The sequence below is a fragment of the Pituophis catenifer genome, unplaced genomic scaffold (assembly GCF_029215685.1).
Source record: "Pituophis catenifer annectens isolate HBS135680 unplaced genomic scaffold, rPitCat1.0.hap2 SCAF_1, whole genome shotgun sequence".
In the NCBI taxonomy this organism is placed as follows: Eukaryota; Metazoa; Chordata; class Lepidosauria; order Squamata; family Colubridae; genus Pituophis; species Pituophis catenifer.
Genome location: NW_027256881.1, coordinates 144544282 through 144595408, shown reverse-complemented (window position 1 = coordinate 144595408; position 51127 = coordinate 144544282). Strand labels below are relative to the sequence as shown.

At 39.0% G+C, this 51127-nt stretch overlaps 2 protein-coding genes across 2 annotated transcripts; one reads left to right on the top strand and one right to left on the bottom strand.

Annotated features, from left to right (window-relative positions):
* Positions 1-1184: 1184 nt before the first annotated feature.
* SERPINE3 (serpin family E member 3) lies at positions 1185-44360 on the bottom strand. The gene is made up of 10 exons (XM_070955877.1): positions 44321-44360; positions 42442-42502; positions 13985-14280; positions 12139-12372; positions 10845-11036; positions 8926-9124; positions 8008-8108; positions 6717-6803; positions 4737-4820; positions 1185-1228 (listed from the first exon to the last, which is right to left on the bottom strand). The coding sequence occupies exons 1-10, from the start codon at positions 44358-44360 to the stop codon at positions 1185-1187; spliced, it is 1338 nt and encodes a 445-aa protein (XP_070811978.1).
* CUNH13orf42 (chromosome unknown C13orf42 homolog) lies at positions 22718-27498 on the top strand. Its single transcript, XM_070955863.1, has 3 exons — positions 22718-23131; positions 24929-25073; positions 27254-27498. Exons 1-3 carry the CDS (start codon positions 22718-22720, stop codon positions 27496-27498), a joined length of 804 nt encoding a protein of 267 aa, XP_070811964.1.
* Positions 44361-51127: the final 6767 nt, after the last annotated feature.

Sequence of the window (51127 nt, the reverse complement as noted above, 5' to 3'; positions counted from 1 at the left end):
CTACAAAGAAGTCCGAATGAAAAGCTAACGATGTCACTTTCCTTACAAAACCACTAAGAATCTATCCCTAGCATTAGTTTTTGGCCATGAGTCTAAGTAGACCTAAGCCTAACCTAACTCTAGATTAATTTCATTGACAATGGGAGTTTCCCATTTGTTTTACTGGGGTTGAGAAATAACTCTGGAGGAAAAACTGTCAGCATTGTTTTCCTTAGAAAAATCTCTCAGCCTCTATTCATAGCATTCATTTTTGGCTATGAAAATGGGTAGATTCAGACCAAACCAAATTTTTCCTGAATATACACATTTAGTTTAAAATAATCAAATGTAATACTTACTTCAAATGCTTTGTCCTACTAGCACAATAGAATTACAATGTGTTAGTAACTTGGAAAATTCTGTGTGCTATATCCACGTTTTAGGGATGCAAACGAAATATCATATATCCAGCATTGGTTTCTTCAACTCTATGCCTTCTGGATCTGTTGAATTTTTCCTGCTTTGAAATACAATCTTAAAACAGTAAAAGCTGCTTTTTCCCCAGTGGTTCTTCCCCAGCATTGTGTCCCCAAATGCAGAGTAGCTGGAATGATATGTATGTGTCAGATGAAGAAGACACCTGGCTGAGAAGTAGTGGCTTAGTGAAAGAAGGAAAAGCCGAGCCATTACTATATCTGGTGCCTATGCTTCAGTTCTTTCCCACTGTTACCATTCTTTTTAATATGCTTGAATTAAAATTGGTAGCATCATAGGTCATCATTTCCTTATTTTCGTGGTTACTGAAGCTACCCACCCCCTCCCCTCAAAAAACTATTATGATTTATTGTTCCCATAATTTCCTCTGGATTTTCTAAGATGAAATGTGAGTGGTGTGTTGGCCTAGAGGTGGAGCTGTCACCTCAAAATTAGGAGGTTGTGCGTTGGATTCTAGGTAGCGGTAGAAAATTTCTCTCTGTGTGCGCAATCGGTCATTGTCTGCTGCAAACTCTGCATAGGTGTCAGGAAGGGCATCCAGTCAGTAAATGCTTGAGCTCTGTTCAGTCATCCTGACTCCACTCGATGCAACGGATTACAGGTTCATTAAAAGAAAAAAAAAATCCAAGATCAAACGTGCTACTTAGATATGTGTAGTATTGCCTCAGTGGCTTTGGAAAAGTAGACAGGTAGATGGATTAATTTTAAGTTTACAGTGTAGGATTTGTAAGTCTTCCTATGAACAGAATTGAACCTGTAAAAAAAAAAAGATTCAGTTCAGCCTCAGTTAGACATATTGCTTATAGCAGTGGTCCCCAACTTTTCTGGCTCTGCGGACTGGCAGCGACAGTGGCAGCAGGAGGGGAGAGGGGATGGTCTTGCACACATGCGGGCCACTTGTGCAAATGGAGCTTCACTGCCAGTTCCCAATGGGCTGTGGACAAGTACTGGGCTGTGGACTGGGGGTTGGGGACCCCTGGTTTATAGCAAAGTAAGAACTTCAATGGATTTTTTTATTTTATAGTCTTTGCTAACTGGCTAACTTGGTTAGGTAACATAGCCCCAACATCTGTGGAAGACAGCAAGTTGAGAAAGGCTTATTTGATTAAACAGAATGATTTTATGTAAGCCGTTAGGACAGAGTTTCTCAATCTTAGCAATTGCCTAGAGAATTCCAGGAGTTGAAGTCCATGCATCTTAAAAGTTGCCATGGTTGAGAAACAGGAAATAAGGGAGCCACATTCACCACAGTTGGAAGTTAGTAATATTGGAAGTTGAAAAATAAGATGTCTACAACTTTAATGAGAGAATGCTATTATTTTTTTTATAACACGGCTAATAGAAAGGAATCATGAAGCCAGGAAAGAAAGAAAGAAAGAAAGAAAGAAAGAAAGAAAGAAAGAAAGAAAGAAAGAAAGAAAGAAAGAAAGAAAGAAAGAAAGAAAGAAAGAAAGAAAGAGAAAGAGAGAGAGGAAGAAAGGAAGGAAGGAAGGAAGGAAGGAAAGAAGGAAGGAAGGAAGGAAGGAAGGAATAGAACAGGGCACTTCAAAAATGAAATGAAATCTAAAAATATCTCAGGTGTGTTACCCCAAGCACTAAGATACTTTATCTGGCTTTGAATACAGTAACCATTTGTTCTGGAGCATAAGATATACAGCTTTGGATAATTGTGGCTAAAAGAAATATTCTGAATGTGAACATTTTTTATGAGAAACTTGTTATGTAACAGAAAGCAACCTGCAGATTCTATTTGTGGCCTACCACTCTATTGATTTTAAAAGAGTCAATTGAACTTTCTGGAGATAAACATTAATGCTTAGCAATGTAATACTGTTATATTTATAATACAATGTCACAGGTCAAAGCTGTGGGTTTTATCACATGCATATTATTTGTATATGCTAATTGTATATGCAATTAGCTAACCATGCCATTTCAACTGTGGAAGGAGAGAAAGATGATATGGCCATTTGAAGTTACTTTTACTTGAGGGCTGTTTGGACTTTGTTTTTAAAGCAGGGATGTACTTGCGAGGAAGTAAATAACTTCTACAATCACCTTGCTTACAATTACAGTATCTCAAAAAGCCAAGTGCTAGGAGGGAGGAGCAACCAGTTGCCCTGCATAGCAACCACCACGTCCCCTGCCTCCCAGCGCTGCCTGCCCCACGCGGTGCCCTCTCTGCCCACCAGGTCCATGGGAAGGCAGAGGCCCACCCCTCGGCAGGTGAATTGACTGCCAGGATGTGTGGCTAACTATCCTACATGGCGAATCAGCCATGGCAATTTGTCTCATGGCGAATCACCTGGGGTGAGGTGGTGCGGGAGGAATAGAGGGGGAGGAGTGGCAAGGGAGGGATGCCCACAGTGGATTGGCTAGGATGGGTTAGGCCAATTGTCTCTTTCCACCTCACACACTCCTGCTTAAACTTAAGTCTTAAACTGATCAGAGATGAAAGTTTTCACAACCACACAGTTACAAAGAGTGGTAAAAATCAGCAGTATATTTACTTCTTGCAGATCGCTTCCCTCTGCTTGTGGTCAATGGGGAAAATGGGAGTCATGTTGCAAAGCGAGTTCTGATATTTTTAAACACAAGTGTTAGAATGGAACAGTCAGAACTCACAATTACTAAAATAAAAAAAGAGGTCATAAAAATACCCTGAGGAAAAAAATGCAATGTGAAGGAAGAAATGTCAGAAAAATATGTGCCATATAAATGAGCCAGATATCATAATAGCAAAGACAAACTCATTTTGTTTGGCTTTAGTCTTTGGTGTAGTGGTACTTTCAACATTTTGATGCAGTGGTACTTTTAAGACTGGTCCTTTCGTTCATTCTGAGTAGTAAAGCTTCGCTGAGAAGACAATGACAGATACCTTTCTGATGGTATCAAACAAATCTAATTAAGCACTTTACTTAATTAGAAGGCAATGCAGGAAAGACTATTGTAGCAGAAAGTGTAGCCCTTGATATATATTTCCTTTCTTAACTGAATCATGTCAGTGCCATTTTAAGAAAATAACATCTATGAATTCATTCTCAGCAGAATGAATGAGGCGAAAATGCTTGGATGCCCGTAGGTTAAATTTGAAAAATGGAATTCAGATAAGCATGCTAAAAAAAACCGAAGGACCACTAAATAAGCTGTAAAGAAAACAACAGAAAACTGTGTCATTGTCATCCCTTAGTGGTCATTTGGATTTTTGCCACCCAGATTGGTTAACGTAATGTATCAATCGCTTTGAAATTGTATTACTGTATTTTTCGGACTATAAGACGCACTGGAGTATAAGACGCAGCTTAGTTTTGGGGGAGAAAAATAGGGAAAAAAAATCTTCCTACCAGGTATTCATCTGGCTAGTGTCCTTAGTCTGGTCACCTTCAGCACATTAGTTTGCTAGTTTTGAGCGCATGCGCGCACTTTTTATCCCCTGCTTGGGGATAAAAAAAAACAGCTTCTAAAGCACAGCTGATCTTTGGAGAGAGAAGCACTGAGAAAAGCAGGCAAAACACGGCGATGCTTCATTTGCTAGCGCCTTGTTAGGACTGAAAAAAAAGCTTCGAAAAAGCTACATTCGGAATATAAGATGCACCCAAATTTTCAGCCTTTTTGTGCAGGGGGGAAAGTGTGTCTTATACTCCAAAAAATACGGTAGTCTAAATCAGAGGTGTCCAACCTTGGCAACTTTAAGACCTGTGGACTTCAACACTCATGCTGGAGTTGACCTCACAGGTCTTAAAGTTGCTAAGGTTGGATACCCCTGGTTTAGATGCTGCTTTTCTAAAGTTTTGGGACCCATCAGATCCCCAGTGGGATCCAGGAAGAGAGCTGTTTCTCACAAATGAAGGCAGATTTGTGAGACAGGGCTGTTTCTGTTATGGGACCCGTTCTCTGCAATATCATCTCTCTGCAGCTCAAACTCACTCTGACCCTACTAACTTTTTCAAAGGCCTTCACCATTAAGCCTGAACCCTGGAAGTGCATTTGATGGTTGTATTGATTGGAGGTAAGGTGACTGTTGGTGTTGATGCTCAGCTGCTATTTTATTTATAATTTTGCTGACTGTTTTTGTTTTTGTTTTAATTGTTAGTTGCCCAGAGCCAAATATTTAAGACGAGCCCATATAAAGTTAACAAATACATTTAAAAAATAGAGAACTTTGCTTAACAAAATTTCAAACTATTAGCATATAAACAAAAAGCAGCAATATTTTGCTATCATAATAATGTTTTCTTATGGCTAAAATAATCCATGTTTACCTGTTCTGGCTTGCCTTAGAATGAAATTAAAAGGTCTGTCCGCTTTGAAGACAGGAGCTCTGGATCTTTTTAACAACACCATAGCTGTGATGTAAAACAATTGGTGAATATCGGGCTTTATTTACATTTGTTCAATTTCAAATATCTCACAGAAAGTAAAACTAAATACAGGTAGTCCTCAATTTACGACCACAATTGAGCCCAAAATTTATGTTGCTAATTGACACATTTGTTAAGTGAGTTTTACCCTATTTTACAACCTTCCTTGCCACAGTGAAGTGAATCATTGCAATTGTTAAGTTAGTAACACAATTATTAAGTGAGTTTGGTTTACCAATTAACTTTGCTTGTCAGAGGTCGCAAAAGATGATCACGTGATCCCAAGACACTGAATTTTGATCACGTGACCATGGGGATGCTACAACAGTCATAAGTGTGAAAAACAGTCGTAAATCACTTTTTTCAGTGCCATTGTAACAATGAACAGTCACTAAATGAACTGTTGTAAGTCAAGGACTACCAGTACTAGAGAATTAAAATATCTAAGTCCTAATGACAGTAAGAAGTTAGATCAGTAACAGAATTTTGCAATCCAAGACATTCTTATTTGTTTTTCTAGGCCAGCCCTACATCACCTTGTCTCCGATTCCATCCATCACTTCTTACAGCATATGTTAAATCATGGTTGGATTAGTTTGAGAGATTCCCCACCACTACCGATTTTGTCTTATCTGGTCTTCCGACAAACTCTATTTTCCCAAACCCTTCTGATGGGGGTTGAGAAACTCATGTGTGTGAATGGCCATATCCTAGATATATATATTATGAGGAATAATTCTAAAACACAAGTAGTGTTTAGAACTATAAGATACAATATAGCACTACACCTTGTAAAGTCTGTCCATATCCATTTGTTAAATTAGTTTTAATTGAAGTCTGTCCACATGCATTGTTCCTTTTTATAATCATAATGATACAAAGTCACACCAGTCAATGTGAATTGCCCTCTCCGTAATCTTTAGAAGATCACACTGTAGGATGGAATAATAGTAGTTTGTACAATCTTTTTCTCTTCTCCCTGTAGCCTTCTGACTTTCCTGCTTTTTGGCTTCAAAACATTGTAGCAACCCTACCAACAAAGGAGTTGAACTGGAAGCAAGAGTAGATGCTAGAAAGTGCATTGCACAACTAGCCAAGAACTGTTTTGCTAGAATTTAAATCTCTGTTAGAGACCCAATAAATATTATTGCTGGTCCTTTTTGGTTCAAATGCCAATAGTATATAATATATAATGAGGCCAGAATAAGTGCTACCTGTGAGCTCCCAATCTATTTGATTGGAATTCATTGCAGCCCATTTCTGAACGACTTGTAATTATTAGGTGCTGCTGCCTGGTTTCCCCCATCTTGCTTCCCTCCAGAGTATAACTTTTTGAAATCCACAAGTTTGACCCTGCTGACTAGGAATTCTTTTCTTGTTATTCTTGGAATTGTTATAATTATGTGTATATTGTTTCTCACTGTAGAAAGTCTGAAGTGTACATCATAGCACTTATTCAAACAGCATTATAAAATTTAAGCAGATAAAACAAAAACAGTTAATGCCTAGGGAAAGTCAATATGAAAAATATGTTAAGAGGTCCCAAACTTGTCAATGATAAACTTCGATGTAGCACAGTGGAATTTTATAGATATGAAAGTTTGCTTCCTGTTTGCTGCCAAGCAGCATATTGCAAGCCATGATATAACATGGAAAACAAGATCTGTTTCCAATTTCATAGGTACATGCATGGTTGATAATAACATTGGATGGGGCACCAGGTTGGGTTAAGCCGTTTTAAAACTTCCCGTGGGCAAATGGATTACCCCAAGGAGCTGTATTTGTTGGATTATAAAATAATTATTTATGTTAAAAGTACTGTTTAATTAATAAACCATTTGCTTGTTTTCTAGATTCATGCATTAATTCTCTCTGGCTTACCTGTAATGCCAGATGCTTTTGTGCCATCTTCTGTCACTTCAATCTTTGCTTTGTGGACAACTTCCGAGATATAAAGACCTCCTTGTTCTAACAAACCAAAGCAGTTATTATTTGCCAGCGCAAAACAACTTATTTAAGGAAGAAACTGCTCAAGAAAGATTTCTGTCACAGAGACACTAGAAGACAACTATCAGAGAGCTCAGTCAAAATGTACAAAGACAGATGGGTGTTGTTTGACAGATTGACAAAATGAAATAAAGGCCTGCGGAAAAGAGAGAGTTTCTTCCAGAAATTATAAAGTTAATGCCATTTATAAATTTAGTAAGTATCCCCCGTGAAGTGGAGCCCATCCATTAATGAATACATGAATTGCAATGAGAACTGAGTCAACAGTTTTGTAAGTATCCTTACAAAAAAAAAATCCTTATCCAAAATAACTTTATCTATTTTACTTATTCTTTCTCCCTATATTAAAGTTCTACATAGGCTTTTCAACTGAGGGTTTTTATTTTTACACCAATATTGTGGCTTTTGAATGAGCTGCATGGTGGCCTAGAGGTGAAGACACTTGCCTCACACTTGGGAGACTTAAATTCAATCCTAGGCAGTGACAGATGTTTCTCTATTAGGGCGCAAAGAGAACATATCTGCTGTGAACTTTGTGTAGGCATTAGGAAGGGCATCTGGCCAGTAAATGCTCAGCTCCATTCAGTCACCCCAAATCCCAATTAAAAGGGATTACAGGGTTGTAAAGACATACAAGTAAAGACACACACAAAATGTAGCTTTTGAATGCACTTCTAGGATAAGTTAGCCGTGATAAATGAAGTGATTTGTAAGCTTCATGGCAAAACATTTTAGGTGACAGAGGCTCAAATAAAGCATTGGGTGAAATAGAGTACAAGGTACATTCTTGTTCCAGAAATAATCCATGCCCACCTGTGATTAGAAAAATTGTTTTGTAGACCCAAAACTCCAATTAGAAGATTTTTTGTGATGAATCACTGCCACAGAACAGAATCTATAATTTGAGTCCTTAGTTTAACATAATGCATATAGCTCCTAAGATCTTCCAAAAGTTTCCAATGAATTGTAATTTTCAACATCACAGAAGAGGGAAAATTTTAAATATATAGGAGATTGTTGTATTATTTTATTTTATTTTTAATTAAAATTAGTTGCCTTTTCCTTTCTTTATTCTGATCCTGCACATTTTTTTTACTCTGTGGCTCCTAAGCCCTCAAAGTTGCATATGGCATTTGACCTGAAAAAGTTGTATAGGCAAGCTTACCTGAAATACCTTTAAAATTGGCTTCAGTCTGCTCAAACATGTCTGTAATTCCTAATGCAGGTAAAATCATCTTTAAATCCAAGTGGTTTTGAATTTTGAACCTGGAAAGGTGATAGATGAACACTATAAATATACTATGTTGTTTTCAGTGCAATTCCTCTATGGGCAAGGTGACATACGGCCTCTCACAGGCTTAGTGAACTTCACCTCCCAGCAGCCTACTTAGCATGTCTAAGAATGAGATATGATGGGAATTGCAATGGAGCAACGTTTCAAGAGCACATAGTCCATCCTGAATATTGCATCACTGGTGGGATTCAATTTTTTTTTACTACTGGTTCTGTGGGTGTGGCTTGGTGGGCGTGGCTTGGCTTGGTGGGTGTGGCAGGGGAAGGATACTGTAAAATCTCCATTCCCACCCCACCCCAGGGGAAGGTTACTGCAAAATCCCCATTTCCTCCCGATCAGCTGGGACTCGGGAGGCAGAGAATAGATGGGGGTGGGGCCAATCAGAGGTGGTATTTACCAGTTCTCCGAACTACTCAAAATTTCCGCTACCGGTTCTCCAGAACTGGTCAGAACCTGCTGAATACCACCTCTGTATTGCATATTTACAAGAATATGTAGTGTTATTCTGGATATGTTATTCTGTTTCTAGGGCTTAAAGCATGCCTTTGTTTTTGTAATCATTTCTGTATAGTTTTTCCAAGGTCTTATCCCTGGATTTCTACACTTAAGATTTTAGGCAGCACAGATCCAGATGATATGGCTTTGTCTTCTCCTCTTTCCTACCATGTTTCATATCCATAGCCATGGCATTTTGTCTACAGTCATGTTTGTGCTACACATACACACACAGCAAACACGAGCAGAGATCCAAATGTTGAAGCAACTGGATGTACATCCGTTGTTGTTTACCTAGGGAGAAAGATATCCATTGCTGTTCTTCTCAATGTGCTGGACCACAGAGAGAAGGTTTGAGCCGAGAGGTAAGTCTCAATCCTGGCTAGAGAGGTTCTCCTGTTGGATGGAAGCACCACAAACATGCTAACCTTCTCCTCCAGATAAGGTATTTCAACCACACTGATCTGATCCAGAGAGCCCACTAGGAATTCACCTGCAAGTCAAAAAACAAACAAACAGTGGTATACTATTAACAAACATACCAGGATTTTCAGTAATTTCAGAAAGACCTTCTAAAGAGTGATATTTCAACAGTAGAACACTATTCAACAAGGGTTTATGAGCTATATGTGTTTAGTTCTGAGCATTCTGAAAAAAGCCATTTTTATTCAGATTTTTGATTAATAATTACGGTACAGCAAGATAACTAAACAGACTGAAAGCCTTCCCCCCCAAAATATTTCTTGTCACTGACCATTATTTGCATATTTATTGGATTTTAAAATAATGCTTCATACATTGGAAGTATTCAGAAATAATCTGAAAAAATATTTCACATTTTGTATTTATGGACATATGCCAAACAGAAATGCACTGGGTGGTATTCTTAAAAAGCATCGAGTACATTTAATCAGATGGCACTTTTTACACTAGCAGTAAAATACTGCTGTATTGTAGCAGTAAAAATCCTCAGAGTCCTATACATTTAGTAGAAATATTTCCTCTATTGCATATATGGAAACTGAATTGAAAGAGAGTTGTATCAAAGGTGGCCAATTGAATTCACAATAGAAATAAAGCTGGAATCAAGAACTTTCTACTTTGCAGCATAATTTCTTAGTCACTATATTACACTAATTTAGGTTTAGTGTAATAAATGTCACATTTACAGTATGAATGTATTAAGTAAGACCACCATTCAAAAGCAAATCTGGGCTAAGCAGGATTTTGGATATATTTCCACCACTACACAAAATTTAAGGTCAGGATGAAAATCAGAACACACATCAAACTTATAATTTCCACCATAAACTATTTGTTCTCCTGCATTGTTCTAAAAGTCTGTGGAACATTCTGTCTTGGAAACTATAATGGGGGCTCATTGTATCATTATTTAGATCAATTTTTTTCAAACTCAGAAACTTTAAGCTGTGTGGACTTCATCTTCCAGAGTTCCCCAGCCAACATGCTGAAGTCCACACATCTTAAAGTTGTTATAGTTGAGAAACATTGGTTTCAGTAATCTGTAAAAATATAACTGTTTCACCAAGATTTTAATAGTTAACTAGATTTATCACCTATTTAATATTTTTGCATTGTGTTTTAAAATGTCATTAGTCAAACCTGAGTGCCTGGATGAGCAGAATGTGGGAAGCAATTATCAGCTTTTAACAAAAAAGATGTTAAATGGCAACTGGCAAGAGAAAACTGGAAGTGACACAAAAAGGGCTGACGAGAAGGCTGTGGGCTTCTTTGAAAAGGGAAAACACTGTGCTACTCTCCATTTTTCTTACATGACATTTTAACAGTTTAGGACTGTTTGACTAGCTGCACTTGACATGGGATAGTTGCTATGCGCCCCTCCACAAGTGCAGAAAATTCAGACATTAGAGTGATTTCTTTTACTGCATATTCTCTGAAGCTTCTTGTTTACTTGTCTTTATGTTAGTTTGATTTTTTTTTTAACTTGCATTCTTTCAGGAGTTTGAAGCAGTGAACACAATGCTCCCTCTCCCATTATTCCATGCAACAACATGGACTGAGAGAGAGTGACTCAAAATCACCCAGTTAGCTTCTTGGGCTGTGGGTGGACTTGAACCTGATTCTTCCTGATTCCTTAATACCATGCTGGTTCTCTTTTTCTTCCAGCTTCTTTCTCTCTGTCATGATGGAAACTCGCCTGTATAGAAAAAGCCCATCCCTGTTATCCTTACCATAATTGACTTCCGCTCTGAGATACATGGTAGGCACTTTCAAGGTGATGCCATCTGGAGTGGTAAAGAACAAAGCTTGAGTGTGTGTGAAAGTGAACTTCCTTTGCCACGTGCTTCTGAAGTTCATGGTGCTTACCACGGCTATTTGGTTAAGGGGAGACGCAATTGTGTCCAAGGACAGACAGCTTGCTTCTGTAATGGGCAGAGAACAAAAGAGTGAAATCTTGCCAACAGAGATGAATGTAACACATTTATTCTCTGTTTGAAATGTTAACTCAGAAACAACAACAACTTTGTGTGCTTTTAGGACTTAACAAAGAAGGATTTGATGGCAAATTAATGACCTCTTAATTGCAATCTGGGGGGAAAAAACCCTTACTAGGATGCACTGGACTGCTAGTACTGTAAGTGTAAACTGCCTTTGGAAAATCTAGCCGAACCAAGCAAAGTCACAAACATGTCAGGTAGCAAAAAAAGAATCTAATCTTTATCTTGATGTTTGGAGAGCTGTCATACTCCTGATTCTTCTATGTTCAATTCTCCAAACAGAAGGTTAGGCAAAAAAATAGGTTTATATAGGATGCTCTGTCTCATAATTTTCTCCAGGTGTTTTTAGCTGAAAATTTAGCAGGGACCAAACCTGGAGTGCTGTGTATATATACTCTTATCACTGATTTAGTTTTTGGAAGCAATCTCTGTGATCAGGTCCAGGACATAAGTGATATTGACCCTGAAGAAATTTACAACAAATAGGGGACAATTTTCTTGTTCTTCAATCATAAATGGAGTACTTTACTGGAAATTAGGGCTGATCAGTGTCATTTGTACTCCTGCATGCCGGTCTAAGGCTGAAACAACTCTATGATAATCTACCTTCTGTGCCATATACTTTACTTTAGGCTGCACTGTTCTCATCGAAACCTTGTTTGCCTTCAAACACTGCCTTGCCTGTGAACTTCAGTTACCAGGAGAATTATATGAACCCAGGCTGCAGAGAAGATTACACTTTTGCTTGCAAGATTTATGGCTCTCAAATTTTGAGTTTCTTGGTTCAGGTCGGAGACAGCCAGAGTGTACCAATAAAATATTTCAATGCCTTTCTGTCCTAAGGTTCGTGCCAGTCTTTCCTAGCCTCAGCAGGTTACAGCCCAGAGAGGTCATGGGAGAAAGTTGGCGAGTACACTCAAATGTCACTTGCCTACACATTTGCTACTCTGTGCTTGAGTGTCTCAAAAAAGCTGGTGCAAACCATGTGCATTGCAAAGGGACAACAAAGGGGTTACTAAATGCTTACCTCCTGTATTCTGGGTAATCCATTCCCTAATTCGTGCTTCGGTCCTGTTAGGATCGCTGAAGTTTGTTTGCTGCACTGTGTTATTTCCCCACCATGCAGCCTGCTGAATGAATTGAGGTGAAAGCTGCATCCCAGCTTGAACAAAGAGGGTACATGCCAAGTGCACCATAGTACTTTGGTTGGAATTAATTCCTCCTTTGTAGGCTGTGTGCAAGAAATTCTGGATGTTCTCATCTAAGAACAAAAAATGTCCTTGTATTATGGTAGTCAAGGGGGAGAAATAATAATGATACAAAGTCACACCACTCAATGAGAATTGCCCCCTCTATGATCTCTGGAAGGTCATACTGTAGGAGGGAATAATAGTGGCTTATACAGTGTTCCTCATCTCCCTGTAGCTTCTAACATCCCTGCTTTTTTGCCCCAAAGCATTGTAGCAATCCTGCCAATGAAGGAGTTGAACTGGAACCAAGAGTAGATGCTAGAAACGTTCACTGCACAACTAGCCAAAAACGGTTTTGCTAGCATTTAGATGACTCTGTTAGAGAGCCAATAAATACTATTTCTGGTCTTGTCTTCTGCCCCCAGTTTTGTACCCAATGGTTACATGGGATATCTGCTCCTTCAACAATCTTCTTCTGGTTCTTCTCTCTAAAGTGCACTCCCAAAATTTGCCCCAGAACAAATGGGGAAGAGGTGGGGAGCATAAGTGGAGGTGAAGAAGAGAGGATTAAATCTATTCCCCTACCATTCTTCATCCCCTTTGCACTTGGACACACTTGATCGATCAGTTGTCAACCAGTCCATCTCTGAATATTTGTCTCAGTCTTTGAAGCTTCCATGACTAAGAAGTTATAAAGAATAAAGAGATGCAGATTTGCTTGTTATTTTCTATATTTGCTTTGAGGAGGAAATATTTAAGGGGGAATTGCTTGTATTTGCTTTGAGAAAACCAGCATTTATTGTCAGTCACATTGAATTGACTTTGAAACCAAATTCACATCGGAAATCATAAGCTTTTGGAAACACTCAAAGCTGCTAATTAACCATCAACTTTGTCATTTCTTTCCTCTTTAACAGTAGGTTGAGGTAAACCATTAGAACAACAGTTAAGAGCTTAGTGTTTTTGTGGCTCAAAGCAAACATTTGTGCTGTCTGCATTTCAAAAGGAGCTGTATCTTTAAAACTACCCTGACTTTCTATTTATTTCTCAACCTCATTAGTTGTAAAGCAATTGCATTTAAAGGTACATGCCAAGTCTCTTTTTATTTGTGATCCTATGTAATAATTCCATGTCCACATAGCTAGTGCTATTCTGGGTGCAAGAGACCAGTGACTTTCTGCAGTCTACTAGCTTTAAATGATCCTCTCCAGTTGTTGGAAGTTCTTGGGTAAGTTTCTGAAGTGGTGTAAGGTTTCCTGCCTAAGCAGGGGGTTGGACTAGAAGACCTCCAAGGTCCCTTCCAACTCTGTTATTCTATTCTGTTCTGTTCTGTTCTGTTCTGTTCTGTTCTGTTCTGTTCTATGCTTTCCCATCAAACCTTTAAATGGCACGTTTCTACATGGAAAACTCTTTTTCGTGATTTAATGAAGAGTGGGGGGGGGGGAATCTGTAGCATGACAAAAGCAGAATGTTTAAAAAGTAATACTTTGGTACTGGCTGATTTTGAATGGACAAGATGTTACAAAAAACAAAGTCATAAAAACTACCATAGTCATAAATTCAAAGGGCACTCAGTTTTGGTTTACATGATTTTGGCAGTGGAGAAAAATGAAAATTCTCGGATGGACTTTATAATGACATGCAGTGTTCCTTAAATATTTAATGTCTCAGAAGATTCCTCACCACGAAAGCTGTATCCCAAAGCGTGTTCCAGTTGTCCAAAGGTTTTTCCACGAGCGCCAAATTGCAGAAGTCCCAAAGAAAAAGAAATGCTTGCTGGTGAGATGACAAGATTCGTTCTATTATTACGTTCTGCTAGCTTTTGGTAAAGAGTGAGGGCAAACTCTGTTTCCAGCTTTTTCAGATCATTATAGTTCTCACAGCTTCCAATATTCAGAACACAAAATAACAGAAGAAAGGAGGTGATGGAAAGAGACAGCATAAAGGCAGAAGTCTGGACTACCAAGGTAGCTTTTCCTGCAACAAGCAATAGGAATAACCCATTTTAGAGATAATGACAACTGGACTATATTCTTATATAATGTTTAGAATACTGGACTACATTCTAATATAATGTTTTAAATTCCTCATGTCCCTGTTAGGGGAACTACCTGTATGAGAGGTGTGTTGCAGACCAGGTGGACACTCTCACCATATACATTGGCAAGATAATAACTGTGGATTTATTTGGAGATTTGTGTCCAAATTTTGCATGGGCTGCATTTTTCTGTTTCCCTCCTCATCCCCTCTTCCTTTATCATCATTTTTTAAAAAACTTGCTAGCCTGAGACCAGGGACTGTCTCATTTGAACTATTCTATAAATCTGTCTGAAAGACTTTAAATAAAATAATTGATTATAGACATTTATTAATAATAACAATTTAGAAAATAAATGAAAAGTGATATTGATGACTAGTCCTTGGTAAGCACATGATAAAATAAACCGGTCTTTACAATGTATAAAAAATTTGTAGCAAAAGAAAACCCAGATAAGTTTTTTTAAGCTATGTTTGCTATATGTACCTCAAATATTAATGTGTATTATTAAATATTTTAGGTCAAAAGCAAAGCATACTATCAAAGCATAGTATCCAAAAGTAATACATTTACATTTGTTTCAGCATTTTCCACTAGTGCCTACCACTATCTATGCATTTTCCTCCAGAAAAAAATCATGGAATTCTATGATTTTATGACACAAAACTCCTACGGTTTACTTACTGTCAGATAGAGTTGAGTGCATTGCTGGGTCCTTCTGTTGTACTTAAGTTAGACCTATGTCTGTTGTAGGTGTAACCTCTTCTCCACAATATATAACCAGATGGGGTCTTAGTCATAAGACCCCTGCTGCAAAAGACACCCAATGACTGTGGACTCTGTTGGCGATGTCTGTACCACCCCAACCAAATTCCTGTAGGCTCTGTAGGGAGCCAGGCAAAGAGGTACAGCAAATCCCAGCGAGGTACTGAGGGAGCCAACAAGCACCATTCAAGTCTCAGGAGGCGTGTGACCTGCTTCAGCTCAGAAAGGTATCACCTGCCAGCATCCCTTCCATCCCTCCCCCAAATTTTATACATTCCACAGATTTGCTAATGGAAGCGGAAAGGGTGGCAGGTGTGTGTACCAGGCACAGTGTTGATCTTAACCCAGACAGTGTGAGGGATTAAGGAGGAGAAGAAGGCCTGACCATGCTGGACAAAATTAATTCCATGAGTCCTTACTCCAACCAAACCTTTTGTCATACTAATTAAGGAACACCGAAAAGAGACCAATTTGATCGGATGATTCTCCTGCTGTTCTTTAATTACAACTCTCTTTAAGAAGAGGAAAGAAAGAAAGGACTTGAAAAAATATGTACGAAATTGTAACTAAGCTGTATTTTAAAAAAAATGAAACAATTGTGGATGGCTGATAAGGTATTCCAGTACACTGACAATCTTGGAGATTAACAACACAGAGAAGAACTGGAAGAATGAAGGAACCCAGTTTTTTTTTTTTCCCTCTACCCAACTTTTAAGAAATGTCCCATGGCTTTGTCTGAAGTCAAATAATGTAGTAATATTGTTCTAACTTCCCCATTTTAGAATTTGGTCACTTTTTGGCAAAAGAGCACTGTGGTAACATTCAAGTTCAGCAGAACATTCAGATGGCACCTGAAGAGAATATTGTAAATAAATAAGTTGCACTAAGAAGCTTGTTGTCTGACGCCTAGGACCTAGTATTTGTTTGTTTGTTTATAAGACCTGGCTTAAAACCTTAAAGTTTTAAAAGTGGGAAGCTGGATAATTAAAATAAGAAGCACTACAAATAGCAGTTAATAGCACAAAAATGCTGTTGCTGTTCAGATGGAAATCAAATACCCAAATCTATGCATTAGCTATAAGGTTGGAAAAAAAAGAAAGTCTAATGAACTGAACCAGCCTCTCCCAACTAATACCCAGTATTCTTGTGATTTTAAAGCACAAGAATCACTAAATCAGCTCTTTGGTTTTCTTGGAGGTCAGTGGCAAAGGAAATGAACACAAATTTGGACCAGAAAAACTAAAACAAAAAACACCCCTGTCTTATTGTGAGTAAGGAATGATACATCACAGGCCTACTCTCCTACATTTTTCTAAGCATCATGTAATCTTGTGAAGGTTTTGTTTTCATTGTTGTTAGTTGTTGGGGTTTCTTCCCCTTTTGTTGTAGTTTGTAAAAAAAAAGTGCAAATGACACATAATTGAACACTTCTTTTACAAAAAAAATCATAAAATGAAATCAATCCATCAATAAAATTTAGATGGTCAGGTTTTGGATTTCTGTCTGAAATATACAGTATTTGTGTGAATTGATGTAAATTACAAGGGGGAAATGGTCAAATGTTAGTAAAAGAATGTTTAACTAAATACTTTTTCAAGATTTTTTTCATCTGATGCTATTTTCCACAATTTCCATTGACCAACAAGAAGCATTTTTGTTCACTTCCAAAGAAGAAATTGTGAATTGAGGATAGCATAGCTTAAAGGGGAGTTGATGATTCCTGGGAATGAAGACCACTTCATTGTAATTCCTCTCCAAACAAGGAAGGTTTAGTGACTTGATTTAAGGGTGCCTTGATATCAAGTGGGCAGTGGATTTAGAGCTCTGGGAAACAAGGAAATAGCCATCATCATGCTCAAACCATGGTCACTGCCTTTAAGGACACCAAGTTCACATGCTTCCTTTTCTAGTTACCTTTGGAAATTTCTTGTTAACTGATTTTAGGTATTAAAAGATTTTAAATCAACAAGTCTGAAAACATTGGGGGAGTTTAGTTCAATTCTTAGCAAAAGTTTTAAATACAAGGTTTTTTTTTTAAAAAAAATAATAAACAGCAAAAGGGTAATTTGAATTTTGATTTTGGAAAGTTAAAAATGGACTAAGAGTCCAGATGATTGAAAATAAGAGTTTGGAATTAATTGTAAGAATCCTTCCTATGGGGAAAGTTTTGAATTGAAAAAAATGTGATAGGATGAGACTTTGAAAGTTGAGACTTTGACACTAGAGGGAACAGAAAAAACTAAAAAGTATAATTAAAACAGAACCTTTTAACCCTTACTAATATAGAATGAAGCAAAATATTTTAAAAGTGGACATATAGAAGGATTTTTGAATGGTGGACTCAGAAATTAAGAGTGTCTGCTTCTATAATTAGACTGTACATTAAAAGATGTTATGGGACAGAAACAAATAGACAAAGCTGACACGCTTGAGATTGATCTGAAAGTGGATTTTAAAATGACAGGCTACAAGAATGATATTTTAAAAAAGATGCTACCCTGAACATACAAAAGAAACCAGCTGATATTTAACAATTAAAAATTTATATAGAAATAATCCAAGAGAGTGACCTAGATAATTTTCCCATATTGGATTTCAAAAGAGGATTGTTAAAACTTTGACGAATTTTACAAGATAAGACAAAGAAAAAATGAAAAGAAATAAAGTTCCAGAACATTATTTGAAGGGACTAATGATCAAGATAGGTAAAAGTAAGAGTAAAAGTAATACAATTTGTTGTATTTTAAGAGAAGGGATAAATTACTAAAATTGTTTATACATGTGATGAAGAGGGAAGTCATTGCCTTATAAATTTCCTTTCTTTAGTATATTCTTTCTTTTCTATTTTTCTTTCTATTTTTTATTATGTGCACCAATTTTTATCCCTTTTTATAGCTTTGATTGATTTTTATCTTTGCACTTGTAATTTTCAATGAAATTAATATTTTAAAACTCTACAATTTCCTTTTCGGTTGTTGTAGTTCTTAATAATCTTATAGACATGATATAATCTTAAATAGTTACCCAACACTGGTCTCATTGTATGCCTTCCAAAACAATAGAAATATAAGTTGGACTACCGTAGGTATTGGTAACAATATTAAAAAACTCATTGATCTGAAAGGGATCTTAGAAGTAATCTACTCCAATCTTCTGCTTTGCAGGAGCCATAGAGCATCTCTGGCAGATGGATCATCTAGCTTTTGTCTGAAGTAGTTCAGTGAAAGAGAAATCACCATGTCACATGGTAGCCTACACTACAGGCTGACAGTCAGGAAGTTGCTTCTGATGTCTAACCTGTTTCTCTATAGTCTGCTCTTTGTACTATGTGAAAACTAGGCTACAGAATGGATTGTGCCAGGTGACTCCAGATCAGAAAGCGGAAGTAACCAGTGAGAGAAAACCAATGCATGCACTGAAGGTGAGCAGCAGTTTGGGGGCACAGTTGCTTCCTATTTAAAATGAAAGCATTTTTCCCTCAAATGTGAGAACAATATTCTATTAAAAGTTATAATTATAATTCTAGTTTCACTGGAATGGAATGGAATGGAATGGAATGGAATGGAATGGAATGGGACTGAATTGAGCTTCTGTCCTAGCTCCTTAATTTTTGGAGTAGGGTAAAGCTTGCATCAAAAACTAGACGTTCCTTTCAATCCCTGAAAAGTTGTATACCCAAAGGATTCCATGCAACGGAGACTACATTTTACAACTGTCCTGTAGTTTCTTAGATTTATATGCCACTTTCTTCCAGGAGCCTCAACTTTCTTGATAAATAGGTTTGTCTGAGACATTACAATTGGTCTGAAATCACCCATTGAGCATTAAGGACTGAATAAGCCTTGTATTAGGTTTTTCCCCCTAATCCCTTGTTAATACATTACACCCAGAGACTAGTCATCCTTCAGTCTAATTCTGAGCTCACCAAACAGAAAATTCTTCAGGAGCAGCCTGGCTCTGGGACAGCTATAGCACCAAGTTATAATTAGCAATGGTTGCTCTACATAACTAGAGTGATTAAGTTCAGTGGTACCAAATGACTTCACAATTTCCCCTTAATTCTTTTGCTTACACAAAGGTCATCCATTTTCTGGTAGCTTTTAACATTATGCAAGGAGACATTTAAAAGTACTTAGTACTTTCTGACCCCTAACGCCCTATTTACACACAGAGAGGCAGTCAGCTTGAATTAATCCTGTTCTAATTAAAGCACAGGCTTCTGATGTCTGCTCACTGTAGCACAGAGAACCACCAGGTACACAGAGGTAAATTGAGCTGGATTAATTGTGGATGTGTGTGATTCCCAGAGAGAAGTCAGCTTTCGTGAATTTCTGGGGCACTTGGTCCAACATGGAATTTGTATGCAACCTAACTGGAATGCCTGTCTACAGGCTTTTGCATGTGTCTGCTCTCCAGTATCTTTTGACAAGAGAAAACTCAGAAGGAACAGAGAATACAATCCTATTGCGTTTCATCACATCTGAGAAATCCCTATATCACTTACTCCAAGCGTGTCAAACTCAAGGCCTACAGGCCAGATCCGGCCTGTGGGGTGCTTAGATCTGGCCCTAACTGTGGGGCCACCCTGGAAACAGCAGGTGGCTGTTTCCCACAGTGCCTCTGCCAGCAAAAATGGAGCTCAGGAGGGCTGTGTGTGGTTCTGTTTTCGCTGGCAGAGGATTGTAGGAGGCCGTCGCAGCCAAAAACAGAGCTCAGGAGCCCATTTTCACTGGCAGAGTGCTTGGGCCACCATAAGCGCCCCTGACATGAGTGATGTCAAACTGGGCATGCCCACCCCAGCCACACCCACCCAGGCCCCTAAGGTCAAACACAACCCTGATGTGGCCCTCAATGAAATTGAGTTTGACACCCATGGCTTAGACCAATACATGTATAGACACTTGCTTTTGTTTTTCTTTTTTCAAACACATTGCCCATCTACTAATATGCAAATATGCACTTACATATGAGCTATAATCATCTGGGATTTATTTATACAAAGCGAACAACAACAGTACTCAGAATCTATGAGTTGCTAATCTAATAGCCTTACAATAAAACTGCAGTTGAAGTAATGTCAGTTCCTGAACTTTCAACACTGAAAGTGGAAAAAAGTAAAATATTCAAACTAATAATTTGGAATTTTTTAAAAAAACCACTAAACCACACAACCAAGATCTTACATCTCTTTCTAAGCCTGTGTATTAATAACGGATGCGTCATGTAAATCTACCCTTTGCTAAAACGTCTTTAAAACACCACGAGATGGCGCCAGCTGTGCTTTCAGAACAGTCAGAACTCAAAGCAAAGGGAATCAGAATTTTCCCAGATACAGTGTGCACCAATTTTATTCTGGCTTTTGTATGGATGTCTCAAAACTCCAAGCAACACATGGAGAGGACAAGTTGAAATGATGTGGCTTTTGATCTTCCTGCACAGTCTCAACAGTAAAGCAGATTATGATACTGTATTGTGGTGATAGAGTTTTCTGGATAGATCAGCGTTTCTCAAATTTGATAACTTTAAGATATATGGACTTAACACCTAAGATTTCCCAGGCAGCATTCTGGCTACAGAACTCTGGGAGCTGAAGTCCACACATCTTAAAACGGTTATGTTTGAGGAACAGTGGGATAGATTCTTGGTAAGCAAGCTTGCAGCTTGTTACCTCTTTCCCACTGCTCTTCTCTTCTTTGCCCTCATCCTCTAGGCTGCAGTTCAGATGGGTTTTGAAGGCAGATGATGGAAGGATCAGTACCACATCTTTCCAGGTTGGACATAAGAACTGTATCATTCAAGCACTCACCAGGGTATTTGCAGGTGGACAATAGCATAGAGTAGCAAGACTGAGTGATGGGGAGATGGATAAGATAATGCAACCAACCAGTTTTAAGTGTTAGATTCAAAGACAGCAAGTATTCTAATTATATTTCAGGGGTTTTTTAATATTAAAAGAAATCTTCTGAAAATTGAATCAGAATCCTAGGGCCTTCATGTATATCCCCACATAGTTTTCTTGATAATTGAGCCTAGTGGTTTGCTGCTGCCTTCCTCTGGGAGGCATTTTATTATTCCGACTTCCTAATCTACACTGCTGTCCTGTTGGTCTCCCATCCTTACTCATTTGCAATCTTCTCTGACGGCTTCACCAGAAAGACAATGTGGAAGCTGGCAGGCAAGGCTGCAAGCTGCTGCTACCTGCCAAGAGGATCTCTTGTCGCTGGGGGCTGGCTGAGAGAGGTGCCTACTGAGAAGAGCTGAACTCCATAGGTGGGGTGGAAAACGGAGCTCTAATCCCAAAGATCCAAGCTCCATTCCTGCAGCATGCTGGAGCAGCTCCTTTCTGTGCATGAAGGAGAGCTGAGCTAAGCAGGCAGCTCTTTCCCTCTGTCTGCTTAGTGGCCTGGGAGATTGCTTCATAACCACAGCCAGGAGTGCCTGGATTGTGGCTGTTGAGCAAAGCAGTTATGTGGGGATCTTCACTCAATGATCAAGATTCTGGTGCCAGCTGTAGCAGTGGTGGAATTCAATTTTTTTTACTACCGGTTCTGTGGCTTGGTGGGCGTGGTGTGGCGTGGTGGGCGTGGTGTGGCTTGGTGGGTGTGGCTTGGTGGGCATGGCAGGGGGAGGATACTGCAAAATCTCCATTCCCACCCCACTGTGGGGCCAGTCAGAGGTGGTATTTACCAGTTCTCCAAACTACTCAAAATTTCTGCTACCGGTTCTCCAGAACCTGTCAGAACCTGCTGAATTTCACCCCTGAGCTGTAGTCATAAATTGAGGATTACTTGTGGAAGGGGAGAAAGACTTAGCAATTATCTGATGTTTCATTAGCCCTCCCCAAACAATGCAGCTCCATATGTGCTTAACCAAAGCTCTCAGGGAACTCCCAGGAGCAAAAAGGATAGTGAGTTCTTGGACCTTAGGCTTAGGGTGGGCATCTGAATATTCAGCCTCCCGAAGAAAACAAAATACATTAAATCTATCATGTACAGCACTAGATTAACTGTACCTATAGTCATCAACAATAACCATCTTAGATTATTAGATGTGTTTTATTTGAAGGCCAGTCTTCCATGCTCAGTGTAATGGATCTTAGCCTGCTTTATTCTCAACACTCATGTGTGTTATCAGATAGCGGTAACCATGCTTCGGTTGCCATAGCAGAGAAAACAAAATCCCTTCTAGCTTCCAGCTTCTGCAGGATATTATCTAATATTGATTAGAAATGCACCGGATGCTGATGTGTTAGTATCTTTTATGTAGCCTTCTGACATACTCAGAAGTGCTAAATATTTTTCATTATAAATGTAGACTATTTCAGCACCATGGTCAGCACAAAGAAACAAAGAAGAGCTGCTGCAACCTTTCGGTGAACCGAAGTTGCAGGCTGCATAAAGATAAGACTGATGACATTGTATTCCTTCATCTTTGGCAAAGTTTGGAAAAGAAATGAAGAGATGGGCCAAAAGAAGTCTGAAGCAGAAGAAACCCTGATCCCATTCATAATCAACACACACAACCTTTTTCTGTGTTGGCAAGAAATGTCCATTAGAAGACACACTGGAGTGAGACTGAATGTTAGATGGAATAGTTGAAGAAGGAACTACGCTATGTTCAGGAAAATACACTCCATATTTCATCCCAACTCCAGTAGGAGTAGTTTATCTGATGGGATCCCAGCTTATGATGGCTCTGCGGTTCGTTTGATCCGTAGCACCTCTATGTATGCTCTCAGAGATGAGGATCATACACTCATCGAACCTCTGAAAAAAAGCAAAAGTACCACCAGCCTTAATTCAGTTGCCTGCCTTCAGCTGAAAGAAGAAAAGGCATGGATGTACTCAAAGACACAAGACTGTTTGCAATATTTACAAGATTTGTTAGCTCTAAGGAAAAAATACCTTGCGGGGGTCAAGGATTTGAAAGCCTTGGGCAGAGTGCCTGAAATTTCCCCTTTGCCTGCAAAATCTTCAGCAACAACCACAAAAACCCAAGCTCCTCCTCCACCCAAACTGACTTCTAAGGTAGGATATGTTATTCCCTTGTTTACATAGAATATGTTACAACCATTCCCTTTGGAGAAGTGAAATAAGAACGAAATAAACTTGCATGGGAAGATGTGAGGAGATGAGCTATATGTTTGGGAATGTGGTGAGCTTATGTTTTGTAATAACCTTTAGTGTCAGACTCCATATAGTCTGCCACACGAACACAGCCTGGTCACATATAATATTCAGAGTAAGGATATTTACTTTTCAGGTTTTGTGCATTCTCACCAATCATAAACAAGCTTAAAAGCTACCACTGATTGGGATAGAATTGCTTCTCTCGCCAGAAAAATAAAGCAATTAAAAAAAAACCACACACACAAACTAAAATATGAGCAGTTTGAAAATGAAGATCTCCTGGGGGCTAAATCCATGACTGGAAAGGTTCTAATTTCAAGAAACTGAAGCTCAAGTTTCGGCCTTTGGGAAGGAACAACAAGAGAGGTTTGTTTCCTTTTGACAAATGTTTATGTCATTCTCTTGTAATAAACAATGGGTTGACACTTTTTCTGCACACATTTGTCTTCTATCCCAAAGGTGCTTTTTCAAGAGGCAACTGGACTTTCTGGTTTTTCTTTGAAGACATTTCGCTTCTCATCCGAGAAGCTTCTTCAGCTCTGACTGGATGGTGGGGAATGGAAGTCAGAGCTGAAGAAGCTTCTTGGATGGGAAGCGAAACGTCTTCAAAGGAAAACAAGAAACTCCAGTTGCCTCTTGAAAAAGCACCTTTGGGACAACCATGTCCTGGATGACTGAGAATCTCCATAGACATTTGTCTTCTATCCATAAAACATGTCTGTTTATGGCCATGCTAACTGCTCACAGAAATCACTCAGTTTTCATGTCCAAAAAAATAAATACTATAAATTAATGTATTGTTTACTATGTTGGATAGCCTACCACTTTTGTTACGTTAATACGAATGACAATTTAAACTGCTAGCAAAAGTAGGGGGTGTATCACTCTGAAGATGTTACTGGTCATTCAGCAATTCTCTCCGTATCTGTATTACAACTTTACTAGCATCCTTTCCCTGTAACAAAGATGCTAAGATTTTAATTTCTGTCAATAAGAGAGATACCTTGATATCAAGTGACATTAGAATTCTTTAAAGGTTCAGATGAGAGAGCTAATGAATAGACTTTTTGTGACACAGTATAAAAAAAAATTAGGGATAGGCAACCTTTTATTTTTTGCAGATATTCTGAAGATTAGTTTTCCTCAATCCTTGCTTTGCTAAATGTAGCTCATGGAGTAGAATTTCAAAATACCAAAAGGCCTACAGTACTTCAGTAAAAAGAAAATCAAGATTCAACATTACTTTGATAAAATTTGGCTTCCTGGAATTTCTTCTGAATATTTTTTAGCTAAATGCTTTTTCTCATTTGCTTGCTTTTTCCTGCTAATTATAAGTTGAGATCAGCCTTGATCCAAAAGAATCATAAGGCCAATAATGATTGCATCAAGAATAGTTCTATATTATTATTTGGAATACACACACACACACACCTGGAAAATGATATTTTTTTGAATATCTACTTATATATGCACACATCCAGAGACATATAACATTAAAGATAATCCACATATATTACAAAAAGCAGCATAATAGCTAATTTAAATGGAGTTTAAGATAAATTAGCCAAAACAAAAAATTAGCATCTTATTGGTTTGTTTTCTGAAAGGTCGACATTTTGTATCCTTGAAAGTTGGAGAGAGGGTTCCAATTATAATGCTTGTTTATTCTAATTAAACCATTGTCACACCATCCAGATCCCAGCGGACAGAAATGGCTCACAATTCAGTTCAGATGTGACTGAAGCAATCGCTTATTTTGACTCAATTATTGCAAAACTGGAGGCAGAAAGATTTCACAAAGTTGTGAGGGATCATCCACATGTTGATGTAGATTTTGATAGTAAGTACATATATATGTATCTATATATATCTATAAATAGTATTAATAACATTTCTAATAAATGCTAATAAATAAATTATTTATTTAAATTATTTAATAAATAAATTTATTAAATAATTTATTTATTTAATAAATAAATTATTATTAATAAATAAACTAATAAAATCTCACCAGGCTCAAGGTTGACTCAGCCTTCCATCCTTCCGAGGTGGGTAAAATGAGGACCCAGATTGTTGGGGGCAATAGGCTGACTCTGTAAACCACTTAGAGAGGGCTGTAAAGCACTATGAAGTGGTATAGGCTATTGCTATTGCTATTTGAATAAATGCGGAATAGCATCCATCAGATTTGAATTTTCAAAATGTTAAATAACCATAGTAGCTCTCATCCACTAATACCTTGCCTGCTAGTAATAGTTTGGGAGTTGTCTTCAGGGGCAGCCTCATATAAATCTTGTTAAGAGGTAAAGGTAAAGGTTCCCTTGCACATATGTGCTAGTCATTCCTGACTCTAGGGGGCAGTGCTCATCTCCATTTCAAAGCCGAAAAGCCAGCATTCTCCAAAGACGTCTCCGTGCTCATGTGGCCAGCATGACTAAATGCCAAAGGTGCACGGAATGCTTTTACCTTCCCACCAAAGGTGGTCCCTATTTTTCTACTTCCATTTTTATGTGCTTTTGAACTGCTAGGTTGGCAGAAGCTGGGACAAGTAATGGGAGCTCACCCCATTACGCGGCACTAGGGATTCGAACTGCTGAACTGCAGACCTTTTGATCGACAAGCTCAGCGTCTTAGCCACTGAGCTTAAATGCATAGTGATGAGAATGCTTCCAGGCCTACTCAGACCAAAAAAGGCCTCAACTGGTGCATCAACCTAGATTCATATAAAACACAACACATAGTTGTAAGAGTAAATAATAGATACATCAAAGTTTCCCCCAAATGTAGTATACTTATATTTCAGCTGGGAACTGAACAAAGTTCCATCTCTGCTGTTCTTCCAAACAAAAACATCCAAGGATGGGTTTTCCATTCCTTTGCTTGGAAGATTGAGGGATAATATACTGATTGAGTTAATAAATAATTAGTATCACTTGTCTGTTACCTATTGATTTTGCAGTACTTGGCTATTTTTGGAATACTGTATCTTTTCCTCTTCTTCTTCCCTGCAACCCTGTTCCAGATTTGTGGTTTTTGAATGCCTAAGGAATTTTAGGATAACTTTCTGTATCCAGTCAGGTGCATAGAGGAGAATAATTAAATGGGTGCTGTCCCATCCCAGCACTTTAATGCTGAGCAAAAGCAGACTACTCCATTTGGAATAACCCATCAAAAAAATAGAATATGGTCTATCCAAGGTCTAGGCCTGCCTGTGTGGTCCTTTATTTCTTTCAGTCCAAAGGGCTTCAGATTTATTTATCTGTGGCTTCTTGTATCTTCATCCCTCATAAAACCACTTAATGAGTTATTCCCCATCTAATTTCCCCATATTCCATAATATCAAATACAGTATTGGTACTGTATACTGTATATTTGTCACATACCAATTTAAATAATCAGTTAAAATGTTTGATACCAATCATTATTAGTATCAAAAATTATCTCTCTTTGGGTGAATTCAGCTAGAAATTCAGTTAGAAATTAATAGTGAAAATAGAGTTATATCAGGTGACTAGATTATATAAATATCCCAGAAAATAGTTTCATAAAGTATCTATAATACTATGGATTTGGGAGCTGCAAATGTTTTAAAGATGGGTTGTTGTTGTTGTTGTGTTGTTGTTTTTTTTGCCTCACTGCGGTTTGGTATATTCATTTCTACTCTTACTTTGACATCTTTACAAACAGCTGTTCAATCCTATTAAAGCTACATTTCAGTGACCCAATCTTCTAGTGCTTTGGGGGACTTAAAAGTTAGAGCATAGTGAAGGAGTTGGATCCTGTGACCTAGTTAGCCTATCCCTAGTTCAGAAATATGGAAAGCAGTTTTCTCTTGAGCCAGATGATTGGTCCATCTAGCCTTGTTTTATTAGCAGCAGCTTTCTTAAAACTCTTGCCAAGAAATACTGGAGGCTGAACTTGGAGCCTTCTGTGTGCAGAACCTAAGCGGCCTCTACATATTTTGTACCCTCACCCTTGTTGTAAAGTTACATTTATATTAAGTTTGGTTCCATATTTCAGTTGTTTCTAGTTCAAGAGAACACAGCTTACATTCCAACTGGATCCTTCGTGCCCCTCGGAGATATTCCCAAGATACCAGCCAAGTAGAAGCGATTACAAGCCAATCCAAAGGAAAAGGCCAAGGAGGAACATTCAGCTCCAGAAAGAAACTGCAGAGATATCCAATGTATCTACCTAAAGCTGTAGAGGGAGCATTTAATACAATGAAATTTAAACCCAAAATGTGCCTCAAAGAACAGCACTGACCTGAAAATCCTTACTGTGCATACGCAGACCCAGGAGTCTTTCTTCAGAAGCAGGTGGTTAGGATATTTTTATGCAATAAATTAGCAGTAGCAATTATTTGATGTGTACAGCTGACAAGACTTGACTTTACATTCTGCCTACTCTGAGGCCCCTTTGTAGTTGTGTGGACAGAACACACTTATGTAAAGGCCTTATAAATGTATTCAAACAAGTTAGTAAACTTAGCTAGGTTAAACCTGATGGAATAGCCGGTTATTCAGTCTGTTTGATTAATTTATAATTCAGTGTATTGTGTGAACAGGCAGAAAATATGTTCATTCGGTAACTAGGTAAGCTGCAACGTTATGCACACTGAAAATTATCTCATCCAATTCTTCTTCCCTCTCCATAGTATATCTAATGTTGATTATCCATACCATATAGAAAATGTTAGCATGAATGCCATGATCACCCAGGGACATTTTGTGTTACTCTGTGACAGGTTAGATTATAAAACAAATCCATGTCATGCAACTTTGGTGAATATTGTTTCTACATTAATTTTTAAAATTGTTCTTTGTTTGCTATGCTGGACTCAGGTTAACACTGCAGTCTAGGAATGTGCATCCAGAATTTATGTTTCTAATGAAAAAGAAACAATTGTGGTTCTTCTAAATAATATAAAGCCTGAATATTTTAATTTTCAACAATTGCCCTCATTTATAATCTCAAGGAGAATACCTAAAAGCCACAGCATTCATTATTTATACAACAGGTGGAGGTCAAGAAACAGAAAGCAAAGAACATGACTCTTGTACCCAACGACCACGTTTAAAATACTTAGAGGCCACATTTTTCATCTCCCTCAGAAGGCAATATGTGGAGTGAAAAACACACAGTGAGCTTGGCTGTTGCCAAAACTGTTGAGTTTCAGGGTGGGGGAGTATTTAGCAGATTTCTAAAACTGCTCACTTACCAAATGATTATCTTAATATACAGGGTAAATTAAACCAGGGGTGAAATCCAGCAGGTTCTGACAGGTTCTGGAGAACCGGTAGTGGAAATTTTGAGTAGTTCAGAGAACCGGCAAATACCAGCTCTGGCTGGCCCCAGAGTGGGGTGGGGATGGATATTTTGCAAAATCCTTTCCCTTCAGTGGGGAGGGAATGGGGATTTTGCAGTATCCTTCCCCTGGAGTGGGTTGGAAATGGAGATTTTGCAGTATCCTTCCCCTGCCACACCCACCTAGCCACACCATGCCTACCAAGCCACGCCCATAGAACCGGTAGTAAAAAAATTTGGATTTCACCACTGGTAAAAAGCAATAAAAACATGCATTGCAATAAAAAGCTGACCAGGCTGAGGGGGAACATCAGTCCTAAACACTACACATACCCGATGATTACTTGGTAATCCCACCCTAGTCCAGAGTTGTGGGAAGAACCAGGTCTTAAGCATGTTCCTAAAAGCCAGCAGGATTGGTGATGAAAGATATTGGAAGACTTTCTCTACCTTTGTGCTCGATGCCTGCTGCCACTCTGAACCTTTAGTTCTCTACTCTTCTTCTTTTTTCTTTCCTCCTATTATTAAAATAGCACTGGCATTTTATTATAGGATTTTCTTTAACTATGAAAAGAGCTTAAATGTATTACAGTCAAGGTTCTACCCCCCCCCAAAAAAAACCACACCAATATGCTGGATTTGGAGGCCCATATTCCTGCGTTCTACGCAGACTTCATTTGCTCCTGGGAATCCAATCTTAAAGTCCCTACTACATTAAGATATAAAAAGACAATAAACAGGCCAGTATCCAATCAAAGGGCTGTAGAATTTTTTTCCTTGCCTACCTGCTGCTCTTTTTAAAATGGAAGTAGATTTAAAAATTAATTGATGATGTGAGTAACTACTGATGCCCAGTAGTTAGAAGTTTCTAATCTACTGGTAAGTGGATTATGGCTGTAGCCAAGTAGAATTGTACTTGATTCAGAGGTGGGTTTCAGCAGGTTCTGACCAGTTTTGGAGAACCGGTAGTGGAAATTTTGAATAGTTCGGAGAACCGGTAGTAAAAATTCTGACTGACCCCGCCCCCATCTATTCTCTGCCTCCCGAGTCCCAGCTGATCGGGAGGGAATGGGGATTTTGCAGTATCCTTCCCCTGGAATGGGAGGGAATGGAGATTTTACAGTATCCTTCCCCTGCCATGCCCACCAAGCCACGCCCACCAAGCCATGCCACACCCACCAAGCCACACCCACAGAACCGGTAATAAAAATTTTTGAATCCCACCACTTGGTTTGTTAGTTTGTTTTTTATTTTGAAAAAATTGTGCTAAGGTTAAATTTCATGCTCTTATAAATGATCAGGTCAGGAAAACTGCAGTTGTTGAGTGATACAATCACACATGCACCCACACGCCAACAACACTATTAATATTAAGATCCGCATTGTTCCCCAGTGTTTTGGAGAAGCTATACCCAGATGTCCCATTTGCTGTAGGAACAAAGCCTTATATAGATTTCCCCAAAGGTGATCGATAATTTGATTTCAAAGGGGAAAAAAATGACCTGAGAGAGATTTAAAGGGCCATAATTTTCACCTCCTCGAAAGAAAACAAACTAGAAATAAACAATTAGGTATAGCAAAGGATGGAGAACTCTCCATTTATTATTTTCTCTCCTTCAAATTCTCAATTCTGCAAATTAACACTCATGAACCCTGCAACAATTTGCTTTGTGCCATCAAGTTCAAGATGCCAAGCTGCTGAACAATTCTGGAAATTTCCAAAGCTATTGCAAGTACTCTTACAAAATGTTTGGGGATTTTATATCCACATAATCTCTCCAAAGACAGACAGAATCAGCATCGGCACCAAGATACCAAAATGTTCCCTATCACCTCTCTGACTTGCTCCCCATTCCTGAAAGAGGTCCCCTACTGCTTCTGCTTAACTTTTCCCTTTCTCTGAACTGGTGAGTATCATTCTAAAACACCAGCCTGCAACCATCCAGCTGATCTGTTCCATGTAGGGTCCAGATGTAGGGCTAAGTCTATCTATTGGAAATGATGATTATACTGGAAACTGATGTTTTGCTTTGCATAGCATACCAGCTTATTGGGGAGGGGGGAGGAGGTTTGTAGCTTGGCAGGTAGTAAGGAGGACCATAACTTCAAGTCTTCAACTTATCTCAAAGCCTGGGGCAGTGAATGTCTGAAGAGATAGGAAATCTGATGGTAGTTATGAAGGTGCATCCAAAATTTGCTGAGATCTCTAGAATAGAATAGAGTTGGAAGGGACCTTGGAGGTCTTCTAGTCCAGCCCTCTGTTCAACCAGGAGATCCTATAGTACCATTTCAGACAAGTGGCTGTCCAGTCTCTTCCAAATAATAATATAGAACCTCCAGTGATGAGGCACCCACAACTTCTGAAAGCAAAGCTGTTCTACTGTTTAATTGTTCTCACTGTTAGGAAGTTTCTCCTTAATTCCAGGTTGCTTCACTCCTTGATTAGTTTAGTTAGTTCAGTTTAGTTTATTATATTTGTATACCGCCCTTCTCCCGAGGGACTCAGGGCGGTGAACAGCCATGGTAAAAACAATGTACAACAAAAATTAAAAGCTTATTAAAATAATTCAATCATTTGGCCAAATTTAAAACATCCAACTAAGATCATTTTAAAACCCCTATCAAAACCCAATTTAAAAAACCTTTATCCTGTCAGTCCAGCTTGCTGGAATAATAGGGTCTTCAGAGCGCGACGGAAGGCACGGAGGTCAGGGATCCTTTGTATGTCCGGGGGCAATTCATTCCATAGGGCCGGGGCCCCCACAGAGAAGGCTCTCCCCCGGGGGTCGCCAGCCTACACTGTTTGGCTGACGGCACCCTGAGGAGGCCCTCTCTGTGGGAGCGTATTGATCAGTGGGAGGCAATTAGTTTCCATCCATTGTTTCGATATGGAAAAAAGGCACTAAATAAAATTGTTCGTTCAGCCTGCCATTTCATGAAAGAGAACATGAAAGGGAAAGTAGGAAATGACAAAGGAAAAAGTTTAACGGAAGGGAAAAAATAGGATTGGCAGATCATCATCAGAGACCCAGAGGTCAGAACTATGATTGCGCTATGTCCCCAGATATGATGAAGAATGCCACATCACCAAAATACCAGTCCAGTTGGCTTCAGTGTGAAAAACTATGGTGTTCTTTGCTGCAGCAGACTCTCTGAGACTGAACTATAGGGAGCCCGAGAGGAAGACCACGAGGGTGAATGAGCAGAAAGGAAAGCTTAAGTTGACTCTGAAGAAAGTTAAAATGTGCATGCTGATTCTACAACAATAGACACAACCTTTTATCGATTAGTATTTCTTGCACAATTCCACTCTGTTATTAATGTTAATGTTAATGTTAATTTTATTTATATACCGCCCTTCTCCCGAAGGACTCAGGGCGGTGTACAGCCAATTTAAAAACATAAATATACAGACATCATCATTAAAAGTAATTAAAATCAATTAAACAGTTTCGGCCAAAATTTAAAACCCCAAGTTAAAACTCCAATTTAAAAACCACTTAAATAGACAGTCCCACCTGTCGGAACAGTAGAGTCTTGAGGGCACAGCGAAAAACCCGGAGGTCAGAGATTGTACGTATTTCCGGGGGCAGTTCGTTCCAAAGGGCAGGAGCTCCCACTGAGAAGGCTCTCCTCCTGGGTGTCGCCAGCCGGCATAATTTGGCCGACGGCACCCTGAGGAGTCCCTCTCTGTGGGAGCGAACTGGTCGGTGGGAGGCTATTGGTGGCAGAAGGCGGTCCCGTAAATACCCTGGCCCTATACTATGGAGCGCTTTAAAGGTGGTGACCAATGCCTTGAATTGCACCCGGAAGACCACTGGGAGCCAGTGCAGCTCGTGCAGGAGGAGTGTTACATAACCACCCGTGCGGCCGCATTCTGGACCAGTTGGAGCCTCCGAGTACTCTTCAAGGGGAGCCCCATGTAGAGAGCATTACAGTAGTCCAGCCGGGAGGTGACAAAGGCGTGACCGTGCGTAGGGTGTCCCGGTCTAGAAAGGGGTGCAACTAGCAGATCAGGCGAACCTGATAAAAAGCCCCCCTGGCCATAGCCGTCATGTGCTCTTCTGAAGACAGCCGTGCATCCAGGAGGACACCCAGATTGCGAGCCCTCTCTGTGGGGGGCAAAGATTCACCCCCAATAGTCAGCGATGGCACCAGCTGACTATACCGGGATGCCGGAAGCCACAGCCACTCGGTCTTGGAAGGGTTGAGTCTGAGCCTGTTTCTCCCCATCCAGACCCACACGGCCTCCAGGCAGCGGGACATCACATCAAGGGCATCATTGGGGTGGTCTGCGGTGCAGATGTACAACTGAGTGTCATCAGCGTAATGGAACATTAGGAAATGTTCTGTGATTTCTGTGCTGAATTACCGTAACAAGAACAGCAAAGTAAACATATTTTGTTTTCAAAATATGCTTCAATACTCCAGGGGATTCAATTAGTTCAGTTTCCCCAACCATGGCCATTCAGAGTCTCTACTGAAATTTAACAGGTAGACGTCAACACAGCCTTCCCTATGGACCCTCCTATCTACATTCACCCAGTATTTAAATGCTGGGTCTCCAAGCTTTTAGAAAGAGTAAGTCACCTGCACCAAGAAGACCAGTCCTGCCCAGTGTGACATAAAGGTGCCATGGTAAGTTTTCTTTCCAAGTTTTCTCTTTGTGGCTGCAGGATAATTTATAAAATAAGCAATTGGGGGGGGGATGGGATGGCCAGAAAGAAGCTCTTTCTCACATAATATTAATACTCACCATAAAATAACACAACTTAGTGAAAAGTATGCATATGCAATGCAGGGGTGAAATCCAGCAGGTTCTGACAGGTTCTGGAGAACCGGTAGCGGAAATTTTGAGTAGTTCAGAGAACCAGCAAATACCACCTCTGGATGGCCCCAGAATGGGGTGGAGATGGAAGTTTTGCAATATCCTTCCCCCAGGAGTGGGGAGGGAATGGGGATTTTGCAGTATCCTTTCCCTGCCACTCCCACCAAGCAACGCCCACAGAACCGGTAGTAAAAAAATTTGGATTTCACCACTGATGCAATGTTATATTTACACAGGACATTCACGAGAATTTCTCTGCCCCCTCCTTTTCGCTCTCTCTCTCTTTCTCTAGTATGGATTTATCAACTCCTGCCTGAAGTCCCTTCTGGTAGAGAAATTTGGTGAAGAAACATGGGAAAAGCTCAAGTAAATATTCATAACTGCACAGCATTACCACTGATAAAGCAAGACCATGGAACCAAGGAGAGACTTGTATTCCAGAGGATGGGTTGGGTGCATTCAGGACAAGAGTCTGTGCTTCAGATTAAGAGCAGGATATAATCCACGAACATTTCTGCCACAATCCATTTATTATTTATTGCTACAAGTCTCTTTGATATCTAAGCTGATTTTGTGATTGCCCCACTAGATTCCGAAACCTAGCAGGGCATAGCAATGCTTTTGGTTAAAGGATTTAACTTTAAAAAAGATTTTCAGACATCTCCACCCAGTTAACTGAGTACAAGTAGTCCCTGACTTACAACCATGATTGAGCCCAAAATGTTGGTTAAGTGAGTTTTCCCCATTTTACAACCTTTCTTACCACAGTTGTTGAATCACTACAGTTGTTAAGTTAGTAACACGGTTGTTAAGTGAATCTGGCTTCCCCATTGACTTTGCTTGTCAGAAGGTCGCAAAAGGGGATCACATGACCTTGGGACACAGCAACGGTCGTAAGTATGAACCAGTTGTCAAGCATCTGAATTTTGAACACATGATCATGTGGCTGCTGCAAAGGTTGTAAGTGTGAAAAACGGTCATAAGTCACTTTTTTCAGTGCTGTAAGGTTCAGTAAATGAACTGTTGTAAGTTGAGGACTGCCTATAAACTATTTTGAGCCAGTTGAGTCTTGCACTCTAAATGTTTGTAAAATGTGTTGTTTCACCCAAATATGGTAAATTGTGTTCTGTAATTCATTTCATATTAGAATTTTTCTTTGGTATTGTTGCAGAACTCGGGTTGGAACTGAAGACACCTTTATGACATATACAGTGTATGACGATTCTCTGACTGTGAAATTGCTCAAAGAAGCCTGCAACATGCTAAGTACTGAGATAATTACATGTTTTAATTTGCTGTTTGCCAAGAGGTAGTAATATTCCCACTTACGGATGTGATAAGAAGAATTCTGAAACAATCATCATTTTAAGGCTGTATTAAGCAATACTCTAGTCAATCATCCCAAATAAATGTATACTTATCTACTCTTCCACATCTTCCTACAATTATCTCTTAAAAACTGTAATTACGATTGAACTAGAATTAAAGTATTTTAACCCTGCTTTATTTTGTACAGTAGCACATTTGTCTAACAGCTCTAGCAACATAGCAAATTAGTTTTGTGTCTTTTAGATTTCATATAATGCCTTATTTTATTTCTACGGTTTAATTCATTTTATTCTAATTGCCTGATATAATTGCATATAGTTCCGGCGATTGACCATAACAAAGATATTTATTTCCTTTCTTACAGATTTTAGTAATTATTTTCATTTTTTAAAACATCCTTTTTCATTTTGTATTGTAGCTACATTTTAAAATATTTTCTCTTCTAAGTTATTCATTTTGAGTTGATTTCTTTTCCTCCAGCATATTTCTATTCCGTCGTGGCATGGTTTTAAACCTCAAGAGTCCTACAGTCCAATCCTTTGTTTCCACAAAATTAATTGACTGAGTTCAATGCTATTAAACAAATTAATTTAAAGGAATTTAAATGACTGCAGTCTGTGCTGCTCTCATATCACACTAAACTGTAATGTGGTTTCGTCCTTTTCATATTAGTAACATATGAGAAAAGGGCTAGTGAATAAATTATGATTTTTTTTCAAGTACTATATTACAATTTGAAACTATGGGTTGTTCTTGGTTTACTGATTGCAGCATTTGTTTGTCATGTGGATTAACATGATATGATTTCTGAATTATTATTTTTTTTGTGCCCAGCTGACGGGCACAATTGTCTTAATAGAGCTGTCTATCAATTGACAGCTAATTGTCTATCAATTGTCTTAACAGAACTGTCTCCTAGACTACGTAAAATTTCAATACAACTATTAAATTCAAAGATGATTTGATCAAACTGAATTTCTGAAATCATTCCAAGACTCAGTGGACATTGTGCATGGATGCACATATATTTTGCTTAACAGATACTTTTTACCAGCGGAGAGGGTAAAAAACATGTTACTCCCTGGTTAAAACCAGGAAGTAACAATGACCGGGTGGGTGGGTGGAGTCTAGCACCGCCATCACTACTGGTTCTCTGAACCACCGGCCGCCCTCCCTACCGGTTCGGCCGAACCGCTCCGAAGCGGGACCATTTCACCCCTGCTTTTTGCATTATGTGACTTCTCTCTTTGAATCAAATTAACAGTTGCTGAAGATTTTAACTTCTTTTTAGATCCATTATCTGATAGGAATAAGGCTTCAAAAAACTCTAGTCTCTAGTCAACTCTTATGAGCCCTTGAATCAAATTGCAGATGTGAATCACTTCTTAAGCTAGTCAGCACCTATGTTGCAGATTATTTTCATGGATGGAGAAACGAAGTCTTGCAGTTGTGGCAGCATCGAGGAAGGTATCATGGAAAGAGAAGGCAAATCATGTTCATGAGAAAAGGCACATACTTTCTGCTGTGCCCAGGTATACATGCCATTATCCCCGAATCTGCTTTTTTTTTCCCCATGCAGAAATGCCAGAGGAGGCAGTGTTGAAGCTTTTTGGGCAACACTTTTTTAATTTCTGCAAAGCATCAGGATATGATAAAATGCTACGGACACTAGGAGGAAATTTGATGGAGTTTATTGAGAATCTTGACTCCTTACATAGCTACCTTGCTTTGTCCTATCAGGTACATTTTCTTCTGGGGAGACACAACTGAAACAGCTTAATGTTTGTGTGTGTGTGTGTGTGAGAGAGAGAGAGAGAGTGCATATACATATTTTTGTATTTTGTTACGACAGAATAGTTTCAAACTGTTGCAGAACAAGTATAGATAGACAGTTTTGTGATAACAAACAAGTGAGTAACATCTTCCCCATTAAACCAAAACTCAGGTAGAAGCTCAAAGATAATAGGTTGATCCTGCTATAATAAAGTCACTGATAAAATACACAGTTCAAGTTTCCAAAATTTTGTAACCTGCCCTCTTTCTTACTGCAATAGACTTACTATGAATCCGTGAGAGCCTTGCTTTCTTAGAGTTACCTGTAGGACATGAAATGTAATAGAGGGCTAGACTAAAACACTTAGAATTCCTAGTGAGCCATGCATGTTTTCCAGGAATTTGGAGAGTTATAATCAGAGGAAGGCTGAGCTATTGCTTTTCATTATAATTGTAATGTATGGAACCGTCTTCCATTTATACTGAAATGAAGCAATTGTAGCCAAGGGATAGAAGAGTCATTTACATGAAAAATGTTTTTTTCCTGCCTTTGAATGATTTTAAAATAGAAATTAATTACCTCTCAATATATGCCATGGCCATTCTTCACTATGACAAATATTTTTTAAATCACTAATGTGCTTCAGCAGTGGGCGTGTTTAAGAAAAAGGATGAGAGAATGAACACAAGGAGAGAGTTCTTGCATCCAACTCATTGTGAAAGAAAAATTGGAATAAAATTGCATATAATCTGAACAGGTGCAAAGAGTTATGAATCAGAGTTTGATTCTGTTATTCAAACATGAGACCTTCTCCAATGTTTCCAATACTATGAACAAGTCTCAGAATACAAATTGGCAAGCTCTGATTGACCAACACAATAAGGAAGAAATGCAAATTTTGCAATTTGCATTCCTTCCTTATCTATTGCTCTATGCCGGCCTTTTGATTATATATTGAATGGAAGGCCAATTGTGCAACAAAGATAAAAATTGCATTTATAATGCTGGTGGGTATTAGAATAGAGTCTTGGCAGTTTTGCAAGAAAATGAAACAGGTTTTTGTCTTGCCTAGGAAATGAATGCACCATCATTTCGAGTGGAAAGGAAAGATGGCATAATGCTCCTCCACTATTATTCAGACAGGAAAGGCTTGTGTCACATTGTCCCAGGTACAAAGGCACCAGTTTCACAATGGAATGTATATTATACAATACTCAAACTGAGTGGCAACTTTTCCATATCAAGCATTGGAATTGACTACTTGGGCCAGGGTGGGTGAGTTGGATGAAGTGGTGGTATTCAAAATTTTTTATTCCCGGTTCTGTGTGGATGGCTTGGTGGGCGTGGCTAGGTGGGCGTGGCAGGGGAAGGATACTGTAAAATCTCCATTTCCTCCCTACTCCAAGGGAAGGTTACTGCAAAATCCCCATTTCCTCCCGATCAGCTGGGACTTGGGAGGCAGAGAATAAATGAGGGCAGAGCCAGTCAGAGGTGGTATTTACCAGTTCTCTGAACTACTCAAAATTTCTGCTACCGGTTCTCTAGAACTGGTCAGAACCTGCTGAAACCCACCTCTGGTTGCATGAGATTTCTTTACTTAGCTCAATAACCACTGTGACTTTGACATAACTGTTCCACTCCTCCTCCTCTATTCCAAGTTTGTATTAAAAGCCCCCCAATTTGTGCCATCGATTTTAAAAACAGTTTAGAATATAATTTGGTGCAAATAATATCATTAATAATTATTCATTCCAATAGATACTTTTTAGAGGCTGATGCCTCTGTTTGTCTTAGGTAGTACAATTAAAATGAAGTAACAAAAGCAAAATATCTGCCCAGCTGGTGCTTAGACCAGAGAAAGGAGCACTTTAGAAAGTTTGAGATGACCTTGACTTGCATAGAAGAAAGCTTCTGAGATACTTAAGAAGGGGGAGGTCTTGGAATCAGTTGGACCACAAAGCCATCATCAAAGACCAGAACAGATTGGGATGGAAGTTATAACTTCCACCAGATTGGAGAAAGATAATTATTAAACAATAGTCTGGCCCAGGAATCTCCAAATCTTTGGACCAATGTACACATATGGAAGAAGTAGGGAGAATTTCAGCCAGCTTCTGCTTCACTTCTTTTTTTTATCCTTTCTTTTTATTAAACAGGAAGGCATGCTTCCTAACAAAGCACTTGAGTCAAGTCATCTAGTATTTTTATTTTCCAATAAGGTCTTTGGATAAGGCTAAGGGCTGTATGTATTCTAGTTTACAGTTTGTTAGCTTCTCATTTATAATTATAATAATTGGGAGGGGAGTCAAATGCAAGTACCAAAGAAAGTGTTCAGATGCAGACTGGGATGTATAGATATTTACAGAGCAAAACTGAAATCAGATTAAGTCACCTCAGCCAGTTGTCTGATCAGCAACCTTGGTGCTGGGTCTAAGAAAAAAGCTCTCAAATGTTTAGTCTGGCTTTTTAAAAATATGTGTTATAATTAAAACTATTATTATGGTATATGCTGAGTTTCCAGTTTTGTGGAAATCTATCTTATCCTGCTAGAAATTCTCCCTGTATCCTAAGAAAAATTTATATAAAGAAGAAAGTTTTCCCATTTCTTTCTTCTGTTTTGCACTTAACTGCAAAGCTTGTTAAGAGGTTGGAATAATGTTCTTGAGCAATGAAGAACTTTGGAAGAACAGCGATGGGGGAGAAAATTGCTCCAAACTTGAAAAGTTTTTAAAAGCTATGTGTGGCTGTTATTGAAAGAAGGGGATAAGAACCTTGCTTTTCATTCAGTTCCTCATGAGCTAAGGCACTTTGGAAGGGATCTACATATTGCCCTAAAATAGGTTGTTCCTTTTTTCTTATGTAGGAATTATTGAAGCTGTAGCCAGAGATTTCTTTGACTGTGAAGTGTCCCTGGAAATCCTTGAACAAAATATAGAAGAGGAGCGCACTGGGAAGAAGGAGCATGTGGTGTTTTTTATTTTACAAACAAATGAAATAGTGAAGCACAACATCAAGGAACAAGCAATTTCTGTGTGTGAAGATGGGTCTCAGGAGGACAAAGAGGTGATGTTTCTGTAGAAAGAGCAGCGGAGTTGATACAGAGCGGAGGAAATAGGACATCTCTAAATTATGGGCTGTGTGCTCACATATCATACAAAGCTTCTTTTAGAGATGACATAATGTATCGTTTTCTTTTCAGCAACAAGATGCGGTTTTTCAAAAAGGAAGGGGGAAAATTGCTGAACGGGAGGTCTCCTGTGATGTTTTGAGACATACAGCCAATTCTAGAGCGGGTAAGTTAGTAAATAAGTGATGGGAAAATCTGGATCTCAAGAATACAAGCAAAAGTCTTTAAGCTTGCTGAATATATGGAGCATTATAGAAAGAGATCTGATGAGATCATGTGGCTGATTAACAGGACAAGAGTAGTAGGCATACTTTTCGGTAGAACATGTCCTCAGTTTTTATTGTACTATATATAATTACTTGATTTGCTCTATGTAACCACAAATGTCTCCATAAAATTGACACTGGTAAAAGGTTGAGTTTTTAACATCATACAAAGGGCTACCCTGTCTGGGATCCTTATCAGGTCTGCCACATGATTTTAAATACTTGGGAATCTGAATATACAGGAATATCACCATTCATTTTTTTTAAAAAAATGTTATTCTATTTCTGAAGATGTCCAAAATAATATAGTGCATTTCTGTAGAAAACTCAGCTGTTTTCTAGCAGGTCTAGCTCCAGTTCATGTATGCTTGCTTTTATCTTCCTCCATGTAACTAAAATAATAATGATCCAAGTAAAGGGAGGTTAGGAATCATAGGAATTACTGGTCTCAGTCTACTTCAGGTGAAAATTATCAAATTTGGAGTAATAATTAAGGAATTTCTGTTTAAATGGTTGAGAAAAATACCAATTCAAAGAATTAACCTTCCATGTGAGAGAGAGCACCAGTGGTGGGTTGCTGCCGGTTCAGTCCGGTTCTATAAAACCGGTAGTAAAACCTGTGGGAGGCTCTGCCCACCCACCATGATGTCATCATGGGTGATCTGCCCGTTGTGAACCGGTAGTAAAAGTAAGTAGAACCCAGTGCCCTGGGGAGCACCATTGGTGCTCCATTTTGTAAAATAGAGATCTTGCACTGCACCAACTGTTCTGTCCCCGTCCCACACACGCACCCCCACAGACGGCCCGGAGTTAATAAGCCACACAACAAAATATTTGAAGATAAAGCTGGCAGCAACCCAGTGGCTAGCTGCCAATTCAGACTTTACTCACACATAACAAAGATTAGACTGCAAGCATTCCGATAAAGCAGGCAAAGTTTCCGCAATACAAGGATTAGTCCAAATGCAGTCCGACAAGGCAAGCAGAAGTCCAGTAACGCAGAGATCATGGATTATTTCTAGTTTTTGCTCGTCACAAACTGAACCGGCCGCCACACCCACATTTATACCCTGTGGGGTGTGGTCCAGTGACTCAACTAATCTCTGGCACGCCTTCCCCTCTGCTGTGCACGCTTCTCCCTGCGCCTCTGCCGAGGGTCCAGCCAGCACTTATCTCCTTCGTCGCTGTCCACCTGTGGCTGCGGGGACGTGCTTGGCTCTGGGCCTATCTTTTGGCCTTCGGTATCCTCCGGAGGCATTGCCAGAGAGGAGGGTCCTGGAGAGGGAGGCCTTGCCAACTCCTCTCCCTCACTCTCACAGTCTGCATCTGTCGATAGCCCAGGCTCAGACAACGGAGCCACAACACCAACCTCAGTGCAGTTCTTCGACAAAATGATGGTATTATTTCACTTCATCACTGAAGAGAAAGATAAATGAATATAAAGTGGAAATTAATCCAGAAATTGTCCACCAGACCATCCCAAACTGATGTCTTCTGTTAGTCATGCTAGCCAGGGGTGGGGGGATTCAAAATTTTTTACTACTGGTTCTGTGGGTGTGGCTTGGTGGGTGTGGCATGGCTTAGTGGGCGTGGCTTGGTGGGCGTGGCAGGGGAAGGATACTGTAAAATCTCCATTCCCATCCCACTCCAGGGGAAGGTTACTGCAAAATCCCCATTTCCTCCCGATCAGCTGGGACTTCGGAGGCAGAGAATAGATGGGGGCGGGGGCAGTCAGAATTTTTACTACCGGTTCTCCGAACTACTCAAAATTTCCGCTACCGGTTCTCCAGAACTGGTCAGTATCTGCTGAATACCACCTCTGGGTCAGGTGGAAGAAGCCATTAAAAAATCTGTTTCTTTTCTACAGGAAATCTTTTACATACCTTTGAACCATTGTTCCCTGAGTGGCTTTGGCTGGATGAGAGAACCTTCTGCCATGCATTTCCTTTCCACCTCGTGTTCGATGAAACAGTAAGGAAACTTTGGGATGGATTCTTTGGACTTAACCATTCAGCTAGAGGTGGGGCTGGTATGGGCATGCTGAGTCATTTCTATTAGATCAACACTTGCTGCAACAATACATAAATAATTAAAGTTAGTAAAAATATGTAAAGTCAAGGCAGGGCAGTCATGCAGGCGAGGATTAGATTAGAAAAAATCACTAACATGGCCTGCAGGGTGAGACAGTGATATGGAGATGTTACTAGAGGCACTGTTTGGGAGCAAGGTTTTTTTTTTTTTAAAGATAAAATAGATATCGTAAGAGTCAAAGGCTTTATGTATCGCTTTATTTACTATTTCCTTTTATCAGAAAAGTGAGAACTCATATAGTTATTTTCACTGCTTTGCTAATCCAGCATTATAGAAGACGCCTACAACCATTAAAAAGAAAGCTGGGATTGTGTGCAAGTGCAAAGTTAGTAAGTGCTGTGTGGGTCCCCCCTCAGTCCAGTCTTAAACCCGGTTTTACTGTGATATGAAAACATATTTCAAGTGGCTCCACTTTAATTCTGAAGTAATGTTTTGTTACCTGTTTTTCTGAAGAGGGTTTAAAATGTCATTTTTAGTTATTGAAATTTGGGTTCTCTCCTCAGCTGAAAATCAAACAGGCCGGTGTAAACATTCAGAAATTTGTACCCGGATTGCAAATAAATGGAACCAGATTAGATGAATATTTTTCTATTATTCATCCCCAAGTCACGTTTGCTATTTCCAGCATGAAAAAGTTTATCAACAGTCAGTTTGTTCTCAAGATAAGGAGAGAAATTATGCCCAATTCATTGAAGAAACGGCCTGCGCTGAAGCTCAGAGGTACAAACTTTCTGTGAACTTCTGAAATTTAAGAAAAATTAAGCATTTAAGAAAAATAGAAAGAGGAATAACATTACCATAATGCATTTTCTAATAGAGTCAGGTAGCACAGTAATGGATTAAGTTAACCTTTCAGTGATACATATATCACTGAAAGGTTAACTTAATATATAACAAAGGCCTACCTATATTTCCTTTTGGGACAAGCAATGTTATGCTGAATGCACAAAAAAAGTAAGAAATAATAAAGAAGTGAAAGCCATTGGATTAGCAAAGAAAAGAAAACATGGCTGAAAGTAATTAATATTACTCACATTCATTGTAACCCTCATATCTTTCTATGTTTACAAAGCAAGCTGGCTTCCATCATGTCCATACCCAACATAGCAGACTTTTGTTCTTGACACATGTCAATTTTGAGGATCCCATCCTATCATGACCTTTCTCAGATTTTCCTTTACTCTTGATCTAGTCACCCTTCCCTCATAATTTATTTTATAGTTTGATTCAATTATTTTATATGAACAAACCACCTTAGTGTACTTAACAGAATAGTAGAGTTGGAAGGGACCTTGGGGGTCTTCTAGTCCAACCCCCTGCTCAGGCAGAAAACCCTATACCGTTTCAGACAAATGGTTGTCCAACTTCATCTTAAAAACTTCCAGTGTTGGAGCATTCACAATTTCTGGAGGCAAGTTGTTCCACTGGTTAATTGTTCTGTCAGGAAATTTCTCCTTAGTTCTAGGTTGCTTCTCTCCTTGATTAGTTTCCATCCATTGCTTTTTGCCCTGCCTTCGGGTGCTTTGGAGAATAGTTTGACTCCCTCTTCTTTGTGGCAACCCATGAGATATTGGAATACTGCTATCATGTCACGCCTAGTCCTTCTTTTCATTAAACTAATTCCTTCATGTTGATCATTCACTTCTGTATCCAATCCACATTCATTTACCATCTTCTTATTCTTGATCTTGTCCCTACTTTTTCTTTTACATATAAAATTCTTAACAGTCCCTGTAACAGAACTTGCAAAAAAAGTCAGCTGAGTCCCTTTCATTTTCTACCTAAATTGGGAAGGAATAATGCTGTCCTAATCCAGATGTTTACCACCAAATTCTGATAGCACAATTTTAGGGGAATTTTGGAGATACCGAACATGGAAATACTTAAAGACTACAATAACTTGCAAGAAATTGCCCATCTTTATGTTATTGTACTGTGTGATCTTTTTTTTTTTTTAATTTGATTTATATGCCGCCCTTCTCCAGACACTCAGGGCAGCTTACAATGTGCTAAGCAATATCTTGATCAGTCAGTTGCCTTTAACTCTTTCAAGATCTTACACAGGAATGAAAGATTCTAGATCCTAAATTCTAAACCCAAAATAAAAGAGGGTATTGAAGCATTTGCAAAACCTGTGAAATCTAGACATTAGGCCCACAGAATCTATAATCTTCACATTCAGTTTACTGACAGTTATCTAGAGAAGATTCCAATAATTCATAGATTAAGCCTAATGGAAAGCATTGTATAATGTATTTATTGGGAAAAGGACAAATGATCTGGATGGATTGCAACCGTAGCATGATCTACTTGTGCTCACCAAAGCTCCGCAGTTTAGATGAGTTAGAAGAACAGGAGATGCACCTTTCTGACATCGCCCAACATGACCCAACAAGAGACCTCATCCTTTTCAACCAGCAGCGGCTGGCAGAGATAGAGCTATCGAACCAACTAGAGAGAAAAAAGGAAGAGCTCAGGATTCTCTCTAAGAACCTAGAGATAGAGAAGAAGAAATCAGAAACTTTACTCTATGCCATGTTACCAAAACATGTTGCTAATCAGCTGAAGGAAGGCAAAAAGGTCGAAGCAGGTATGGCAATTTTATTACATTTGATTATCAAGTAGAAAATGGCATGTCGTAAAACAGGAAGGGTAAGGAATTCAACTGAATATCTGGAAACGCTCCCTACAAAGCTAAGATTCTGTGTGTTTGGACTTGGTTTGCATAGAGGTCTGGTTTCCTGGAAACCAAATGAAATCAGGACATATATTTAGCATACAGATATTTCCTATAATGTTTACTTTTCTGCTAAGTACAAAAGTAAACTATGTGCAGTCTCATAATTTTAATAAAAATGATAAAGACCACTTGTTTGACATGCAACTTGCTGCTTCAAAAGGGTGGACATGTAAGCATTACTTTTTCAAAATCATTCATCTGTTCTCTAGGTTTTTGCATGCTATTACTTACATTTTTAGGTGAATTGTGAGTGTTTCTAAACTTTGTTGTAACCTTGATTTTAGAAGATTTAAAATTCAGCCTCATGAGTGTTCTGAAATGACACAAGAATGTGTTTCTTTGTCCATCTACATATTTCAATAAAGCCTAGCATCTAATCCAATAGAGTCCATCAATATACATACCTTAATAATATATTAATGAAGTGAGAGATCACATATGCTGCGATTTGTTTTCCAGCTTTTAGTAGGATTCAGACAAGTGGCAATAATAGTTAAAGGCAGTGGTGAAATCCAATTTTTTTTACTACCAGTTCTGTGGGTGTGCCTTGGTGGGCATGGTGTAGCTTGGTGGGTGTGGCAGAAGGATACTGCAAAATCTCCATTCCCACCCCACTCTAGGCGAAGGATACTGCAAAATCACTATTCCCTCCCCACTCCTGGGGGAAGAATATTGCAAAATCTCATTCCCACCCACTCTGGAGCCAGCCAGAGGTGGTATTTGCCAGTTCTTCGAACTACTCAAAATTTCCCCTAACGGTTCTCCGAACTGCTCAAAATATCTGCTACCGGTTCTCCAGAACCTGACAGAACCTGCTGGATTTCACCCCTGGTTAAAGGTCATTTTCCATTAAGCATTTTGGCTTGAGTATTTTATCCTTGCCACATTAAAAACCAAAAACAGAGAAACTGTTGCTTCTGAAAACTATTCTTTTTTATTATTATTTGTTTCCCCAGGAGATTTTAGCTGCTGCACAATACTTTTCAGTGATGTAGTGACTTTCACAAACATCTGCTCTGTCTGTGAACCTATTCAGATCGTGAACATGCTTAATTTAATGTATTCCAAGTTTGATCGACTGACTAACATCCATGGAGTTTATAAAGTAAGTGTGGCTGATGTTTATAACATTTGCTGCTGTCTTTTGTAGCCCAAGGGCATATGGTGTCTAGGTGGATAATTTTAGAATGGCAGCAATAAGAGAGAATGAATCCTGAAAACCATCAGCTTGCTAGACCAACTTCTAGACTAGATATTGCTTAGTATAATGTAGCAATTTTCTGGCTTGCAACTATTCTCCTCCTTTTTCCCTTCCTGCAAAGAGATTGATCTGCTCTCACAGCCATCCCCAACTTGGTACCCCGAAATACATTTGGATTGGAACTCCCAAAATTTCCAGCAATTGTCCATACCAGCTGTTTAATGAGATATTTTTTAGTTTGAATTGAACTAGTTGATTTCAACAAATGTTGGCAACAGTTTTTTAATTGGCTATTAAAACAGTCTTGGTGGCTCAGTGGTTAGAATGCAGAATAGCAGACTAACTCTGCCCACAGCCTGGAATTCGATCTTAACTGGCTCAAGGTTGACTCAGCCTTTCATTCTTCTGACGTTGGTAAAATGAGGATCCAGATTGTTGGGAGCAATATGCTGACACTGTAAACCGCTTAGAGAGGGCTGTGAAGCACTGTGAAGTGGTATATAAGTCTAAGTGCCATTGCTCTTGCTATTAATGTAATTGCAATTGCACGTCTCTGGAGAGTAACAGATTGGGAAAGACATGGATAACTACAATATATAATGTATTTTTATTAATTAGCCAGGGCAATCCGATGTCTTTACCACTGTTTGCTTAGCGGTAAATGAGATATACTTTTGTAGCTGCATCAGTCAGCATTTTCGCACTTGGTTCAGAAACTCAAATCCTTTGTCATATTTTTAATGTACTTGAGTTTTTATAGTTGATTTCTCATCAACAATCTATTTAGCACTAACTATACAATCTCAGTAATCCACTTACTGAATATTATATTTTTGTATCAATTTTCCCCGTGTTTTCCATTCTTTCACTTGTTCATTTATCCTTTTTTCTTTTAGAAATTATTATTAATAAATGATTTATTTATTTTTAAAAAAAGAAAGCATTGCAGTAAGTGATTCCAAGAAAAATGAAAGAAATAAGAGTAAACTGCCTAGATTAGCCCCACGGTGAGATAGGCAGCAAAGAAATTTGACAAATAAAATAAATAAATAAGGAGATATGCTTGCTATGTTCATTTATAGAACTTTGGGAAGTTTAGTTCCCATTAGCTCCAGTGGTGGGTTTCAAAATTTTTACTACCGGTTCTGTGGGTGTGGCTTGGTGGGCATGACTTGGTGGGCGTGGCAAAGTAAGGATACTGTAAAATCTCCATTTCCTCCCAAATCCAGGGGAAGGATACTGTAAAATCCCCATTTCCTCCCAAATCCAGGGGAAGGATACTGTAAAATCCCCATTTCCTCCCAAATCCAGGGGAAGGATACTGCAAAATCCCTATTTCTTCCTGATCAGCTGGGACTTGGGAGGCAGAGAATAGATGGGGGCGGGGCCAGTCAGAACTTTTACTACCGGTTCTTCGAACTACTCAAAATTTCCGCTACCAGTTCTCCAGAACTGGTGAGAACCTGCTGAAACCCACCTCTGATTAGTTCCAACTAGCAGTGGAATGTAAGAGTTGCAGACCAAACATCTGGAGGGCATCAGCTTGCAAGGCTATACAAATGGTTGGTGGGTTTCCATGTGTACATTACTATGCATCTTGCTTTATAGGTGGAAACCATTGGTGATGCCTACATGGTTGTAGGAGGAGTTCCAGTCCCAATTGCCAGTCATGGTGAAAGGGTGGCTAATTTTGCCCTTGGCATGAGAATTGCTGCAAGAGAAGTTATGAACCCTATTACCACGAGACCTATACAGGTAATTCACAGTTTAAAAACTTAAACATAAGAAAGAAATCAAGCCATCTCACTTGCAGCAGAGAGAGAGAATTAAAACAGTATGATTAGCAGGGGCCAATTATTGTTTTCTTCCTCCTTTCCCCTAATGGTCTCCCTTCATCTGCTAAATGTTGATATATATCATATAAGGAATAACATATACGGAATAAACCTCTGGATTTGTTTCTTTCATTCCTCAGTTCCTCTTTCCTTCTACAGGCATTTTTTAAATTAGGAGCCTGCTGAGTGGGGATTTTATTTTTATTTTTTCTAAATTTGAACAGAAACTACTCCCAATAAATAAATAAATAACTGCCAAACTAACGTCTGTTAAACCAACTAAAATCACTAAATATGAGCAAGCCAAGCTTTTCATTTCCTCAAAAATATTTAAAATATTTATTTGAAATATTTCTGTGGTGTTTTTAATGATAAACTCCTTCTAAGATGGCTAAGATACATAAAAAAAGAAGAAAACATTAATAAAGCCCCAAATTATAAACAATTTGTAACAAAACTTAAAACACAAAATGAATCCCAGTTCCAAATGAGGGCCCAGGTGGAACAATTACAAAGGAAAGATTGTTTATATAAATGGGTCTCAGGCATATACTTCATGATAAATGATAAGAAACACCCCAAAAAATAATTAAAAGTTATCATTTGTGGTTTTTCCAGAACCCAAACTGGCGGCCTGCGGGCCGGATGCATTACGCACAGGCCACACCCACCCGTTTCGTGAAGGGGAAAAACATCACGATACGTCACGTGATAGCAATGTGACACCGCGAGTTTGACATCCATGCACTAAGGGAATATATTTCCACAAGAACCTCTTCCACTATGTGGTTTCCATATTGTGTTTCTCTCAACAGATTAGAATTGGGATACACACTGGACCAGTGCTAGCTGGTGTAGTTGGGGAAAAAATGCCCAGATATTGTTTATTCGGTGATACCGTCAATACGGCTTCCAGGATGGAAAGCCATGGATTGCCAGACAAAATCCATATCAGTTCCACAACATTCAAGTAAGTAAGGGCTTGCAATGAAATACCAAATCTAACAGACGGGAACTTGACTGTGCCGGGATTAAATCTCATAATCTGCTTTGCATATTGTGCTAAACCATAATATGGTTTGTTTGCGTATAATTTTGTTCGGTGCTAGCCAGCTATGGCCAGTTAGCAATAAGTCATGAACTCTACATGTTGTTGTTTCTTGGACTGCACAGAGCACTTCCTCCTCAAGTGTTTGAGACAGCGGAAAGGGGAACCATAGAGGTGAAAGGCAAAGGGAAAATGACAACCTATTTTCTGAAACAAAATCTCAGTGCTACTGAGGATGAAATAATGGGACGGGTTGAAGAGACTTTTAGGAATGTTCATAGCAATGGTATGTAATATACTCTGTGTGTGTGTGTGTGTGTGTGTGTGTGTGTGTGTGTGTGTGTGCATGCATGGGTGTGTGGGTGTGAGTCAGGGGTGGGTTCTACTTACCTCCGCTACCGGTTCGCAACAGTTCGATTCTGAATGGCTCAAGGTTGACTCAGCCTTCCATCCTTCTGAGGTCGGTAAAATGAGGACCCAGATGGTTGGGGGCAATAGGCTGACTCTGTAAACCATTTAGAGAGGGCTGTAAAACACTGTGAAGCGGTATACAAGTCTTAAGTGCTATTGCTATTCCTAATCCGCATGGCAAACAATTTCCGTAATATTGAAAGTGGGATGAGATTGGCCTTGCTGGAAGGCCTCCATTTATTATATATATTATGTATAATTATTACATCTTTAAAAACTTTATTTCTGGGACCAACTAGATAAAGTAATCCCTCAGATTTGATGGCAGAATTCTCAGCAGCGTTCTTCACTGTTATCTCCAGAAAATGTGTATAGTATGCTCCAGGGGTGAAATCCAGCAAGTTCTGACAGGTTTTGGAGAACTGGTAGCGGAAATTTTGAGTAGTTCAGAGAACCGGCAAATGCCACCTCTGGCTGGCCCAGAGTGGGGTGGGAATGGAGATTTTGCAGTATCCTTGCTCTAGAGTGGGGTGGGAATGGAGATTTTGCAGTATCCTTCCCCTGCCATGCCTACCATACCACGCCCACCAAGCCACACCACGCCCACCAAGTCACGCCCACAGAACCGGTAGTAAAAAAATTTGGGTTTTACTACTGGTATGGTCAATAGATGCAGATGGGAGGAGCTAGGCAGAGGTCATCTTTGATTATCATATGGTGGTACACTTTGATCATATTCCCTATGATTTTTACATTGTGCAGCTGTCTGGTTTACTCGGGAGCCATTTTAGGCTTGCTGCTGCTTATCATAGTTCCATAGTTTGGAGAAGGAATCACAAAGTTGACTGCATCTGAATGACCCTCCCCTCTCTCAATCTAACTCATCTCATTGGGAGACTGTCAAAATATTGGTGGAAAAGTAGAAACAAGCTGTCCAGCAGCACTTAAATCATGGTTATAATAAGCAAATTGAAAATTATTTCTAAGAATTTCTAAGAGCCTATGAAAGTTACAACCATTTCAATTTCAGGAGACTTCCTACTTCTTAAGATCCTATATTCTACAATTAATTATTAAAGAGCAGAGAGAAGCATTCTTTTCTATTGGTATAAAGAATAACATGGATATAACCATTGGGTTGTTTGCATATTTGAGTTTTGTAACTTGATTTTTTTGCTTAAGTGCACACACCTGCAAGTTTGAGAAGAAAGATCTGAACTTGGTCAAGCAGTTACATGAACTTTACTATTATTGTTTATCAAAATAGCAATTATCACCTATGAAAACTGCTAAGGGATTAGCAGGGGGTAATCCACAGAATGGCTACCAAACTGGTTCTGGCCACAGCTCAAATTTTAATAGGAATATTCCAAATTGTTTTTCTCACACCTTTGTTCTCCTTCTGCCCCCCAGGTAACCTATTAGAAGCTGAAAGTTGTCATGGAGAACAATCACAAGAGGAAAAAGAATCATTATTTTCAAAACATCTTGGTGACAATCACACACCTTCAGCATTTTGCATTCTCTTTTAGAAAAGTTCAGCCATTACACTGTGGGCATTCTGTGGGCTCTTATAATTTTCTCATCTTACTCAGAATCCAAACTGATACTTTGGTACTTGACCCCAGATAGACTAGCAAAAATCTAATAAATATTCTAATAAGTGCTGGAAATGTAGTCAAAATCCAGGTTCATTTTATCATATGTGGTGGTCTTTGCAAATATGTGAAAACATACTGGATAAACATAATGATGACAATGCAGAAATATTTAAGATACAAATATTAATGAAACCTGAAGCTTTTCTTTTGAGTATGGACAAGCCAATTGAAAAATTTGGGGTGCTATTCCTTCACATGGCAAGGGCTATGAGGATTATACTTGCCAAACACTGGAAAGAAAAAGGGATGCCAACTGTTGAAGAATGGATTTTGAAA

What these genes read in the sequence shown, in the direction of transcription:
- SERPINE3 (XM_070955877.1), bottom strand. Translation starts at nt 44,360, where the DNA reads ATGAGGTCTCTTGTTGGGTCATGTTGGGCGATGTCAGAAA. An exon ending in CAATTTTAAAGGTATTTCAG is followed by an intron (nt 6,804 to 8,007) that starts GTAAGCTTGCCT and finishes TTGGTTTGTTAG; the next exon opens with AACAAGGAGGTCTTTATATC. An exon ending in TCTAAGGCAAGCCAGAACAG is followed by an intron (nt 1,229 to 4,736) that starts GTAAACATGGAT and finishes TTTTTTTTACAG; the next exon opens with GTTCAATTCTGTTCATAGGA.
- CUNH13orf42 (XM_070955863.1), top strand. Translation starts at nt 22,718, where the DNA reads ATGTTCAGGAAAATACACTCCATATTTCATCCCAACTCCAGTAGGAGT. An exon ending in CACCCAAACTGACTTCTAAG is followed by an intron (nt 23,132 to 24,928) that starts GTAGGATATGTT and finishes CACACCATCCAG; the next exon opens with ATCCCAGCGGACAGAAATGG. An exon ending in TGTTGATGTAGATTTTGATA is followed by an intron (nt 25,074 to 27,253) that starts GTAAGTACATAT and finishes TCCATATTTCAG; the next exon opens with TTGTTTCTAGTTCAAGAGAA.